The following is a 51393-nucleotide window of genomic DNA, read 5'->3' as shown; positions in this document are numbered from 1 at the left end:
ATCGTGGATCACTTGGCTAGTTTCTAGATGTTTGTGCGTGTGATGTTTCAAGGAAACACACATGGCAGTGCAAGTAGGCCATCATGGGAAATGGAGGAGTAGTTAGCTTAGTTAACTGTCTTATGTTACTGCTTTCTAGAATAGTCAACGTAATAGGTACTGGGTAGTGAGTGGAAGACATGGGAGTTATTGGACCATGTTAGTAGGGTCGTAGTGGGTCAATTATCTGAATTAAGATCCCCTCAAATTTTTTGTCCTCTCATTTTTCAGCATTTATTTACCTTAAATTATGAGGCTCATAACATTCATCCATTCGAACATGTGGTCGAATGATCGGTTTTCTTAACTGGACCAAAACGAGACAGTTTTGATAGGGTAGGTTATGGATATTTTGTTTTTGGGATTTTCAAATTGAGGGTTCGATTTTGGGGTTCAGTCGCTGTGGGTGATTGATCAAATATGTGAGCTTTGGTTTCGTTGTAGTTATTTAATTTTCTGGGTGAATTATATCATTCAATCTCTCCTAGATTATGTGCCATCAATAGCTTATTGTTAAACAATCATCTCCCATCGACAACGGCTTCATTGGCTTGGTATCCATGTAGTGTTCACTGGGATTGGCTATGAAAACATAGCATGACTATGAACACGAGGCACAAGCTGAAGGAGAAATGAAAGAGGCCGGTGGGACTCGGTTCTGGTGGCGCTGGAGAGAGAGAGAGAGAGAGAGGAGAGAGAGGGGATAACAATAGAAAAAAGATTGAAAAATTATATTTAAAGAAAGTAGAGAGTGAAATAGATAATATGTTTGTATTGAAAAGTTTGTAGTTAAAATAGAAAAATACGTATTTTGAGCAGCCAAAATGGTTACTACTGTTGGAGATGCTCTAACGGTATATTAAATGACATAGCATCATGGGTACTGTTAAAAGAAACAAAATAAAATCTTGATTATGAAATGACTTTTCTTGATTTCAAGTAAAATGAATTAAAGGATCCTTATCCCCTTCTTTTTCTATATCTCTTACTCCTTTTCCGTAATAGAATTATCTTCATTTCATCTAATGAAATTGATACTATCAATTTCAAATGAAAGGTTAAGATTTGAAGTTTATATATCTAACGGTTCGTTTATTATTCGAATCATTTGCCACACCTACTTGGATGAGGATCAACATAAATGCTCAGGGTTTATCAATATGCTAAAACAATATAATATTTTTGTAGTTAGTTATGCACATGGGGTTTCTCCTCATTATCTAAGAAAAGAGACATTAACTTTGCATAAATATTTTCTTTTGAAATCAATTTTTGTTTATTTTTGTTGAGGGATACTTTTTTTGGGACCCAAAAAACGTCAGCCCACATTCAATACCAAACTAAAAAAGGCCCGGTTCAAGAAACGCCCCAAGCTCATCTTAACAAGTCAGCATGTAAAACCTCGATAAATAATTAGATTTAAGAGTGCTTTAATTATCACCTATGATATTTGGTATTGGTACTAATTGAGAGAAGTGTCATATTTTTGGACTTTTGTAGTTTTTGGGTCTCATTGAACATTCAATGAGGACACCCAAACATTCGATGCAACCCTAGCCCCAAAACGCTCGACCGAAGACCAAACGTTCGATGGGTAGTTACAACAAAATAATTTTTAGATGTCTCTGCTCTTGTGCGCGTGCATGATACTATTATAATTCATTCTTACTCTTTTTGCTATCATTTTTTGTCAACCTCTGAGAACCCTAGAGAGAGAGAGAAAAAAAAAAAAGAAAAAAAAAGAAAAAGGAGAATAAATGAATGTCTTAAGATTTTGTTCGCAAGAGAAAGGAGTCTCTCACTCCAATCTAGTCCTTTATGTTCGTCTAAGCATGTCCAAAAAAAAAAAAAAATGTTATGTACTAGATTATTTAATCATAGATTTAGGTTATTATATTCGTCTAACCATATAAAAATGGTTAGAAAATAAATGTTTTAACATGTTCCAAAAATTAATAGGGTTACGCTTGAAGAACACCAAACGCTACGATCCAAATGCGTTGAAGAAAAAAAAAAAATCCACTTATGGGTGGTTGCCCATCGATCCTAATGCTCGTAATTAAGTCGTAATCAATAATTAGAAAAAAATAAAAATAAATAAAAATAAAAAAAGAGAAAAAAAAAAAAAAAAGGAAAAAAAATCGTCTCATATTCAACATTAAAAGAAAATGAGTAATGTTTTTTGTACAACTCTAACAACTTTTTTTTAAGATCAACCATTGAATATTTAGTTCTCTTATGTAGAAAAAACAAATCCAATAATTGATCATAAAAAAATTAGTTAGAGTTATGCAAGAGTTGTGCAAAAATCATTATTCTAAAAAAATAATCCCATGTTTTCTTAAAATATTTCTGTCAGGAGGTGCGAAAAGTTTTTTAAAATGTGTTTTTTGTTATGAAAAAAATAATGTTATTTAGTATATTGTTGTAGGGCAGTAAAAATCTGTATTTTTTTTAAACTAAAAGTCAATTTTCACTGCCACGTTATCGAGTTATATATTAATTATATAACAATTTACTAAAGAGTATATTTTTATTGTATTTAAAGTTGTTTGTTAATATTTTTTTTTTTTTAAAAGGGTGTTTTCAAAACCGTAAGCAAACTAGGCCTAAGATTTCCAATTTACTGCCTGAATCATAATGTATAATATCCAATACCCTATTTTTCAAAAAGCTTATAGAATATGAGTTCCCTTATGAATTTGATGAACCATAGAGACCCACCTAGTTGCACCCACCCTGACAAATACAAGCTCGAAATCATATATTTCCAAGGCTTTTGCCACCTCCACTAGGCACTAGCACAAGGCATTTGATTTGAGCAATAAATTCCCCCCTACTTGCTGCCCCAAAATAGTAGAGCATCTTCTAGAGTTGTGCATTCATTTTGTCCTAGATCAGGCGTCATTGGGCACATGGCATCGCCTCTCAATTATTTGCCTGCCTGTCCTTCATGTCATCAACGCTTTGCCTAACAATTCACAACTCATGAGGAATTTTCTAGTTTTTTATTTTTCCTATTTTCTAAAAGGCACATAGAAGATCATTGCAGCTACTTTACCTGATCGTAATCGTAGTAGCACATGTTCGTTGAAAACCAATAACAAGAAAGGTCTAGAAGGTGAAATATCGTAAGTGTTCTATAAAGTCCGATTGAGCTATAGACTGATCCAGCCTCATCAGGACACCACTGAAACCCAAAATGATTTACACTAATCAGGCATGAAAATCCTCATCGCAAAAATTGAACCCGTGCCCTTGTATTTATCTAACCATATGGGAATTGAGGGTGTATATGCAGATGCGATCATTTGTAATATTTGCACTGCATCCGCAAAATATGGATATCACGTTTAAATATTTGTATCATATTTTTAATAACCGCATATGTATGTTTATTGCGGTTGTTAAATGCAGTTATTATCCGCTATCTGCATATTATGTAATGGGTCTTTTAGGCATTCTTTTGATCTCTATTAGGACATATTTTAAACGACTTTAAAAGTGATTTAGACCAGTTCTTAGTGTCTTTTACTTTCTTTTAAAAAAAAAAAAAAAAAGCAATAGTTGTTTAAAAATATATTGTTTTCACATTACTTTATGTGTTTTTGCCCAAGTGTTACACGAAAAAGCAATATAGCCAACCAAACCAATTGTACCATAACTTATATCTAATCCAAAATGACGTAATTTTGATGAATTTATTAAATATAATACATATAAAATATAGGGTATGTCAATGCTATTTATTAACCGCTATCTGCATATGCAGACAATAATCTTTGCTAACCGCTTCGGCATGTGCAAATAACTAAGTAATTATTATGGATAGCATCCACATGCATGTACATCCCTAATGGGAATTGCCTTAATTGCCTTAAAGGCTGCTGAGCTACCACCCTTGATGGTAACCCATGAGGATTGAATGCATGTCAAAACGTAAACATTCGCATCTTGGAGTCTACATGCTCAACGTCATGTATTGGGTGGTAAAGGACGATCACGATGGAATCTTTCTTAGGTGAGATAATTCTAAAAGATCAACGGTTAGGAATAGTCCACATATCATTATATCAATGGTCGAATTAAAGCTTGTAAATCTCAAGTCAAAAGAGCTCCTGTTTTCAATAAACCATATTTTCTCTTATCAAGATCAAGATCAAGATCAAAATATGTAAAATATACAACTAGCATGCCTTGAAGAAGACCAAAGGTTTAAGCATATGAATGATGTCTGTGGCGATCCTTCTCCCTTGAAGAATAAGAGGAACTGCGGTAGTCACGATCTGAAAATGAAGATGGCCGTTCAAACGATGAAACTACGGTTAACAACAAACCCCAATAGATTATAGAGTGCAAAGGGAAACAAAATGCAAACCTCGTGATGAGTGATGTCTTGATTTCCCCAAATGCCCTCCTACATTCACAAGAAAAAGACTTTCACATTAGAAAATCTAAGAATAATTACCCATAAAATAAACACTAATGTTGGCATCAAGTTCATGAAAAAAATGGTTGTAAAGATACCTATATCCTTTCCTCTATCCTTAGAACGGTTATTGCGATCCCTAACTTTATCTCTTTCCCTCTCGGTTTCCTCTCGATCCCGTTCCCGGTCAGAATCCCTGGCCCTATCATGATCCCGGGCCTTTGATCTGTCCTCCCTCTCTCTGTCCCTTTCCCTTTCTCTCTCCTTCTCTCTCTCCCTGTTTCTTTCTCTACTTGCCTCTGTTCTATGCTCAGGGTTGGATTTTTGTATGGACTCATCTCTTGCTTGTCCATCAAGAGGCATGTTCTTTGGTTCATCATCGCTTTTCTTCGTTTCCTTCAGCTTGTCAATGGCTACTCTTACCAATGCATCCTTGGACTCACTAGATTCCAGATTAACTGCTGCTGAAGCAGGCTCGGTATTAGCCGTAGGGCTAGTCTGCGGAACTTCCTGCAAAAAAAGAAAGAATAAAAAACTCAAATTTTATTCCAATCTACTGGGGAGATCATATTTTAATAAGTGAAATTATATGATGGAGCAAATTTTCTGCAGTCAACACAATTGCCATCCTCTTTCTAAAGAGAGCATCAAGTGCTGCTGTTTCATTACCAAAAATCAGGAGGTCTAGCAACCAACCTCTACAGTATGAATCTCGGGGAAAAAAAAAAGACAGCAGCATGTCTAAAAATTATCCAACACTTGGTGAGGGAATAGACATTGCAGAAATTCTAGAAAGAATATCAGTGAAGGACAATGTTTTCAGTGAAACTTAACGAACGCAAGAAGAAGAAAGAATTACCTTTGAAACTGGCTGAGATTGTGAATCCCTTGACTGGCCGGAAAACGTAAAAGAGTCTCCATCCTTGCAGACTGGAATGTACTGTGCTTTAGAAAGGCTGTACAAGTGAGCCAAAACTCTACAAACTTCATCAATCCCAGACTTTTCAGCATCAAATGCCTTCCACCATGGTGGATTCTCAGGAAGGGGTACCTGGAACCGACGAGCAGCAGCATAGACAACCCCACAAGCCACAACCTCACTCTTGAATCGAACACACAAGGTTGTGCGCAAACTGCTCAAAGTTCAATATGAAAACAGACTTAAATAACAAATCAATCTGCTAGTGAAGCATAAACCATAGCGAAAGAAACATGGAGCAACTGCCACTATCAGAAGACACTAAAACACCACAGACAATTGAAGAAAAAGCACGACATACTTTGGGGTTCCAGCCAATATTCTAAAACATAGCGAATACAATTCTGTCTTGCACTCTATTACCTTCAGACGCTGTGGTTACTGAGTAAACGAACAACTTGCAATAACTCTTCTTGGGTTATACATACCATCTACACACTAACATCATTAAAACTAGTGCTACATCAAAGAGGATAAAAAGATAAACATAAGCAAATGATTTCATGGGTAGGGAAACATTTAAAAACACAGTTATAAGATTCAAGCAGGAGCTAAAAGTGCTAAAGAGAGACTAAGAAATAAGATGGGTAAATGGTAAGAAACAACGCGATCATTGAAACAAATACAGGTTATGACCTTAGATAGGGGCTAAATGGAGAAAAAGGATTTACGAAAGCCAGCAAACTAATTGAGACTAAGACTGAGTTGACTTTGGTAGAGTATTGGAGCTTATAGACATAAGCATAGAAAGCCTTGAAGTCTCCAAGCAATCAGGCACACAATAATCATTTGGAAATTAATATACGTGTAAATAAAAATTACTTCAAAAAACAGAAGCCAAAAAAAACAAAAAAGCACTGTGATTGTCATAAGAGTATGCATTGCAGACTTCTAAAAGCACTGTGATTGTCATAAGAGTATGCATTGCAGACTTTTATTCTTTATTTTTTATTTTTTATTTTTTATGACGAGGAACCCTTCCAAGGCAGGACCACTTCGTGTACCCACCTTTGTTAGGTAAACCTCGGACCCATGTAAAGCACCTCCTTCATACGGATCAGGTAATACTCCGGCTTCGCTGACGGGCCAGCTCCAAGGAATTGTTTGCACCCAAAGAGATTCAAACCTTAGACCTCATGGGACTACCACAAAGACCAAGGCTCTTACCACTTGAGCCAACCCCTTGAGGTTCATTGCAGACTTCATATACTCTACATGAATTATGAAAAAAATTTACACAAGTCTTAAACCTATTGCCAATCATATAATGCAGTTCGATATATGATAATAAAGAAACTATGAATGTCATCTACACAAATCGTAATTTTATATTCTGACAATAATTGTAATTTTATCATAGAACACATATTTAAATCCCCCACTGGATGTCTTTTTAAGCACTGCTCCTCGTCGTTCTCATAGGCTTTTGCATCTTTAATCAGAACCCTATCACTGAATATCAGGATAGTCAATGAACTTTGTTGCAGCTGACAAAATCATATCAGCACCAGTCTCTCCGTTAACAAGATGGTTCTACTTCCAAATGCATCCATATCTAATGCAATTCACTGTTCTCTGCCCCCCCTTTATCATAACCACTTTACTTCCTCTAGCTTATTCATGTTACACTGAATTGTCTTTCTTTCAATTATTATCATGCTACCACAGCTCCAACACATGATTTTTGAGCATGTGTAGGATACCATTCCCTTTTGAAAACTCTGTAATTCTTTCTATGGGGCCCTGTCATAGTGATTCCTTACAACAAATTTTAACAGCCAAAGTAACTACCATATTAATAATTCATATGGTTAAACTTCTGATTTCATGTTTTTGTCATCCCATGCACGAACGCCAATTAATTCATACAAAAGTTATTAATGCATTTTTCTATATAGGTAAATACAAGTCAGAAAACGGAACCGTGCGGTTTAGTTGGAGGCCTATGGTGGACGATCTTTCCTTTGATTCTATTGATGAGGTTGCGGCTAGTTGGTTGGAGAGAGATTTTGAGCAAAATGAGGTGTGGGAGGTTGTGAAAGCAATGACCGGTGATAAGACGCTGAGCCCTGATGGTTACTCTATGGCGTTCATCCAAGCTTTGTTGGGTTGTTTTGAAAGAGGACATCATGAAGGTCTTTTGTGAGTTTCATGCTAGTGGTAAGTTCGAAAGAAGCCTTAATGCTACATCCCCACCCTCGTTCCAAAAATTCTAGGGGCTGTCATAAAATGCTCTTAATGCCAATGAACATCTTGATAGCAGGTTGAGATTTGGAGAACTGAAGGTTATTTGTAAAATGGATTTAGAAAAAGCTTATGATCATGTTAATTGGGATTTCCTGCAATACATGTTGAGAAGGTGCCCGTTTTTTTTTTTTTTTTTTTTCTGTGGGGGGAGGGAAATGGTTTTTATGGATAGCTCATTTGTATTTTCTCAGTATGGTTCTCTGTTTTGGTGAATGGCTCTTCCACAAGCTTCTTTAGCATCTCTCGTGGCTTAAGGCAAGGGGATCATTTTCTCCTTTGTTGTTGGTCATAGTGATGTAGGCGTTGGGTAGGATGATTTCAACTACAGTGAGTGGAGGTTTGTTTCTGGGTTCTCTGAGGGGACAGAGATTATTATATCCCAACTTCTATTTGCTGATGATTTCTTACTTTTCTCTATGGTGCCGACACAAATCATCTACGCATTTTATGGAGTTTATTCATATTATTTGAAGTTGTGTCAGGTTTGAAAACGAACTAAGCCAAGTTGGAATTGGTTCCTGTAGGATATGTTGATAATGTGGCTGAGTTTACTGGAATTTTGGGTTATGGGGTTGTGTCTCTGCCCTTGAAGTATCTTGGTCTTCTATTGGGGGACATCCTATAAGGCCAAGCATATTTGGGATAGTGTGATTGAGAAGATAAAGCATTAATTGGCTAGTTGAAAAATGTTGTATTTGTCTAAGGGTGGCAAGATTACCCTTTTCAAGAGCACCCTATCCAACTTACCTATGTACTTCAAGTCCCTTTTTCGTCTCCTTGTGAGTGTTGCAAACTATATTGAGAAGTTCCAACGTGATTTCTTATGAGGGGGCTAGGTGAAGAGTTCAAATATCACCTGGTGAAATGATCCAAGATTTGTACACCGATCTTTGAGGGATGGTTGGGGATTAGGAACTGGGGTTCAATCATGATCTATTAGATAAATGGATTTGGCGCTATGGGCTTGAGAAAGAGGCTTGGTGGAAGGTGGTAGTGAGCTCTAAATATGGAAGTGCATGTGGAGGGTGGTGTTCTAGGGAGCCCATCGGGGCTTATGGAGTGGGTTGGGAGAAGTTTTGTAGTTATACTAGATTTGAGGTGAAAGATGGCTTCAAAGTCAAATTATGGGATGATCTTTGGTGTGGGGATACGGCCCCTTAAGGAGGCCTTTCCTGTTTTATTTGGTATTGCTTGCATAAAGGATGCTTCTATTGCGACTCGTAGAATTTTTTGGACGTGCCATTCAGTGAAACGTGAGCTTTACTAGAACGACTCATTATTGAGAGGTGGATGTCTTTGCCTCGTTCTTCAGAGTGTTGTATTTAGCAAGTGAGACAAGAAGGAGAGGACAAGTTGTCATGGGTTCCATCCAAAAATGGTTTGTTTGGTGTTAAATCCTTCTACAGTGTCATAGGTTGTTATGATGGTGTATGTTTCCCTTAGAAAAGTGTTTGTTGTATTAAGGGTACTAAGGTTCTGTTGAAAATCGCCTTTTTTGGTTGGTAGGTGACTCTAAGAAAGATCATTACCATGGATAATCTCCGAAGGCGGCACGTCATTGTGGTTGATTGGTGTTGCTTATGTAAAAAGAATGGGGAGTTTGTTGACCATCTTCTGCTACATTGTGAGGTTGTTTGTGCCATTTGGAATATTTTCTTCACTCAATTTGGTACCAACAAGAGTGGCCATATTCAAATTAAAACAAATCTACATAGCGTAGCATGATCTAATTGGTACCAACAATAGTTCAATAGATTAACAACTCAAGTGACATCTTGAGAGAATCAAGCAACAGACAATTAGGTTAATTCTTTGATGTCACCAGTTTTGGTAAGTACAATCATTTCTATCTTCAACTAAGTAAAATTTGAGCCTACTATACGTACACTTATCTTCAACTAATTGAAATTTGAGTCTAGCATAGATCCATGTACAACTGGATCAACATACAGTTCTTCATTAGCAATGTTTGTCTTTTTCCCTTTTTTTTATGACAATATCTCATTTGTTATAGAATTTCGATGACTTTTATAAAAAATAAACTCTGACAATAATCTATTTGGCCTGGCAATCCACTCTCATACTAGTTTTCAAAGTCAATCTTGGCTAAGAGCGCACAAATTTACATAGCATTCTCTCTCCTCCACTAGAAGAGATCTGTTCTGTTTACGAAGTCCACAGTAAAATCTGATGCAGATTCCCCAAGAGACTTTAAAGCTTATACCCTCCTCCAATCCTATGTCTCAATTCTAGTTTTTATTTTCTATTTTTTTGAAGTGAAGCAAATTTATTAAAAGCACAAGGGACGCAACCCAAATACACAAGAGAAAACACCCAGCAAGATCAAGAAGAAGGAAAAATAGCACAAAAATCTGCAAAGTTAGAGGCATAAAAAAAGGCGTCAACAGAGATCCATTCGAAAAGGGATTTAAGAAAACAAAGCTGAAAAGCCAAGCTTGTCTTCTCGCAATCCCCAAAACTCCTAGTTTTTATTTTTAAAGCCTGGTTGAATAAATAAATGGCACTTCAATTGGCATAATAATTTCCCAGTCTCCTTTTGTAAACTTGCCATCCCGCATGGTTTAGAAATATAGCCAACGCTCAGCAGCTCAATTCTGTGGCTTCTACTTTTATATCTCGACAGCTCAATTCTATGGCAGACTGCTAGCAAATGACTCTTTTGTTCGATCCCAAATCAAATGATATACTTGTTACAGATACTCGATTATCTCTGCTCCGTTCCTCAATTTATCAGATTTCAATAATAACTATAGGCAAACAAACCAAGCACAAATCACTTATATGAAAAATACAGAACAATGGAGATCCTTCATTGGTAGCTTCACATGGTAGACCATTAGCAATGAACTCTAATAATCAAAACAAAGGGGAGAAGGCTCCCCATATATCCATAGACTAATTGACACTTAATTCTTAATCGAAGAATGCCAATTGCAGATGCAAAGTTTTCATGTTAAATGAGAAGTACGTAACTTGTGATTAACTATTGGGAAAATATATCAATAAGTAGATAAGCTGTAAACAGTACCTATCATTTGCGAGATTCCAAGCTTCTTGCCTCAGTTCTGGAGGGGTTTCAAGGGTGGCAAGGTAGTTGGATATAAATTTATGAGGATGTTCAACATGACAAATAAACCCCATCTCTTTCAATATATGTCTTTCTGTTCTGCTCAAGTCTGTCTTGAGGTCATGATATTTCTGTAAGAAAAGAAACAAAAAATTAGGAAACCACAAGAATTCACTTTTAAAAGAAAAAGGACCCATAAAGGAAAAGAAGTAATTAAAAATTCATTCTTCTACCAAAAAAGAAAATGACAAACAATAACTACGATAATTTAGAATATAAAGAAGGTAGATACTTAACCTGAGAACCAATTTCCAAATACTTTATTGGTAAGTTCTCCCTCCGACATTCCATTCTGTGGAAAACAATGAGGACTTGTCTCGCTTTCCTTGGGCTTTCCTCCAGCTTTGATGCAAGCCACACGCAGCCTGCTGCAACTTTCTGCCAGACATTATCATATCCCAGAACAATTTTAGATGAAGAACACGGGTGAAGAGGTTTTATGCTGTTTCTTTTTTCTTTTTCTTTTTTCTGAGCATTTCAAGTCAATGAAACAATTACTTATTCATTTGTTCCCAATCAAATTTTTTGTAGATGAAAAGGCATCCTTGAAAACAATTATATATAAATCCTTTGTTTTCCTTCCCTTCTCCTCTATATGTCTCAGCAATGAAAGAGAGTAATGGGAGAACAAAGCTTACCTTCACATTGAAGCGGGCAAATGATTTCTTGCAATAGAAACGTTGGAACAGAACCTGCCCAGTGGCCATTACAGCTTGAGGTCTGTATATAATAAGATTAAGGAAACAGCCAAACCAACGATATGGGAAAAGTAAACAATTCTATAAACCAAAATAAATTCAGGGTACAAAAAAAAAATCAATGTAGGATACAGTCTAAGCAAAATGCCACTTTCTTGGATGAGATCACAACCATAGATTCGTAGGGTAATCTCTGTCGCATCATCTATACCATCTTTCCGAGAAGGTGAGTTCTTTAGTTGCTCATCGGTTAAGTAGAAATTGTCAATCGCTGTGTATATCATTCTCAACCAAAGAACTCAACAAACTTCAATAAGCTGCCACAAAATAACAAATCAAACTCTTAGTATCCAAACTAAACATGCAGAAACCAATCCATGAGGTTTTTTTTTAAAAAAAAAAGGAGAGAAAAAGTAAACTTTTTCATCACGAATTAAGAATTAGTGTGAAACCCTAGTAAGTAGTGTTTACAGAAAATCCAATACGGGTTCCTTCATTAACCTCTGTTTCTTTTCTTGTTAGTAAATTAGCTAACCAGTTTGGAAACCAAGAAAACAAAACCCTCTCATCTGTGTTTGACACATACATACATAACAAAATCTTAAGTTAATTTGATTTAGTTGTGATTAAAATCCCAAAGTTCAAGCCACCCACAAAGTGGCATAAACTACTTTCATTAATCCTAAGTGTGCACATAAACCCCCCAAAAATCACCTTAAGAACTGAAACCACATAATCCAAAACTGTGGCTTCTCATAGACTTTCCCCTCCCCAAACTCAAGTTCAGCCCATCCAGCCCTTCAAGTATAGCAGTATCAAATACCATTATATAATATTATTCCTCACCCATTGTCACACCCCAAATCTCAAACAGGTTGATCCTTATATAACCTTACAACAATCCTCAATATACAATTTCAACCACAATAGTTCCACAAATCCGAGTTTAGGTATTGGACTTTTATGTCCTAGCCAAATGTCCAAATTTTACCAACAATACACCCTTTTTTTTTAATTGATAAATAATCGAAATATCATAAAAAGCGAAAGACCCAACTCGGGTACATAGGATACTACAAGAGAAACACCTAGCTAGAAGGAGAAAAAAAAAACAATGAAAGCTAAAGCACAAAAGGAACCAAAAGTGCAGCTGTCAAAATATAGAGTATTAAAAAAATGGTTAAATACCTCTTTACCCCATGTGGTTTAACAGCTTTATTTTTTGCCCCTTGTCGTTCATTTTGTATCAAAGACAGTACTTCCGTCCAACTAAAAATTGACGAGAGTCCACGTCAACACCCTTAAGAAAATAACACGTGTCCTATGCTCCATTAAAAATAATTTTTTTTTTTAAAAAAAAAAAAAAAGAACAGAAGTTAAAAATATTAAACATTTAAAAAAAAAAATTGATTTGCCGAAACCACTCCTAAGGCCCTTAGGGGTGGCCGAGCCACCCCTGTTTGCCCTGAGGGTGGTTTCAGCCAACCCCTAAGGCCAATCTGGGGGTGGCCGAACCACCCTCATCCTTGGGGGTTGTTCGGCCACCCCCACAAGACCCAAAAGAAAAAAAATAAAAAATAAAAAAATTCATCTTATGGTTTGGCCCTTGGGGGTGGCTGAAACCACCCCCATGGGCCAGACCGATCGTAGGTTCAGCCACCCCCAGCCTTGGGGGTGGCCGGACAACCCTCATTGACCATGGGGGTGGTTGAACCACCCCCAGACCGGCCATGGGGGTGGCTTGATCCACCGCACTATTTTATTTTTATTTTTTTCTCTTTTTTTAATGTTTTTAATATTTTTAGTTTTTGAATTTTTAAATTATATTTTTAATGGGCCATAGGACACGTGTCAGTTTCTTAAGGGTACAGACGTGGACTTCCATCAATTTTTAGACGAAAGTTAGATGGAGGTAACATATCCATTTTAGCCATAAACGAGGTACCATTTATGATACAAAATGAACCACAAATGACAAAAAATTAAGTTGTTAAAACACAAGGGGTCAAGGTATTTAACCCTTAAAAAATAAGGATTCCAACGTCCTCTAGCAGTCGTCGAAACTTCTATCATTGTGTTTAGTCTAGAGATACCACAAGAGACAAGAAGGCATCATCTTCCACATACCAGCACTCTAAGTGCTACCACTAGACCAACAATCATACAAATCAGCCACTCTTCTAGGCATAACTCAAGAAAGCCTAAAATGATTAAAAAAATGCACTCCATAATGCACAACCTACCTCACAATGGACAGGGGACGGCAAAACTTGTCTAAAACCCGCCCAACCCGACAAAACCGACCCGAACGTACAGATTCCGTACAAATAAAAATCTGTAACGGTATCTATTTTTATAATTCCAACTAGGCCGGGTCAGAACCTGGTAATAGATTTTAAAATTTTCAGATTCCGACCCGCCCCATCCCAAATTCCCACAAGTCATATAAATACAATTTTTTTCTCTCAAAAACCCTAATCGCTTGACAATCGACGCACCTCAAGCCCTTTTTCTCCACTTAGCTAGAAATTTCTTCTTCCTTCTACGGCGCCTACACATCTCAGTTGGCCCACTTCAACAATGCCCATCTCTAACAATGGAGAAGAAAATGGTCCACAGACTACCCATCGTTCTTGCACATATAACACCTATCAACCACGACGATGTGCCTCTTCCTAAGATTATCTATGGTAAATATCTTTCTTATGGCTTCCAACCAAGCAAAAAAGCCGCTCTTAAAAGAACCTTAGTCCGCCAAATACTATTCCAAAGAAAAGGAATGTCATCTTACAAACAAGGAAATTGTAGAAGCTAACAACGAACAACCTTTTTTTTAGGGGATCCGCCATAGTTTGTCTTCACGTTCTCGTCTTACTCTAACAAAGTACAAATTGAAAAACGAGACAGAGACATCCACCTCCCCACAGCACAAGCCATGCCAGAAACTAACCTTTGCGCCATCTCCCACCTCAAATCTATTGTGACTTGAAAACGACCCCCAACCCCTCCTAATATTCTTCCATACCCCCACCCCATACGACTAAAGTGTTCATTAGAACACCATTCACCCCATGAACTGCCAAATTTAGAGTCTACCACAACTCTCCACCATGCCTCTCTCTCATGCACAATGCACCAAAGCCATTTCCCTACCAGGGCATGATTAAACATCAGCAAGTTCCAAACCCCACAGGCCCAAACCTTTCCTCAACGATTGGAGACCAAACCTTGGATCAGCTTACCAAGTGGGAATTTGAACTCTTCTCCTATCTTGCCCCATAAGAAGTCTCGATGAAGCTTCTTTAAACGGTTAGCAACACCCACGTGGAGAGGAAATAGGAACAAGACTTTGGCAAATTGGAAAGTGTGCTCTTAATAAGGGTAACTCTATCACCCTTAGACAACTACATCCTTTTCCAACTAGCTAACCAACGCTCCATCTTTTCAATAACACCATCCCAAATATACTTGGCCATATAGGAGGCCTCCAACGAACGACCGAGATACTTCAAATGCAAAGAAGAGACATCGCAACCAAAATGCCAGCCAACCCATCCACATTCTCCACATTACCCACAAGAACCAATTCTGACTTAGCTAGATTAATTTTCAAACTGGAGACGACTTTGAAACATAAAAATAAAGCACGTAGACAGCGAAGATGGTCAGCCTTAGCCACACAAAAAACTAAAGTGTCATCCACAAACAACATATGTGTGATGTCAACCACACTAGAGTCCCTAGACCCCACAAAAAAACTTGAGAGAAGACCCCATTGACAGTAGCAGAAAGCATTCTACTTAATGCCTCCATCACAATAACAAAGAGAAAAGGTGACAGGATCACCTGATCTCAAACCACAGGAATTACTAAAGAAACCAGACGGACTACCATTCACCAAAACAAAAAAAAATACACCAAAGGAATACAATGCGCTATCAAAGAGCGCCATTTCTCCCCAAAACCATACCACCTCAACAAGTCAAAAATCCATATTGACAAGATCATATGCCTTCTCAATATCCAGTTTGCAAAGCACCCCTGGCTCACCAAATCTGATTCTACCATCCAGACATTCATTGCAATGAGAACGGAATGAAGAATTTGCCTAGCTTGAACAAAAGCATTTTGAAATTTCGAAATAATCTTCTCCACAACCCTTCTCAACCTATTGGCAAGAACTTTGATAATAATCTTATCAACTCCACTCACTAGACTAATAGGCTAGAAGTCCTTAAGATCAATAGCCTCGGATTTCTTCGGAATGATTACAATGAAAGTAGCATTAAGAGTGTTTTTAAACTTACTACTAGCTTGAAAATTATGGAACACCCCCATAATGTCCACATTGATCACATCGCGGCAAGCTTGGAGAAAAGCCATAGAAAAACCATCAAGCCCTGGCACCTTATCACTATTCATACCTTTCACTACCTTAGAAACTCATCCTCTCAAACAAGCTCTCTAACCCCAAGGCTTCCTCTACATCTATGGAGTCAAAAACAAGGTCATCCAGCTTAGGCCGCCAATTGAACTGTTCTGAGAACAACCTATCAAAGTATTGTACAATATGCTCCCTGATAACACATTGATCAAAAGAGACCGAGCCAACCACTGTTAGTGCTTCAATGAAGTTGTTTCGCCTATTCAAGTTGGCCACCCAATAAAAAAACTTCGTGCATTTGTCACCCTGTTTTAGCCAAATAGCCCTTTACTATTGCCTCCAACTAATCTCCTCCATTAAGATAGCTTTTTCCAAAACACCGATAACCAAGGTTTTCCACAATTTCTCTTCATCAACTAAAGCTCTCACTTCCTCCAACCCATCAAGAACACGCAACACCTCCATAAGAATTTTTTATGGGACTCCACATTGTCAAACACCTCTTCATTCCAAATTTTTAAATCAACTTTCAAAGCTTTCAGTTTACTAGCCAAGATGAAGCTAGGAGAGCCTTGAAAGTTATAAGAAAACCACCACCGCCTTACCCTGTCCACAATGCCTTCCGCCTAAAGCCACATATTCTCAAACTAAAAAGATTTTTTGCCTCCTTGAAAACCACTACAATCAAGGAGAATGGGGAAGTGGTTTGAGAACAATCTATGCAACAATACTTCCTGTGATTTTATGGGAATCCACATTGCCAATACTTCCTCTTCATTCCAGATTTTTAAATCAGCTTTCAAGGCCTTCGGTTTACTAACCAACAATACTTCCAAGATAAAGGTTATAAAACATTTATTAGGAATCCAAATAGTATTTTCTTTGTCTCTATGATCTTTTCCAAGACCGGTTCCAAAAAGTTGGCAAAACATTTCCCTTTAAGCTCATTAAACCCAAGCCTAAACAATCGCATCTACCAAGTCTAAACTCATTGGGTCCAACATTGACCAACAAATTTGTATTAGTAAAAGAGCCCTCTAACTTCTGCACACACTTCCAACCCCTTTTTGAGCTACCCCACACATAGATCTTTATGGGTTTACTTCCATATATTAGCGCCTCCTAACACCTTTAAGTCTAAACAAGATTAACCCATATTCAGAGAGTTTAACACAAAAGCACCAAGCCGATCCCAGAAATCTTCATGCCATAAGTTTAGTCAGGCTATTGAAGCTATGGCCAGTCTTCCCCCTCAGCCATTTATTATATCTACTGACACAGTTCAAGCAATGAATCATTTGAGACCTCTATCTCCTCTCCTATAACACCATATAGGGCATCATGCCAATGGTTACCAAGTAGTATATATTATAAGCAAGTTCATTCACCAAGGAACTAAAGGATCAAAATTAACTTAAACAAAACTTTAATGTGTTTCTTGAGAATTTTTTTTTTTTTTGATAAGTAATGTGTTTCTTGAGAATTAAAAGCTGCTTTCAAGCAATTCTGCACAGCCAAAAGGGTAAGGATCACAAGGCCCTGAACACTGAATTTAAATTTCAAACCAAACCACACTGAACTGGAAAATCTTGGTTTACAAAACCTCCATTTAGGAATTTGGGTTGAAAATCAGTACTAAAAGATAAAACTCACTTCAGGTTGAATTATAACGAACTTCATATAATTCTAAGAGGAATTTCTAGCATTCAAATTTGATTAAGCCAAAGATCATTATATTGCTTAAAAGATTTTCATGGGAGCAATTAAGACATCAAAGATAATAGGAAAATAGTTAGGACTCAAATTTTCAATAAACTAGAATTTATAATTGGACCCAAAATTTACAAGGAATAACATCTAACTCCCAAGTCAAAATTAAACGCAAGTCTCTGAAATCAGAGTAAGGAAATTAGATTTATGATTCTTTTGGTTGCTAAATCAAAATTTCAAAGCAATCAAACATTGAAACTAGGATGGAACGTAGGAATCAACGAATAACATATTAAGCTTTACCATAACTTTATGAAATAGAGACAAGGACATGAAGTACTCTATGCAGAAATATCACTTGCATGCATCTTCTTTTCTAGCGAATTCAAGTGACCAAGATTGCAGGATAAAATCCATTCGGGTATTTTCAATATGTCGGAAGAAAAGCATACTCCAAAAGGCATATTAGAATCACGAAAGTCGATCAAAATAAAGTCCACGCGTAGCTTTTAATATTTTCACAATTACCCAAAAAAAAAAAAAAAGAAGAAGAAGAAGACTTGGACTAAACCCTAAAGCCTACAATCAACTCTCCATAAGTACCCAATTTTCAATTCGATCAAATTTATCATGGAACATAAATCATCAAATCCATAAATAAACCATCAACTAGAGCCATAGAGCAAAGCAATAAATCTACCTTCCACGAGAACCCTAACTCTAAAATTCTTCCATTACCATAAACTGACTCCATTCCACTAAACTACCATCCAAATATTGTAGAGCAGGTTAGAAAACACACCTAAACGGATCGACTTGAAGAAAAAACCAAGAAGTGTCGGTTCAGGTCGGGTCGCCCAAGGCTTTTCCTGCCGGAGGACAGTGACGCTCTTCTCGTGGTCAGCAGTGCCCAAGCGCTATGCCGAAGCACACAACACCTCTCTCTATCTCTCTATATCTCTCTCTGTCTGTGTCTGTTGTTTTGGGTGGAGATTGGAGAACAAGAAGAATAGGAGAGGAAGAGAAGAAGAAAGAAGAATATGAACGAAGAAGTTAAGCTAATCATCTTTTACCCATTTCTATACGACTACATTTTTATATTTTTAATCAATTATAGTAACTTACAAAAATTAATTTTTAGAATAAATATATAATAAATTCTTAAGTAAACGCGCAATTTAAATTTATTCCTTCACTTTTTAATTTTGAAAATTAAATATCTAAATTTTCTATTATTCGTAATAAATTCTTCAATTAGTTTGTCGTCCACGTTTACTATAAACCGCTAGTGCCAACCGCCACATCTGCATCTTTATTTAAAACAGTCTTTTTGTTATTTTATTAAAAATTAAAATTAACTAAGGTACGATTTTAAATTTTTTTCACTAACGTACGATGCAGAACGTAAGTGTAAGTCCGATCGGAAGAAACCTTGAACATACATAATAATTCTACATGTCATATAAAAGTCCATCAAATAATGAGATGGTTTTAAAAAAAATCATCATTAAACATGTGATCGATCAAATGATGAATTTGATCAAGTTATGATTTTAAAAGACACTTTATTATTTAGTGGACACTTTATGGACATTTATATGATATATAGAATTATTTGAACATATAACTGTTATCAACAATTTTTTTGCGCCAAACAAAACAAAATTAATACGCCATCAATGTTTCTAATCTTTTAAGAGCGACCCAACTCAAACAAGGATTAAATCTCCAATACCCAAACTCAAGCATGCTCAAACAAGGAAATCCATATATATATATATATATATATATAATAAAAAAAATTTGACGCTCAGCTGCAAAGAACCGGAAAGAACCAAACTTTGAATGGTGGAATCAAGCAGATCTTGGTTGTCAATGTGAAAACACTAGTTTTTAAGGTCTAAGAATAAGACTTTTTTTTCTTCTCCTTCTTCTTCTTTTAGGTTTTATTTTTAAAGTTTATTTATTTTATTTCAATTTTTAATAAAAAAAAAATATATATATATATATATATATATATTATTTTAAACAAAAATGCAGACGCGGTACTAATTAACAGTCCACAATAAACTTGGACGGCAAACTGACGGAAGAATCTATTGCAAATAATCGAAAACTCAAGCATTTAATTTTCAAGATTAAAAAGTGAGGAAGTGAATTTAAGGTTGCAAAACATACCTTAAATTTTTAGTTTTTTAAGATAAAATTTAAACCATAAGGATTATTTTGGACTAAGCCTATGCCCCATGGGCCAAGGTAGTAATTTTTTCAATATAATTACATCAGATGTAATTATCTGATGTAATTATATTGAAAAAAAAAAAAAAAAAAAAAAAAAAAAAAAAAAAAAAACTTAAACTTATGGGTTTAGGTCCGTCACCGACTGCGCCTTAATAATGCGGTAAATTGATCTAGTAATTAATGGTATAAATGAGGACTCAATTGGTTAAGATCAAAGTATAGAAACTCATTTTAGAAATTGTTGAAATGTTGTTGTCAACTAATCCTACATGAAAATACACAGATCCCTTAGAAGTTAGAATGTATAATCAATCTAACTTTTCCAATCCATTCCCTAAGGCAACACAAGGCAGCTTTCCACAATCATAATCTATAACATCCAAAACCCTATTGTAAAGAAGTTTGTAGAATATCACGTCCCTTAGGAACTTCATGAGCCATCCAAACCCACCCAGTTGCACCCACCCTGACAGATAGGAGCTTGTAATCAAGCCGGCGGCACGCCATCTCCTTTTCTTGGCATATCTTTCTAAGGCACCAGCCACCTCTTCCGGCACAAGGCCTTTTTTCCGAGCAATCAATCCCCCAAGTTGTTGCCCCAAAACAACGGCATCTTCCAGTGCTGCGCCTTCATTTTGTCCCAAGTCAGGCGTCATAGGGTGCATGGCATCACCTGCCACAGTGATATTTCCTTTGCATAAATTCCCAAATATGACATCCCATGGGAGCCTGTACATCAGAGGAGCCCATGTTAGGGTGGAAAGATCAGAATGCTGGACGATCTCTGTGAACAATGGAGGCAAGTCTGTGGCAAACTTCTCAATCACTTCTCTTTGTATCAATTTTGGATCCCTTCCTATGCTTTCACCTGAAATGCAAAATATTTCCACTGCTAACATGAGTGTGTTAATTTCTCAAAACTCAAAAGGGTGACCGCGATTCTTGCAGTCAACTTTATTCTTCTATATCAATTTTTTCAACTTGCTTCCTAAAATCGTTCACAGCTTTGTTGCATGAGAAACTCTTTTTAGGTGGAATTTGCCTGCATAACGACAATTATTTTATTTATTTTTATTTTTTGTGTTGAAGTATAACTTATGTGTGGATAAATAAATGAGTAATGTTGTATATTATAACCTCATTCTATCTTTATTCCATAGGCTTGATGTTGCAATACCCATCCATCAATTTTTTATTTTTTATTTTTTAAACAATGGCTTATTTAAGGGTTGATGAGCATTTTTATGTACATTTAGGGGGTGTACATGCGGGTATATATATATTAACCGTCCGCATTCGTTATCCATGCAGATGCAGTTAGAAAAAATAAGTGTCTGTATATATGGATAACAATTTTAGGTGTGCATATGCGATTAATAACCGCATCCGCATCCCATTTATATAAAATATATATTTTATATATTATATTTAATAAATTTACCAAAAAGTTGTCGTTTTGGATTTGATATAGCTAGGCTATGTTTACATTGGTTTGGTTGCATGTATTGCTTTTTGGTGTAACACTGGGACAAAAAGACAAAAATAATGTAAAATTAATATGTTTTCAAAAGATTATTAGTTTTTTAAAAATAAAAAATAAAACAAGCCCAAAACACTAAAAATAAACCTAAATTATTTTCTAATCGTTTGAAATAGGCTTTAAGAGAGACCCAAAGAATGCCCAAAACGCCCATTTTTTAATTTGCGGATGGCGGATAATAACCTCATTTAATAACCGTAATAACGTGTATGTAATTAGTAAAAACATAATGTGGATGCAAATATCTAAAAGTGATATCTGCATTTTCCGGATGCGGCTGCTAATATCGCAAATAACTGTATCTGCATCTGCATCTGCATATACACCCCTAGAGCCTACATCAGTCTCGTGAGATAAAGGTATAGTATTGATCGAGCTGGGACGTGGCAATGAAAATTAGTCATTGTAATATCACTTAAAAAAAAAAAAAAAAAAATTAAGAGTTGATTTTATTGTCACGTTATACCAATTGTAGGACTCTAGAATAATAGCTGCATTCTTATTCTAAATAAATATAGCTACCGGCCTACAGTCCATGTGAGCATAGTGTGCAACATTTAGCTAGCTATGCATACCTTTCCACGTAGCTTTGGCAGTGAGAAACCAGTACAGCTCTATTTGATTGAGAGGGACAAAGCCAGCCCTTTTGCCAACACTCACATATTGTTGGAAGTCTTGGTTCAACCCATGGCCTTGAGGAAACATGGCCAACCCACGCACCGCCCATCGACCAGAATTTACAGGCGCACTCAGTCCTAAACAACCCACTGCTACCCTTGAGTTCACCCCGTCACACCCAATCAAAGCCTTTGATTTCCGACAAGGGAAAAATCATTAATTAAACACTCTCTAGTAAGCAGAAAAAATAGGTTATGTCGTTAGAAAAGTCGACAGAATTCGTTAATATGTCACATCATCAACAATCACATGCAATGTACCATGTGTCATTTACAATAAAAATAAAAATAAAAATTATTAAAAAAAAAAAATACTATATATATATATATATAAACAAAAGAAAAGAAAGAAAAATACGTAGGGGTTGGTCGGGCCCCCCTTTTGACGAAATGGAGAGTGACCGAATCACTCGCAAGGCTATGGTGTTGGTTCGGTCACCCCTTCATTTTTTTTTTTTCTTCTTTTTCTTTTTTTTTTCTTTTTTTTTTTTGCCATTTTGGGGTAGTTGAATTAACCACCCCCAATAACTATGAAGGTGGTTCAACTACCCTGTTTGAACATATCTGAGGTGGCCGGCCGAACCAACCCTAAGTGAGAGGTGGTTCGGCCTCCCCAAATGACCATGTGGGGATTCTGGCCACCCCATTTGTATGCCAAATTAATAAGCTAGCCTTCTGTGAACTGAGAAATTAATAGTCCTTACTTTTGCTTTGATAGTTGTTCCATCTTCCATTTCAATGAGAACAACATGGGATGATCCCTTCTGGGCTTGGGTTTTAATGGAGGTGAGCTTGGAAGAGAAACGGATGGTGTCGATTGGCAATTCCTCTGCCAGAGCTTCCAATAAGGCTTTACGGTGTACAACTCTGAGTACAGCCCCGCGCCCACTCCTACATCTCACCATCGATCGTCAAAAATTGAAAGAACAAAAGAAAAAAACAGGAAACTTCATCAGTTGTTAGCCATTTGATTTAACATATATAAAATCATAATAATAATGGTGAAATTAATTAAAATGAGTTGAAACATGGGATATTGACGTTGCAAATTTTGATAATTCAAGATTAACATTTCAAAACCCGTAACAATACTCCAGAGGAGGGTAAGTGAAGTTTTTAGAAAAAAATAAATAAATAAATCATAGTGTCTTGTAAGTTAACGTACAGATGAAATAGTAATGAATTCGAGTTGATTGATCACCTGTTAGCTTTGGTGAAAGAGATTTGTTGAGTTGCTCCGGTATCAACATTTGTTATGTTTGCCCTAATATTATACATAATAACCAAAAGAAAGAACAAATCATGACTTAGCAATTAAACGTACACCTTAATTAATTAAGCAGAATAAATTTAAGTTTATAAGCTATAAATATATATATATATATATATATGTTTGTCACTTTGTGTTTGTGAAGATCATTACCTCGTGCAAGGATCATAAATGTCGATGAGCTTGTGGGCGACGTCAAGAGCATAGAGGGAAGCCCAAGCATTAGGGTAAAGACTTAAGGTTGCCCCAGTGGTACGCAACCCTTGTGATCTTTCCAACACCAAAGCTTGAATCCCCACTCTCTTCAAGGCTACAGCAATTGCCAAACCTGCTATTCCTGCGCCAACTATCACCACATCCTCTTCCTGCATCTTTATCATGCACATTAATTGAGGCTCTTACTGATCGAGTCATGCATATATATATATATATATATATCAATTAATTTTACAGCAAAAGTATTAGATATGGAAATGAAAATTTTGAAGTTAGAATATATTCTAGAGAATATATTCTGCCCACCCCCAATGAAAGAATGGTTTAGAGAATATATTCTGCCCCCCCAATTAATGAAAGAATGGTTTAGAAAAGGGTAACCAAAGGTCACAAGCCTAAGCAAATTGTAATTTTATCGTAGAAATCAAAAGAAAAATATATATTTGATGAACAATACTGATCAATTTGAGGCACGGGAATTCTAGATTGCCTATTGTAGTACTTCTTCAATAGTCTTAACCTTTCTTTCTTCCTAATAGCTTCTCCTTTTGATATATGATATTGGAACTGTTAGAGGATAAAAGCAGCAGCTCACTTCTCCTCAAGACCAGCCGCAAAATCAGTAAAAGGACTCTACATTCCGTGTTGACCAGCCGGCCTGTGAACAGTAGCATTGCAGCAGACTTCAGCACAATTTCCTCATGGATTCCTGCTGCCCAATATGGTCTCCATGTTTCCTGGATTCATCTCTACCCCTCAAACTTAGCATACACCTTTTTCCTCTTTTATAGCATCTCATGTTCTCTCATTTTCTGTTGTTGTAAAAACCTCGTACTAGCTTCCCAAACTAGTGTACATGTAACTCTATAAATAACAGTTTTTATCTGGCTTTGGTAAGTTAACCAAACCAGTTCTTCTCTTAAATCTTTCAGCTAGGAACATTAAATTATTCTAGAGCCAACTAACAAGAAAATAAAAAAAATTGACAAACTATTATTGATTTTGATATGGGAATAATTAAATTAACAGAAAGGTCCACTCAATAGATAGGCCCGTAAAAGTATCAGAGAGTCCTATGATCCCTTGGATAGTAGTTGCACAGCTAAGAGTGTACTATGTGGCAAACAATCAGACAACACCTATTAGGGCGACGTAGATCAGACCGCATTCGGCTTCATAAAGAGAACGGGAGAAGAAATGCGCGTTCGAACGCGAGCCTATTCGAATGTACTCGCTGAATGAGTTTGAGACAAACTTACAGGGAGTCCCGATTGATGTCCGGTCGAATCTAGTTCGACCTCAGGACTTCATTGCAATGTTTTGTTTGAACATAACTTTTAACCGTTGGAATACGACTCAAGAGTTTCGTTTTATTTTGCTTTCCAAGTAGGGCTTGGACTTGTTTTACTATATAAACACATTTAGGACAGTTTATGCCACAATTTTATGACATATTTTCTTCAGTTTCCAATAAGATATATATTCTTAGTTTTGAAAAGAATTGTGAGTTTTGTGCTTGTTAATTATGTGACCCACTACACCATGTTGCATCAGTTCGTATCAGAGACAAGGTTTCTTTCCTGCCAGGGTGAGGAACACGTGGAGGAAGAAATCAACCTGAAATTATTGGTGATGTGTATGAAGGCGAAGAGGCAACACATGATGATAAACTAACGACACATTTGCAATGCTTGGAAGAGCAATTTGATCGGTTTGAACCATTTTCAGAGCAAATTGGGGCACAAGTCGAGCAATTTGTTGTCATGGGTGGTACAAACAATCGTCGTCACCAACCAAATCCAAATTATGCGAAGGAGAAGAATAAGGAAGGCAATTTGTTGCCATTGGCCGGTTCCACCCTTAGGCTGATTAGGCGGTTGCCTAAAACTCACAATTTAATAAGGATTCAAATAAATAAATATTAATGAAAATTTATTCTATAAAAAAACAATGGTTAAGGACTTAATTACTGTCAATATTATTTAATTAAGGCCCCAAATTATGCTAATAATAATTAAAAAATGCATTAATATAATTTGATTCTCTTAAAAACTAAAATCTCCAACATTTCATTCTCGAAACAAATCTTAAAAAAATTGAAATCATTAAATAAGAAAATCAAATAATATATTAGTATTAAAATCATTCAATAAAACCTATTCTCACGTTGAATGTTGTTAGGTAGAGATTCTTTTTTGGCCAAGATTCCCATCATAATCTACAAGGGACAGCTAATCAATAATAAATTATGATCTCAAGTCCCAACTGTCAACTGGATCGTCATTGCATGAGATATGATTCTCTCTCTCTCTCTTACACACACAAATGGGTTGCTTCAGTCCACACGCAACGTTCAAAAATACAACATTTATGATTGAAGTCCAAAGTTCAAATTAAAATGGAAAAATAAATAAATATTAAGAAGATGGAAAGTTTCTAAATATTTTATTCAATTACAAATTCCTCTTCTTATAAGTTTCCACTTTTTCTCTCTATTTCTCTATTCAAGTCTTATTCAAATTGGAATTCCTCACTTCTTCTCTAATTTCATTATCTTTCAATAACTTATTGTTTAAGTCCTAAAAATCATTTCATATCTGATCAGTGATTAAAAAAAAAAAGTTCAATGGAAATAAGTCTTTTTCAAAAATAAAATTGAAAAAATGTTACTGAAGATCAACAATGTTAAAAGAAAGATTAAATGGATTAACCATCTTATCAATTGAAAATGAGATGTTAGAAAAACTTGAACATAAAAACTTAACAAGAGGAATGATTTTTAAATAAAAATATAATATTATTTAATTAATATTTAAATTTAAAGAAAATGCATTACTTAAATAAGTTAAATTTCTCGCTTTTGACCTCAAAATATAACAAGCCAGCCCTAATCTATTATAAAGAAATTTTGTAAGTGTGAACCTTCTGTAATTGAGTGAACTCCTTACAATAACCATAGTGCATGCATGAGTTTCCTTATTTATTGCTTTAACTATATTTGGTAATTGATATGTATGGTTATTGTAATTTTTAATTTGGTATAATTAATTTATGTAAAAAACCTATTCACCGTACCCTTCCAAGGGTTAGAAGTCGCCAGTTTTGAATAATCAATTCCCGAAATTAAGTTTTTAATATTGGTTGGAAAATATATATATACAGGGGACCACTTTGCAACATAGGTAAGGTGGTCCCCTACTTTAATTTATTTTTAAAAAATAAAAAAATTTAAAAAGTAGTAGGAGACCTTACCTATGTGGCAAGATGGTGAAAAGTTATATCTTTGGGTGGTATTCGATCATGAGAAATGATCCCTACACTATTTCTCACAACAGCCCCACAACAAGCTGACGTGGCTGGTAATATTTTATGGGATTTGATTCATACACAACACTATCACAACAACTACACAACAACTCCTCACATGAGGGTGGGTCCCAGTGTGTGGGGTCCACCCTCATGTGAGGGGTTGTTGTGTGGTTGTTGTGTTGGTGTTGTAAATTTAACATTTTCCATATTTTATTATTTTTTTTGTTTTCTTTTGTTTTCTTTTTGTAAAAAAATAATAAAATATTACCAGTTACGTCAGCTTGTTGTGGGACTATTGTGAGAAATGAGTGTAGGGATCATTTTTCTTCGATCATTACTATATATATATATATATATATATATATATATATATATATATATATATATATATATATATATATATATATATATATATATATATTTATCCCCCAATCCACTCATGGGCCAAAGAGAGAATTAAAGGGAAAACTTCATTTAATCCTTCTAAATTTTTATCACTTCTTCAATTTTTCAGCTACTTAAATTTTAAAAACTCTTAATTTAATGTATCTATATTTTAATTCTTTTCAGTTTCACGCCTCCATTAAGATTTAATGGAAAATCCTAACGGATGGGTGTCAAAATTCTCAAAATACCCCCATTTTTTAAAGAAAAAAATTGTAAAGATTTAGGCATTGGTCAGAAATAAATGAAATTTGTAAAAATACCTTAAGCTTGAATCTTTGAAAAAGAAATTATATACTTTTTAAGAGGAAAACATGGATCTTTTAGAAATTTTGATAGAATTTAATAAAAAAAATCTTAATTGATGGCGAAATTGAAAATAATTAAAAGATGGTTACATTAAATTAAAAGTTTTTGAAATTTAAGAAAATAATTATAAGAGCAACGACAATTCATAAGAGTTATGTGAAATTTTCATTTTTCCCAAGATTGATAAACAACAAACTATTAATGGCTCGGAGAGAATAGATTCTAGCATTGATGCAGGTGATCATTATTCCCGAATCTTAGCATCTATCTAGGACTAGGAGCCTAGGAGCACCAGAAAAAACAAAACAAAAAATAAAAATAAAAATTGGGAGCCAATATTCCAAAATGTTAGCATCTTCATGAGCATAAAACGATGTCGTTCTCTCATGCTAGCTTCCTATTCTCTTTTAACTCCTCATCGCCTGCACTTTGGTCTATATTCAACCTCATTCATTGCATGTCCTACAAATTGCTGACCTTCTTAAATTTCACCTATAGAATGTTGTGAGGCATGTCATAACTACTTGTCAATGTTATCAAATCTCTTGACTTAACCATGGAAGACTCCCTCACCGGCTACAAGTCGGCGCCACCCAGTGACGGTGTGCTATATAGCCCCCAAGGCCTAAGGTTTTCTTAAAAAAAAATAAAAAATTTCCCTTAATTTTTTTTTTTTTTTTTTTTTTTTTCAGATTTGCCCCCTCAATATATATATATATATATATATATATATATATATATATATATATATATTTCAATCCTAACCCCCCAAAGTTGGAAGGCTGGCTCTACCCCTGGTGCCACCTTCGTAGCTAGTCAACTAGCTACAAGTTGACGTCACTCTAGTGATTTTCTTCTTATTTTGCAAATAAGTAGGTAACCCACCACGCTCATGCAAAATCTGGTATCATCAATTTGAATTTATCAATTAGGCTGAAATCAACAATTAACCCTACGATAAATTCAAGCTAATAGAGTATCCAAATGTTATGGGCCGGGCTCTTGCCATCGTATTTGAAGATATAACACTACTAACATATTCTATAAATTTCATTTACTTCCCTAAATATAGGAAAAATTCATTAAAAAAAAAAATGTTAATGCAAACTCTCTTGGTGTTCCCAATTCATTATTTTATTAGAAAAAAAAAAATAAACTTTTTATTTCCTCTCTCTTTCTCCTAACATTTATTTAAAAAAATGTGTATGGTTTTCTCTTTCTTCTCTCTTTCAATAATCATTTATTTAAAATAATATTTAAATGGTATAGATAAAAGATAATAGAAAAAGCTATTGTATAGTTTATTTAAATAAAGAAGCAAAACGAAAGTTGATTCTCTAAACCTTTTTTAATTTTTTTTCTTTAAAAAAAAATTATTGTTAGTGCTCTAAAACTGAATGCCGTTAATAATTTGCCCAATCATTTTTAACGATATTCGGCCCATACCTCTTTTGATAGGAATCCCTTCTGAAAAATTAGGGGTAGAGCCGACAATTAAAATTCTGGAGGCAAAAAAATTTAAAAATAAAATAAAAAATAAAAAATTTAGACATAAAATTTATTTATTTATTTAAAGAAACTTTGGGCCTGGGTAGCTCCGCACATCCATAAAAGCCAGCTTCTGTTTTTGCTTTGTTTCTTTTTGTCGCAGTTTTGCATTTATATTTATTTTTTAAAGTTGTGCTTTCTTTCTTGGGTCTACCCTTTTTGTCCCGTTTTCTTTTATGGTCTCGTTGAACACAAAAGGGGTAAGAATTTCCTACAAAATAAATTTTCCACATTTCAAGAACATATGGAAGAATGTGTCCACATTTCCAAATTATCGAATCCAAGCAATAATTTTCAGAATATTAGGATACTATTAAATTATTTATCTAAGTTTAAAAAAATTTAGACAGTTAATTGTGAAAGGCTACTTATAAGATCTATTTTACCAAATAAAAATTAAGCTGTTTAATCACTTATTCGGCCCGATAGATCCTATAAGTGGTATCTCACGATCACCTATCTAAATTCTTTCAAATTCAAATAAATAATTTAAGAGAATCTTAATCTTATTTCCATAACCCATCTTAGAAATATGGAAATCCAAATCATTACAAAATTAATGTACTCACAAGCTTCAACAAACACAACAACACTTTACTCACACTGAGATTTTTATAAAAGTCATAATTTCCACATTTTTATTTAGGAAAATGACACTATACCAATTTATATGTTTTTTTTTTCAAATTATAGATTGCATCATTACATTAAGTGGATAATTTAACGGATAACAATATTATGAATCTAAGTTGGATAAGGTGTCACTTTTGAAATCACATAATAACATGAGAGGTTAAGATATAATTATATAGTGTTATTTGTACATTTCCTTTAATATCACGTTCAACTATCACATCTCTTATCTCTAAAAAATAAAAATAAAAATCACATCTCTTAAATGTACTTGAATATTCAACAGAGTAATACTATTTAATAGATTGCTATACGACGATTATATAACTTGATAATATGGTAGCTACCACTATAGTAAAAATTAACTCTTCAGATCAGCATTTGTGTGTGTGTGTATATATATATTAATGTTACGTTATCTATTTAATAATTTACTAAATAGTATTCCTCTTACTAACAAATGCACTAATTATGCACACATAAAAGCATCCCAATCAATACTTTTCTAGTGGTGAATTGTCGATGTTGATGTGATTAATAGCAATATTTACATTCATATCCGTATAATGCGGCTATTACTTTTAAGTATTCACATCTGCATCATGTAACTATCACTTTTGGGTATCTGTATCTGCATCCGCATCTGAAGATAGCGAATGCAGACGTTTATTATCTGGCAGCATTTTCACCTATACACTTTCCCAACTGAATTTTAGATTGGTGGATAAGAAGTGGGATGCGAGCTTCTCTTGTGCTTCCATCTAAATTTTAAATTTCTATTTAAAATAGTTAACTAAATCCAAACGACATAAATTGGAGGAATTAAATTGGAGGAATTCTATTCCAATTTAATCTCCAAAAGTGACATGTTTTTTAGCTTTTGAGAAACAAACGTGGTTTTTTTTTGTTTTTTTTGTTTTTTTTTTTTTTTTATCATAATTTGTGTTTCTCACATACATTTTTAATAGGATTAGTAAACATTTGTTCAATAGACACATGTCACATGTCACTTTTAGAGACTGTATTGTTTGTAGGAAATTTTTGTTCATGCTAAAAATTATATTTTTATCCCACAACTGGTCCTGTTTGGTGATGATAAGTGTGTTCAACATATGAATTCTAGAGAAGGGTACGCTAAGGAATATGAGCAGTTCAATCCCGAGGTGGCCACCGTCCGAACGGCACGTTCCGAAGTCCTCTCCCGAGGATATCATTCCTACGATGCAATCCGAGCCAAGGGTGCATTCCGAGTCGAGGATCTCATCCGAGCTACAGATCATCCCGAGCCGAGGGTCTATTCCGAGCCGAGGATTCCATTCGAGCCGAGGATCCCATTCGAGCCGAGGATCCCATCCGAGCCTAGGGTGCATTCCGAGCCGATGATCCATTCCGAATCAAGAATAAAATCCGATCTGAAGATAACCTCCGAGTCGAAGGAGCAATTTTCCTTAAGGCTCAAATTCGACCCAGGGTCTAATTTCCCGAGAAGCCCAAATGGACAACTTCATCAAAATATTGAGATAAGTTCACTCTTTGCATTTTCGTTTAGGCAAGCCTACTCATAATTTTTAGACAAACAAATATATCTCATGCATTATTCGGTGAAATTTAAAATTAGTTTCTCACCTCAACACAAAATGATTACACATCAAGTGTAAAAGTTGGGGGGTACCAACCTGGTGAAATAGAAAACTGAAACAGAAGACTATATATCAAGTCGCATGATTGATTCTCAGTGTAATTTTGCATACTTTGCATTAATAAATTGTTAACTGCTAGGCTCTGCTACATATATGTATACATATGTGCCGTATAGACATAGACAAGGCTAATATTTCAGGCTAGAGGTCTCTATCAAGCGAGATCAGAAAATTCATAAAAAATGCTCGCTCGTGAGCAAAACATGGCTAGGCAACTTCACCATACCCCTGCTCTGTCAAGCTTCTCCACAACCCTTTTGAATCCTTTGTCACAATGATGGGAGGTACATTACAACAGCAAAACAGCTACATTACCCCGAGCTTGCGCAACACGCAAAGGAGCTTTAACGCCGCCTCGCTCGGTGACGGCTAGAAGCTTCACGAGAATCAATGGTCACTCAAAGCATCTTTTTCAAACTTATGTTTCTGATCTGTTTGTCTCCTTGTGCTATGTTAATATAGGAATACCACTGAAAAGCTTAAGAGGAGAAAAAGACAAAAGTCTCGTCATGCCTCGAGTTGACTCGACTTGACTCGAGCACCAGAGACTCGCGTCCCCGAGCCGCTGTAAGCCTCAGGCCACCATAAGCCCGAGCCGCCGCAAGCCTCGGGCCATCAAAACATACGGGGAGGCAACCCCTACAACAAACCCGATCATGTCCCTCGATAATAGTGGGGGGTGATTCAGTTCAACTCAAACTAGATCAAATCAACTCAAACCAGATCAACTCAAAGTGATGTCTCCCTCGGTTTGAAACACAACCGGCTCGGGAAGACACACCCAATCATGTCCCTCGATAACAGTGGGGGGTGATTCGGTTCAACTCAAACCAGATCAACTCAAAGTGATGTCTCCCTCAGTTTGAAACACAATCGGCTCGGGAAGACACACCCGATCATGTCCCTCGATAACAGTGGGGGTTGATTCGGTTCAACTTAAACCAGATCAAATCAACTCAAACCAGATCAACTCAAAGTGATGTCTCCCTCGGTTTGAAATACAACCGGCTTGGGAAGACACACCCGATCATGTCCCTCGATAACAGTGGGGGTGATTCAGTTCAATTTAAACCAGATCAAATCAACTCAAACCAGATCAACTCAAAGTGATGTCTCCCTCGGTTTGAAACACAATCGGCTCGGGAAGACACACCCGATCACGTCCCTCATTGGGGGGTGACTCGATTCAAATCAAACCAGATCAAATCAACAACAATTGTGCTTTCAAAGTGCCATCTTTGTGTTGCAACGCCAACAACCACAGTTGTTGGAAATCATTCTATCAACTCAGGTATGCAAACTAATCATTATTCAATATATATAAACAATTTGTTCTAACATATTTCAGGGGTCCTGCTCCGGCAAAAGTCATGGCAGAAAACCATACGGGGAGGAAACCCCTACAACAAACCATACGGGAAGAAAACCCCTACAACAAACCTTACGGGGAGGCAACCCCTACAACAAACCCGATCATGTCCCTCACTAAGGGGTGACTCGGTTCGAATCAAAGCGCTGTCTCCCTCGGTTTGAAACACAACCGGCACAGACACACGTTCCAGTTATGTCCCTCACTGGGGGTGACTCAGTTCAAATCAAAGCGTTGTCTCCCTCAGTTCAAGACATAACAAGCTCGGAACGAACAAAATCAAAACTCAAGAAATGAAGATTTCACCAAAGAGAAATATTCACTTTACAACTTGTCCAATTTTTCTTCTTAATTGCCCCTAATACTATCAGTTGGGGGCCCAAAAGTCAAGGGCTCGGGAACGAGATTACCACAACAGGATTTAGTGGCCCACTCGCCACACACCAGAATATCCGAGAAGAACTCTCGACCCAATTGGTGAGTTCAGATGCCACCTTATTGGTTTACTCCTTCTTTGCCTTAGCGACATACATCTATGCAGCCGGCACTACCTTTCGAGCCTGAGTTGCATTGAGCTTTGTAAAAGACGCTCTGTCTTTCTTGGAATCAGTCAGTTTAGTCAACACCCACCAAGTCACCTATTGTCGGCATGCACCCAAGACTGTGTGGGCCCGTGGCCGAACCGAAAGCTCAGTCGGACCGACCAAAACCAGAGAACCCGATCGGTAGTCAGAATCTCATGAGTATCCCGACCCCTAGGTCGGGAACATACTTCATCTCAGAAAACTCCGCTCCAGGAAATACAAGAAGAGCACATGCAGATCCGACATCTAGTTGGTCCCGAAAGCAGATATGGGCAAGATATACAAGGATCTCTATCCCAATATTGTCGTTGATATTCAAGGGACTAAGATTCTTCCTACTTGACTGTTATCCTCCTCGGTTGGGGAAGCTCGGAGAATTGAACAACTTCCTTCCTCGGTCCGAGAGGCATCAAGCCCGGAGGCCAGCTAGTCTTTATCTTCATTAACTTCGGTTAAGTCATTCAAAAACTCGGTCTACTGTTACCTCAGATTTGCATACCTGAGCCTCAAATGCATCACGCGGTTTCCAGCTCTTTGTGAGCTCTACACCAAGTTATCCTTGGCCTCTGAATCTTCGGCAAGCTGAGATAGTCCCAAAACCTATGCCGCTTCCTAGGCATTCTAGCAACCATGGTCTCAACAAGCGCCTTATGACCGACATTGCACCCTCAGTAGTGATGAACAAAAATAACTCCAGTTGCAAGTACAAAGAAGATTCCCGATGCCCGACTAGCTGGACAAGTCAGCCATGGGAATCGGGGGGTAACTGTTAGGGAAATTATCATCCCTTAGGCAAATGGGCCTATACCCGAACCAGGGCCCAGTTGATTTTGCTGGCCCAACTTGACCCGCTCAGTCACCTGGGTTTAATAGAATCCTATAACACTTTGAATGCTATTTTTGGAACACATGAGATAAGATATATGATTCAAGTATCCTATGAAGAGTAAGTGTCCCACTCTCCCACTCTCCCACTTAACCTCTATCTCACCCCACTAAGGGTCCCACTCAACTATGGCATGAAGGTAGAACAATGCAATTGAGAACTATATGCCTATAAATAGGCATATACTCCAGGTACAAAATAGACTAAATTATCTTAAACACATGGTCTCTCTAAAAATCACAATCAATATTCTCTGACTTAAGCATCAGAGGGGGATCGTCGGCACCCCCGACGCAGTGTTTATTTTATTATTTTGCAGATCATGAAGAACAGGACAAATCGTCAGGCAACACGTCACCATGCTGGAAACTGCATCAACAAGTTGTGAAATAAAAATGTAGTTTATGACATTATTTTTAGGTCCGTTTAAGTTTGTAATTAAAAAAAAAAAGAAGAAAAGAAAAAAAAGAAGAAATATGCATAGAAATGGGGAAACTAATCCGGAAAAATGGTTACCGGGACATTGGAGGGTCCAAATCCACAAGCCTGCGTTCACATGAGAAACATAATATATTCCATCAATCATGCACGGCATACGCTAAAGTAACCTTCTTTTCTCTCTCTCTAATTCTGTCCGTCCATCGCCCAAACCCACAACAACAAACCCAACCCAAAGCAGCTTCTGACGCAGAGCACCAAACCCATGGCCGATACTTCATTGGTCAACTCAAACAATATGCATTCACCCAAACAAAGATTAGTTTAGAATATTCCCTGATTTGTGCCAAAACAAATTTCCGAAAATCTCAGATCTGCGTGGTTTCTGAATTTGGGCGTTTTTACGATGATTGATTGTCTGTGTTGAATGTATCGTATCTTCTTTTTTATTTTTTTTGAAGGGGTACGAACTCGGTCTATACGCGGATCGGATGATGTGAGTACAATCTCGAAAACCATATAGAAAGACCCATTGGAAGGAGCTTGAGAGTTTGTTGGGGGTGGGGGGGGAGGCGACGACGATGGATGTGGACGATTTCCGGGTTGTTCTGGAGAGCTGTGGCGTGGACGTGTGGACGTTCATAGAGACGGCGATAGCGGTGGCGGCTGCGGACTACGGCGCCGAGCTGAAGCGCCGGAGGGACGGGATCGTGGAGCGGCTCTACGCGGGGACGTCTTCGTCTTCGTCGGCGGCGGCGGAGCAGCCTCGATGCCGGAACTGCGACGACGTGGATGATCTGAGGCCGGATAATTGTCTTGATGACGTCAAGGCGGCTGCGGAGAAAGGAGGGTCTCCCGGGACGCCGCAGTCGGTGGAGAGAGAGGACGGCGAGGAGTTGGATCCGTACGCTGGTCTGTTCGACGACGAGCAGAAGAAGATCCTGGACATCAAGGAGCACCTTGAAGATCCTCACCAGGTTTTTTTTTTTTGGATTTTAATTTAGTTATATTAGTTTTTCTGGGTCTGATTTTTCTTGTTGGTTTGGTTTGCTTTTTTTTGTGTTAGTCTGAGGATTCTTTGGTTGATTTGCTTCAAACTCTAGCAGACATGGATATAACATTTCAAGCTCTCAAGGTAAACTATGCAACTATTCTTTGTCTTTTGAACTTAATTTCTTCCCACTTATAGTGTTTGACTTTTTTTTTTGGGGGGGGGGGATCTGTGAATTGTAGGAGACTGATATAGGAAGGCATGTGAATCGATTCCGAAAGCATCAATCGCAGGATGTCCGGAGATTGGTGAAGCTACTAGTCAGGTTTGGAAGAACCAAAAAAATTATGGAAAATATGTACCGAGTGTTGGAAAAGGCTGTTGAAGATTTGTTGATTTGGGTTTTGTTTTGTCAGGAAGTGGAAGGATATTGTGGATGAATGGGTGAAGTTGAATCCACCTGGGGGACGGACATCCTCTGCTGTAATGGGTAAAATTATTACTCTTCAAATAACTTGATTTCAGTTTCTCTTGTCGGAAACATTTGAAGTGAATTTTGGGGTTTAGAAATGAAGCTAAAAATTGTAATTGATGTTGTTGGCAGCTGATGGAGACTCGCCCCAGCAGAAAATTCCTCAAAACGGTCATCAGCAGGTGGAAGAAATCTGTTCTTTCTTTTCTTCTTTTTCTTCAAGCTAATTTGCTTTGTCTGGGAGAAAAGTTGTTGGAAAATTCTGTCCTTTGTTTTAGCTTTCTAATGTTCTCTTCTTTTGCAGGTTCCTGATTTTGGATACTCCCCAAATCCACACAGTGAGTAGTAGAATCAGATTCCAAGTTCAAAACTTTTGATTTTGTTTGTGTTCTTTTGTTTACAAATTGATTGATGTATGTTTGCTTGCACAGATGGGAGTTCTGGGTCAGACAGGAATAATTCAGAATCCGAGCCAAAGCCGAAAGCGATTCCTCGAAAAGAAGCTCCTCCTAGACCAGCTCAATCAACACCTGTATCTGCTGCCTCTGCACACCAAAATGTATGGATACCAAATTAGAGTCTCTCTAGCTCTAGCTCTCTATGTTTGGTTGATGAAAAGGCGGAAGAAGAAAATAAGTTTTTGAAGCTTATATGCTTCCAAAATATGACCAACCAAACTCAATTGCTTCAAATAGTTTAATTTGGCTCAATTGAGTGGGAGGTGCAAGTCTTCTTGTGCAAAACAAATTCATTGTGAATGGTTTTTACTCAGTTTGGATGACTTTGTTGGGATTTTGCAGAGACAAAGAGAACAGAAGGATTTTGACTCTGATAAAAAACTGGCTTCAGCAAGAAAACGGCTTCAAGAGAATTACAAAGAAGCTGAGAATGGTTTAGTTATTTGCTTTTTTTGTTTCTTCAATTTTTCTGGGTTCAATGTTGTTGTGGTGCTTATGCTGAATTGCTGATTCTATTTGTGTTTGTGTGTTTACTCATGTGAAGCCAAAAGGCAAAGAACGATTCAGGTGATGGACATCCATGAGATACCAAAACCCAAGAATACCTTCTTTGCGAAGAACAAAGGTGGTGGTGGTAGTGTTGGTGGTGGTGGTGGTTCTCACGGGAGGCACTGGTGAATCAATTACGGCAAATCATACATACAAAGGTTACATGAGGGAGGCCTGAAATTCCCAAACCGGTTTTGCCTCTTGGATTGTTTTTTCAAGTTAAGGAAGACAAAAACAATAACACTTTTTTTTTTCTTCTTCCCCTAATTACTTAATTAATAACAAAAATCAAAATCGCTTATTTTGGAATTGTGAATACAAAGTCAAAAGTTTTCTTTGGTGGGTCCTATGAAAGATGGGGCTTTCCTAATTACTTCATTAAAATAGATTTTTTTTTTCTTTTTTTTTTTCTTTCTTTTTTTCAATTTTTATTTGGGTTGGAGACCCTCCAACCTGTAAACCAATTTCCCTTTTTAAATTAGTGGGGGTGCGGTGGGGTTGGGGGTGGGGGTCAAGGATTGGGACGGTGATTGGAGTTTGGTTGGAGGTGCTCTTGCCTCAATTATCGGCTTTATTAATTAATTTATTTATAAAAGTATGCAAGTGTGTTTTTGTTGGAGTCAAAGTACGGGATAAGATCTTTTATATTTATTTATCCGAATTTGATATAATTCGAGCAGGTGATTGTGAGAGATTACTTATGAAATTTATCTGATCAAATAAAATCGGACTGCCTAACTATTTATCCGGTCAGGTGAGTTTCATAAGTAATCTCTTATAATTATTTGTCCGAATTGTCTCAAATTTAGGCAAATAATTGTAGATGTTCTTTATCTTCGTTTGAGGGTATATTTTTTTGAAAAAATCACGAATACTGAGAAAATTTGTTTTTTGAAATTATGTTTTTATGGTTTTGAAAATTTGAGACAATGAAAAAAAAGTTAGATAAAATCTAAGTACAAATTTGAATTCCAAAAAACTTCAAATACTGTCACCCAAATTTGAAATAGAAAGTTTTCTTTTGGGGTGGTCGAAAGTTTTTCAACTCATTTTCCTAAAATAAAAAGTTTTACATTTTTTTTTTTTTTTTAAAAGAATGCATGCTTTTAAAATTGACGTAAGTTTAATAAAATAAATTGTGCTGGGGGAATTTAATCTGGTTTGAAGAAAAATTTTGTGGAATAAAATTCGCACAGATAAGGAGAGAGAATGCTTGGGCACTAATATCTAGTGAAATCTCAATATATTTTACATGAATAATGTTATAAATTACGTTTTTATTTTATATTTATTTAATAATACCAACGCGTCAGTTTCAACTACTATTAGATTTTTTATTTTAATTTTAACAAATCCAATAGTTGGTTGAAACTGTTACATCGAAATTGTAAGATAATTGCAAAACAAAAATGTAATTTCTACTCATTTTGCAATACAAAGTGTTGTTTGCAAAAGAGTAACTTAAAAATCACATTTTTTATTTTATAATTATTTTATATACTAATGTGTCGGCTGGTTTCGACCAATATTTAGATTAGTCATTCTTAAATAAAAAAAAATAACACTTGGTCGGGATTGTCACATGAATATTTTGAAATAGTTATCAAATAAAAATGTGGTTCTAAGCTCTTTCCAAAAAGCACGGTTTTTACAAAACTTTAAATACGTTCATCCATTATACATGTGTAGCTTTAATGTTAATCTCAAATGATTGGATGTCTAGTCTAACTCTTATGTTTTGGCAATTCGAGTTTAGGTGAAACTAGACTAATTAAGATAAATGCAAATTTTGGTGGTTTGCACTTAACTTCATATTACTTAATTTTGATTAAGACAGTAACCTTTTTTTTTTTTAAAAAAAATAATAATAAAAAAAAATAATGGGTGAGCAATTAGACATTAAGTTTTATAGGTTAAAGTGAGAGAATTGGTGAGTCGAAATGGGTAATTCTAAATTATATTAACTTTTTATAGCTTTTAAAATCATCATTTGATTAAAATTACCATTTGATCAATAACATACTCAATGATGATTTTAAAAGCCACTTTATTTTTTAATGAACAGTTCATATACATTTAAAAAATCGCGTTTGTAAATCGGACGTTTTAAAATTGTTATTTTTAAATCACATAAATTACAAATTCAAATGAACCCTTAATATACTTTGGCAATGAATGTCCTGAGTTATATTAGTCTGCTTTTTTTTTAAAAAAAAAAAAAAGAAAAAAAAAGAAAAAAAAAAGAAGAACAAAGAAGAAAAAGGACAAAAAAAAAAATTATGTATGCATGCAGAGCCACTGCATTCAATTGCCTGTCATAAGGGCAAAACTAGAATTAAACTTGTGTGGTAAACAAGGATGGAATATGGAATTATTAACAATGGGAGCCAAAATATAAATGAGAAATATATTAAGGTATGGTGTCATATGAATGAAAAATATATTAAAATTAAAGATTAAATTGGTATTCATTTAGTGTTAAGAAAAGTCAAACAACAAATAATAATTGTTTCTTAATATATTTCAATTTTCAACTCAATCACATATCAAAATGAACCCAATGTTCTTTTAGATCCCCAAAATTATCCCCGGCTCTCCTTCTAGGCCAGTAAAAAGACAAAAATGGCCATAAACTTTTTTTAATAAGACAAAAAAATGCCTATAAATTTGAAAAAAAATATAAATAATAATAAAAAACTATAAACAAAAACTGAAAAAAAAAGAATAAAAAAAAGGAAAAGAGTAAAAGAAAAGAAAGGATGGTTAAAAAACCACCACTATGGGTGGCAGAGCCACCCTGAGTTGATTGCGGGTGGTCGACCCACCCTCAAAAAAGAAAAGTATATTCTATATGATTTAACAAAATTCTCCAACAGCAGGTTTTTTTTTTTGGTAACAAAATGGTCGTTCAATATAGCTGAGTGTGACAAGTATCATTTCATGAAGACAACTTGTAAATGAGTGTCAATTAATGAAGAAAAATGCAATTAACTCTAAAATAAATTATTAAACAAACAATGCGAAAGGAGGGGCGACTATTTTTTAGAGGAAATAAGAGATATGTAAATATTGCATACAAAAAGATTAGAGCCCCCGTATGAGAGAATAAATAACGAGAAATGTTTGGTTTCATTTTCCTACACATTTCTTGTCCATCTCCATATAAGAGATGTGCAAATCTATCATTGTGAGACCTACATGCTGGTTCTACAAATTCAATGATGAATTTAAAAAAAAAAAAATGAACAAAAAATGTACAAGAGAATGAAAACAAACATCTCATAAATAAATTAGCTCGTTGATATGGGTCTGGATCGCGATTTGGGTGAAAAATGGACCCTACCCTACCAATATTATTAGAGATAAATGTAAAATTGGTCTTTATGGTTTGGGGTATTGACAAATTGCTTATAGCTTATTAGGTTTTAAACAGTGATTAAACACTCCATGAGATAAGAGAGAATGTATATATATAAAGAGGCCCTTGCCGCTAACAAAGTTGACACAATCCATTAATATGCCACATCAACACCAATTATAATGTAGAACATGTCACTTATAATAAAAAATAATCATAAAATTATTAAAAAAAACCAAATTTTATATATAAAATTATATATAACGCAGAGGCACAGCCCCTTTCTTTGCACCTTTTGAAGATAAGCGCCAATATGCCAAAATTGATAGGTTGATAGTCAGGCAAGAAAAGAATACTTCAAAATGAGCAGAAAAAATAAGGTCAATATATGAACTCCTACAGGTCATGGATGCATGGGGCAATTTTTTGCTCCAAAACCATACTTGACAGGATCATTAACTACCTAAAGGATATTGCACCACCGACTACGAAATGAGTAATGTTAAGTACCACATTTTTATTCCATAACAATCAAACAATGTTGATGTGGCAGTACTAACTAATCCATGATTAGTCCTTATTCAATATATATATATATATATATACATAAAAAAATTGATTATAACTGCCACATCAGTATTGTGAAATAATTACGGAATAAAAATATGGTATATTACATTACTCTGTATTTTAAATGGTAGCCTGGAAGAGAATGCTTTAGGCTCTTTTTATGTGGATAATATGGAAGTCATGGATATGGATACAGCGATAAAGGTATAAAATACTTCTATAATATAATTCTCATTCCTAACTATAAATTGGATTGAAGGCAAACATACCTCTTTGCAGTGTCAATGATCTCAGATCGTACCCTCTAAGCTTAAACCAAAATTCTCGTGACAATAATAAATCTGCAATAATGCATGTATGATGAGGATCATCACGATCTATTTCTAATAAAAACATTTCTCAATAGCCCAAAATCCCACTTCTCTAACATTCAACTTGAAGACCCAGGATGCATCATAGAACCCTTTAGCCCTGCATCCTTGGCTCACCTTCTTTCTTCAGGCTACCCAATATTCCATCAATCAGCTTGTCCTTGTTAGTCTCAACAGGGTCAGAAACAAAAGAATAGATCTTTTGCGGTCTTTGCTTCCGTACAAAGTTTCTCACAAAAGTATCACTATTGGTTCCAACTGCTGATGAACCAGATGGATTCGAACCATTTGTTGAATCAACATTCTCTGACCGGTTCTTTCTATTGTCACCTTCCTTGCTGCTGTACCAGGAATCAAGGATTTGCAGTAGCGAGCTATCTTCCTCATTTACTCTCTTCGCATGCCCTTCTGGTCCAGTGAATGTAGAGGCCTCCCCTTCGGAATCAGAAGTCTCATCATCTGAGACGGAAGGTTCATAATCAGGGTATTTTAGCCTCTCTGTTTGTTCTATAGCTTTCCTCCTTGACACAGATTCCATTTCATTTCTTGTAGATCCTGTGTTGGAAACAGGCCCCAATTCCTCCCATGAGTCGGAATCATCATCCTTCTTTGCTGTGTCAGACAATTCACTATCTGAATTAGCAACCGAATGACCAGCACTATTTTCTCGATCATCAGGAACTGAAACTCCAAGGGGGGAACTATTTGAGGCTTTACCAGACGGAAAGATATAGGTGGAATCTACTTTCACCCCAGGCATTATCTGTAACAGGGATACCAACTTTTGGTAGCCAAGCTTTTGTAAATCAAGAGGATAGCCATACCTCTCAAGGTACAGTTTTCTGAAGGAGCCAATTTTATAACCCTCTGGATAATGCTTTAATATCTCATTCACAAGTTGCCGACAGTCGGCTAATATATCACTTCTAGATCTGACAGAAGGATTCTTGTTAATGACAGGTGCAGAAACTCCAGTATGGGGAATATTTTTATACTTCTTTTCTCCACCATGTTCTGGTGAATGTGACGTTGTGTCGAAAAAGATAGAGCTTAACCCATTTGATCCACGAGATTGACCCACAGAGCTCTTTCCAATGGTCCAAGTGAGTTTGAAAGGTGATGTCTGAGAGGGGCATTCTTCCACCCATTTCATCTCTGATATTAACAAATCCACCAAGTGGAGGAAGTCACTTTCACTTAAAGATCTAAGAGCCGGAGGCCCGCCCCTTTGCAGATTTTCTGCCATCTGTTCCCTGACAAAAATCATATGTAGCAGAATTATATTAATGCATGTTGCCAGATTGCAACTGTTAAATTAGATGCAAGAAAATCGCCAAGTTTAAAAAAGTTTTCATAGCACAGAAATAAAGGCATCAATAAGGTTGGAGAGCTTCTAGGTTCGACAATATTATTGACAAAAAAAGTCTAAACATCGATTTTAGAATTAACATCAATCAGTTAAGATCTGTATTTAAATCATTAAGAAATATGAACTACACCAAAAGTTGCACAACTTTTATTCTATAAAAACAAAAACCCTCCTACCATGGATCTTTGTATCTTTATATCTTTTATAATGTTGTTTCTCAGACAGGAGATATAATCCTTTGGTGAAATTTCATTCCATCTACTGCACTTCAACTCAAAACTATACTTAATAATACATATCAAGATTTTAAAGAGTGTCTTCTAATTATAAATTATGATGATCACCAAAAAAAAAAAAAATCAAGAAAAGATCCGGCAAGTTTCCAAGAACTTACTTTTTCCAAAAAAAATTAGAAATGCTAGACCATAAAAAGATGTTGCTAATAATTCCCAACAGAGGGACCAAGTACCAGATATGTTTGGTCACTACATGTACTATAGTCTGAGATATTTCATTTCTTTTTCTCTTTCACAGTTGATATTAAGTCAATGATAAAATAAAAATAAAAAAATGAATAATAGAACCAAGTATTTAAAATACATGAGCAGAAGCTGGGTAAAAGGTTATCATCATCATCACGAGGAAGAAAAATGCATAGAATCAAAGAAATAAGTAATGCATAAAACCTGGTCCTTGACTGGGAGACAATAATTGAACCATTGGGCGTATCCATAAAAGATTCCATCTCAGTCCAAAAAGAATCCTTGGAGAATAACTCATGCTTTCCAGATTGACTAATTATGTGGTCCAGTTTTTCTCTGGATTGATCACTCAATATCTCAGACTTTGGGTCACTTCTCCAAAATTTACACCAATTTACAACCCGGTTGAATAAACCTGGATTTATTCTCAATTTATCACCAGATGCTTCAGAATCTGTAGCATTTTGGCTGTCCATAGCTGACTCATTACTGGCAGAAGAATATGGCACCTGACATATTGGATTGGCATCCTGACTTGCTGATTTTGCACATTTGTCGTCGACTTTTTCCATTTTTGAGCCATTAACAGAAGTAGAACAGTATACAGCAGTGTCTTGACTTTTTTCCTCAGAACTAACACCAGAAGTAGAACATATTTCTGGAATGCTTTGACTTTTATTCTTGAAACCACCATCTCTATTGCCAAAACATTTTCTCCAAACTCTCTTGAAAAAGCCCACTTCAGCTACAGAATCTTGCTCCACCACAGGAGTCAAATGACCCTCACTCACCTGTTCAACAACCTTCTCGTTAGGTGGAGACTGTTTTTGCAGCTCCTCAACATCTATTTCAGGAGACGGACGCAATGATGATTTCTCATCCACAGGTCCTGTAATAGATCTGCCGAGTGGAGAATGTTCTTGAATCTTTTTAGGAGGCTCCTTCACATTTGATACAGAGGATGGAGGCAATGATGACTTCCCGTTTACAGCTCCAGCAATAGACCTCACCTCACCATTTCTCTTTGAAGTTGCAGAGGGGTCCTGGACTCCATTATTACTAGCATGTCCTGTAGACACAACTGGATTGCACTCAAATGGTTCAGGAATTTTAGGGGTGACACCATGTACAAGAAACTGACCATCACCTTCAGATTGAAGTTTTAAAATGTGTGGCATTGATAGAAGAAAGCGTGAAAACTTTTTATATCCATACAAGTCTTTGTCTATACTTACATTACTTTTTCCCAACTCAGAACGAAGTTCTGTAATGGATAATCCTTTGGGGTGACTATTCAATATATGACGAATCAGTTTCATCACCATTTTTGGAACAGCACGAGGCTTAGAATCTGAACTAGGTTCAGGCAAGTCCTCAGCCCGAGAAAATGCTGGTTGCTCAGTAACCAAGAAGGGATTTTCTAGAGGAACCTTAGAGTGACCATACCAAGAACCATAGGGACCATCTGGGGGTTGGTTAAAATGCTTCCCAGTAAGATCTTCCCCTCTAATCAAAGCATGCCATTGCCACATGATACTTGCAGCACTACAGAGAACACCAGGAGCACTTTCAGGACTTGCAAGCAATATATTGTAGTTGTTCATTCTTAACCTGTGTAAAATGCTAGCAAAGTCCCTGTCACCAGAAATTAAAAAGAGATGGGCTGGTGGAGGATTTTGAGAAACCCAATACATAAGATCTACAAGAAGAGACCTATCAGCACTGTTCTTTCCACCTGCACCCATGTATACAAAGATGTACATTAGATGTTAAATTGAACTGAAATCAATGCATAGATAACAATATATCACCTGCTCGTCCACTAAAAGATGCACATAAAACATTAAAAATGAACTGAGAGAAAAGATTTGGAAACAAACACATAATTAATTTTAATTGATTCCCATTTCATAGCTGAGAGTAAAATATTATTACCTTTATATTTGATGCTGAAACTTACGGTACAGACAACTATAAATTCAAAATTTGACATCTCATCTCTTTGTTTATAAGATGTAAGGAAAACTTAATAATCTGAATAGATAAAGCTTTTCTAATATTTTACCTAAAGAAAATAATATATAATTGCACAGTTTCAAATATATCATACAACTATAATTCATTTTTTTTGATAAGTAAGAATTCATTAAAAAGCGCAGAGAGGCGCAACCCTAGTACACAAGAAGTATACAAAAGTGCCCCTAAACAGAGGAAAGGAAAGAACAAGAAAGTAAAAAGTCAGCGAACAACAAACTACCAGGGCTATGCGCCGACATCCAAAGATAAAGCAAATTAAGCACCTTTCTACAAATAGCCCCAACCGAAACCTCCACATCCTCAAAAAGCCTAGAATTTCTCTCACGCCACAAGCCTCACAAAACAAATAAAGGAACCTGCTTCCAAATACGAAAAACAGGACCACGACCCAGCAAAGTGCCCCAACCACTCAATAATATACAACTATAATTCATAATAAGTGCTGTGTCAAATACCATTTAGATTTTGAGTTCCAACTTACAATATGAACTTTGCAAATATTCGTGTTCATGGAAATTCTCCATGTCCCTAACGATATACAGAAAAAGAGAGAAAAAGTTAAGTTAATTATATTTGATTTTTGGGAGAGATTTAGACAACCATCTATGTTAGCAACAAATTCGTAAGAGAAATGAAAAACAATCTGAGCAATGTCATGCTTTCTTTGGATCTAGTTATACTTTCAAAAGTTAGTATTATAATCTCTTTTTAGCATGAAGGGCATACTAATTGAATGCGTATTCAGAATAATTTATAAGCAATAGCAGAAGTTATAAGAATGTGCTGAATTTTTGCACAGATAATCTAAATACATTCCATCAAATTGTCGGCCTTAATCTTCAAATTAAGCTAGTAACATCATATAAATGTGGCTATCTGTTTTCATCCTTTTCTTCCTAACTGCAGTTAAGGGTATTAGCAACCAGAAGGAATGAAACATGATTATAATTCGTCCTCCTTTTCACCTCAAATGGTTTCTCCTTGCTGCTTCTATTCGATAATATCTACATTATCTACAATCTAGACAGGTACTTATCAAAAAAAAAAAAAAAAGATTGACTAACAATGACATACTGTCAACCTGCAATTTAAGATCCAAATATCTATTTCAGGTTTTTGGTCTTCCGTGTCCTTCAAAAAAAAACGCAAAAAAGAGAGAGAGAGAACTGTTATCCAAATGCAGCAGGCATCCAAATTCAACATTCTAAGTCACCAAAAGTTACAACTGATTTTCTCAACTTAATCTGATTACTTGATCAAGTGACCTGAACTGTGTCTATGCTCTTTTGTGTGCTTGTGTGTCTGTGTTTTATATATTTGCATCATTTCAACCTTTGCTGTTGCTGTCTTGATTCTAGGGATGGCAGATTCCAACAGACACCTTGGGGCAACAGTCTCATAATTTTTGTTCTTGACAAAATAATCATCCTCCCAAATAAGAGCAATCCCACCTTAAATCATTTTAATATGGACTCATTTGCACAAGGACTGGGTTAGCTATTGAAATTTCCAAAGGGCATGTACTAAGTCCCTGGAAACTGGGAACAACAGAACACAATAGTAAGAGTTAATCATAAGTTGTATGCTGTTCAGAAGTGTCAAGGAAATTTAGCTTTTGATCAGCTCAGCAACAAAACCTTCGTCTGAAAAAAAATTCTCGGATGAAAAGAAAACCTCCCATAAAAGTCGTTAGTTAGATTTTTTTTTGTCAAAATGATTTTACACATCTATCAAAAAGGTCAGGAAGTAAGTCTAAAAAGACAAATTTCTTCCACTTTTATCAACTAAAATAAATTTAGCAAAAAGCACTTACTACAATCTGAGAGAAAAGTGCAAGCCTGCGAACCAAGCCACAACATAAGGAAACAAGAAACATTCAAGTTTTAATGCATAAAGGCTTCAATTTGACTCTTCACACAAAATTTCACCTCAAAGCATAAACTTTACAAGTGTTTAAAAAAATGTGTCAACTAGGTACAGATCATCCATTAAATTTAAAGAGAAATAAACCATCTTAAGATTCCACATTGACAAGACAAAAAAATATTGAATAGAGGTTCAAAATGGAAAGAGACTACAAAAAATACTTTAGTCCTCTTAAAACCTTTAATATGAATTGGTGTTTGAAAAGCATAAACATGCTAATTTTTTTAAAAAAATAAAAAATAAAGGTGGGCTCCTTTTTCAGTAAAAGCTATTAATTCAGGAAAAAATGATAAGACTAGAAATGTTACATTTACGGCATTCATGTTGTTATTTGTATACCTATCTATATATGAAAAATACCATTACAGTTTTATGAAGATTATTGACACAAATAAGTGTTTCATATGTATTTGAGAAATCACAGCGACTCTGCCTTACAAACAAACTTAAAATATTAACCATCAAAACTCAATCTCATGGTAGAAGGGCTCAGCAAGAACTGCATCACTAAAAGCCTAAAGCACCAGCCAAAATATATCAATTTATCATTTAAAAAAAAAAAAAAATCATCTCAGCCACCCAATTCCCTAAAATTAAATCTTGTAAGCAATACTTGGCTTCAATATACCCAACTTTCTTTTTCTTAGTGATTATGATTTCCCAATTTCTCCACCACCATACATATGAGTATGTGTGTGGCTACTTCATTTCTACAATATCAGCCAAAAATCCTAATTTAATTTTCTACAAATACTTTTAGTCAATCATGCAATGATTCACAGAAAATCATACTTCATTTCAGCGTTTCTCTTCCTCAATATAATAACTTCATGGTGTGAGCCATTTAATTGACAAAATTTCAAGATTATTCCACACACTTCAACTCAATTACTTTTAAAAACAAAACAATATTTCAAACATCAATATTCTCAATCACTACCAATCTACAGAATTCAACGAAACGAAGCACGAACCGTTAGGAATGTGAGAGAGATTGATCCCTGTGGATGACAGCGCCTCCTGGTTCCCCCTTGAGAGCTGCAAAACGTCCCCGAAAGCCGTGATCGTAACGGGACCCTTTATCCCATTGGTTCTGACCGCAGCGGTTATCGTGTGCGCGACCTTGAAGACGTTGGTGCCGGCCGGCAAACCGCAATTCTCAAAGTCCCACCACACCGAAACCCTCACACTCCGGGACTCCTCGTCGTGGCGTCTCGACGAATGCACGAAATGGGATGAGTGAAGCGAAGAGAATGAGAAATGAAATATTTGGAGAAATGGAGGAGAAGATAATGAAGAAGAAGAAGAGGAGGATGAGGCGAAGAGAAGGAGGGTTCTTGGAGAGAGTGGGGGTCTCATGGTGGCCGGAGAGATGGGAATTAGGGTTAGGGTTAGGGTTAGGAAATGGGGTTTTGGGGGTGGGATGGGAAATGGGTTTTGTCATTTCATGGTGGTTTTCAGAGATTTGAGGACCCCATTGCTGTGCAGCCGGATTGTGTGAGAGGGTTTATGGAGGAAGAAGAGTTAGCTTTCCTAAAACCCTAAGCACGTGAGATGCACGTGCGGTCTGTTTGAATTTTAGGTCCAATTTGGGCCGAGCCTCTGGGTATAAAATGTTTTATTATTATTATTATTATTATTATTTTATAAAAAAAAGGGGGTATAAAATGTTGAGAAATGCTTGGTTGTACACTCTCATCCCACTCCTATCCCACCCTTGTGTACTTGGACCAATAATGTGAGAGATAGTAGAGAGAGTATAGTGGGACCCTATTTTTTTAACAACATTATTGGTCCATGTAGACAAGGGTGGGATAGGAGTGGGATAAGAGTGTACAACCAAGCATTTCTCTAAAATGTTTTGGAATGAGAAAGAATTATCCAATATCTTCGCGTGACAATTTTAATTAATTTTTAATTTTCTTTTAAACAATGATTGATTTCAGTGTTAATTGAAACTGATTTTTTTAATGCCGACTTGATTGTCTTAATTACTCCTTTTTTTTTTTTTAAAAAAAAATAATTGATCTAATAGCTAATTAGAACTACCACCTCAACATTATAAAATAAAATAATGGTACGTAGCATTACTCTTTTTTTTTTTTTTTTTTTTTTTTAAAAAAATGACCTTTTTTTTTGTCTAATTCTTTTATAAAACTACAATTTAAGGGTCCGTTTGGGTTTGCGATTTTAAAAAGTGCGATTTAAAATAACGATTTTAAAATGTGCGATTTGAAAAAAATGATTTTTAAAAACACAGTTAAGCGTTTGGCAAAATCGCAGTTTAGCCTTTAAAATCGCGAATTTACCTTTAAAATTCTGCGTTTTCAAAAAAGCACCATCTTATCTGCGATTTGAAAAAGCAGATTTTCTGCGTTTTCAAATCGCAATTTTTAAAAACGCAGTTCCCAAACGATCTATGTTCTGCGATTTGGTTTAAAATCGCACTTATTGTCTACGAAATCGCAATCCCAAACTCACCCTAAGATGAAATGATTTTCAGTTACAAATACTTTTTGAAAAAAAAAAATTATTGATTTTTTGGTGCTTGTTTGTTAACATTCCTAACAGCTTTCCAATAGTCCATTCCCTACCTTACATGTAGGGAAAATGTTAAAAAAAAAATACAAAAAACCACTCATAATAGATACCCTATTGAATTCTTAAGTATTGAGAATGTTATAGTTATACTCTATCTGTAGGGAACAAAAAGAGCTTCCATATTCATTGTTTTAATATAAAATATTTATCTTTCCTTTCTCATCTCTTATCTCTTTCTTTTTATTGGAGATTGTATTTAAATTTTGAAAAAAAAGTGAGGGTACGTAGGAACTTAATATTTGTAAAGAAATATGATGTAATCCTAATCTATAAGGATTACATTTTTATCTAAATAGTTTATCTAGTCTAAATAAAAGTAGTAGTTTTAATAAGAGTCTTATCTCTTCTAGTAAGAGAAGACGAATAATAGTAGTTGTTTTCGTTTAAAGTTCTATTTGAATAGCAATAGGTTATTTAGCTGAATGTATGAGATAACTCTATCAAGAATAGAGTTACACTCATATGGAGAGTTTGCTAGCTTTATTGTATATTTAAAGAAATGATTATAGAATATATGTTATGTTTAATTTTGTTAAATAAAATACAGTCTCATTGTGTTTTTTGAGAGTTCCTAGCTCACTCGAAATAGCCAATTTATCCATTCTTGTACTTTGTATTAATTGGTTCATATCAATTGATATCAGAGCCATGAGTTTTCCTTTTGAATAGCAAGAAGTGTTTACTCAAGAGGACCTTACTCAAGAGGACCGGTTTCCCTCAAAAGAAACCAAATATTAGACAACATAAGAAAATCAAAGAACAAGAGTTCTCCGATCCACACCATCACCATGTCTTTCCAATTTTTCTGAAATGAAGAGTACCGAGCAAAGATAGAAAAGATGCGATCAGAATTTCTCATGTAGAAGCAAAAGCCAACAAAAAGATGGGGGAGCATATGAGAAAAATTGAAAGTTTTTCTGCACCATGCCCCACTCTAGCAAGCCAATCATTGCTCATAACGCATACCCCACCGGCTGCCACCATCACAAAAAAGAGGAAGAAAAGAGTTGCTTAAGCAACAAAGATCCATCCAAGTCGACGTTGAACCAAACCACTGTCGACCAACTGCAGATCCGCCCACCCCAATTGCAGATCTAGATGTCATTGGAGCTAGCAACGCCGCCAAAACTACAGGGGTCCGCATTGCAACAATCTCCTTAGCCCATGTAACCAATGGATCAGAAAGCAGCGCCATAAGCCCATGTCACCATCTCTTCAGCCCGTACTACCAACAAATAAAACAAAAGCATCACCCTCAGACGAAGATTTGCACTATTCAATCCCTGGGTTTATTTTTTACTGTGATGCAAGTGAGTTAAAGCAACAGCCATCTTTTTTGTAGCTTAAAAAAAGGGAAAAAAAAAAAAATGGATACAATTTCCATATTTTTCCCTTGGGGACAAGGGAAAGG

The 51393-nt window shown here is 35.9% G+C and overlaps 4 protein-coding genes across 4 annotated transcripts; 1 reads left to right on the top strand and 3 right to left on the bottom strand.

The window, feature by feature from the left end:
- Positions 1–4086: 4086 nt before the first annotated feature.
- On the bottom strand, positions 4087–18698 carry LOC133857606 (cyclin-L1-1-like). The gene is made up of 9 exons (XM_062292875.1): positions 18437–18698; positions 11673–11857; positions 11481–11562; positions 11080–11220; positions 10744–10913; positions 5328–5601; positions 4567–4978; positions 4418–4456; positions 4087–4325 (listed from the first exon to the last, which is right to left on the bottom strand). Exons 2-9 carry the CDS (start codon positions 11822–11824, stop codon positions 4255–4257), a joined length of 1341 nt encoding a protein of 446 aa, XP_062148859.1. The 5' UTR covers positions 11825–11857; positions 18437–18698; the 3' UTR covers positions 4087–4254.
- A 1437-nt stretch (positions 18699–20135) lies between these two features.
- On the bottom strand, positions 20136–23757 carry LOC133857949 (monooxygenase 3-like). The gene is made up of 5 exons (XM_062293340.1): positions 23516–23757; positions 23294–23356; positions 22797–22983; positions 21991–22222; positions 20136–20743 (listed from the first exon to the last, which is right to left on the bottom strand). The coding sequence occupies exons 1-5, from the start codon at positions 23746–23748 to the stop codon at positions 20184–20186; spliced, it is 1275 nt and encodes a 424-aa protein (XP_062149324.1). The 5' UTR covers positions 23749–23757; the 3' UTR covers positions 20136–20183.
- An 11197-nt stretch (positions 23758–34954) lies between these two features.
- On the top strand, positions 34955–37577 carry LOC133857776 (probable mediator of RNA polymerase II transcription subunit 26c). Its single transcript, XM_062293121.1, has 9 exons — positions 34955–35775; positions 35865–35933; positions 36032–36114; positions 36206–36279; positions 36394–36443; positions 36566–36599; positions 36693–36820; positions 37062–37152; positions 37264–37577. The coding sequence occupies exons 1-9, from the start codon at positions 35380–35382 to the stop codon at positions 37395–37397; spliced, it is 1059 nt and encodes a 352-aa protein (XP_062149105.1). The 5' UTR covers positions 34955–35379; the 3' UTR covers positions 37398–37577.
- A 3806-nt stretch (positions 37578–41383) lies between these two features.
- LOC133857715 (uncharacterized) lies at positions 41384–48907 on the bottom strand. The gene is made up of 3 exons (XM_062293041.1): positions 48356–48907; positions 43623–45153; positions 41384–42820 (listed from the first exon to the last, which is right to left on the bottom strand). The coding sequence occupies exons 1-3, from the start codon at positions 48738–48740 to the stop codon at positions 41662–41664; spliced, it is 3075 nt and encodes a 1024-aa protein (XP_062149025.1). The 5' UTR covers positions 48741–48907; the 3' UTR covers positions 41384–41661.
- Between the last annotated feature and the right edge of the window lie 2486 nt (positions 48908–51393).

This window comes from Alnus glutinosa, chromosome 14, assembly GCF_958979055.1.
Source record: "Alnus glutinosa chromosome 14, dhAlnGlut1.1, whole genome shotgun sequence".
In the NCBI taxonomy this organism is placed as follows: domain Eukaryota; kingdom Viridiplantae; phylum Streptophyta; class Magnoliopsida; order Fagales; family Betulaceae; genus Alnus; species Alnus glutinosa.
The sequence above is the reverse complement of the archived record's forward strand: the minus strand, read 5'-3'. Positions and strand labels throughout refer to the sequence as shown.

Excerpts from the sequence above, each read along its gene's own strand:
- LOC133857606 (XM_062292875.1), bottom strand. The coding sequence starts at position 11,824 with ATGATATACACAGCGATTGACAATTTCTACTTAACCGATGAGCAACTA. Across the intron at positions 10,914-11,079 it reads ATTTGGAAATTGGTTCTCAG|AAATATCATGACCTCAAGAC; the intron begins GTTAAGTATCTA and ends CTTTTCTTACAG. Across the intron at positions 4,979-5,327 it reads AATCTCAGCCAGTTTCAAAG|GAAGTTCCGCAGACTAGCCC; the intron begins GTAATTCTTTCT and ends CTTTTTTTGCAG.
- LOC133857949 (XM_062293340.1), bottom strand. The coding sequence starts at position 23,748 with ATGTGCATGATAAAGATGCAGGAAGAGGATGTGGTGATAGTTGGCGCA. Across the intron at positions 22,984-23,293 it reads TCTTTCACCAAAGCTAACAG|GAGTGGGCGCGGGGCTGTAC; the intron begins GTGATCAATCAA and ends GGTGAGATGTAG. Across the intron at positions 20,744-21,990 it reads TGCCAAAGCTACGTGGAAAG|GTGAAAGCATAGGAAGGGAT; the intron begins GTATGCATAGCT and ends TTTGCATTTCAG.
- LOC133857776 (XM_062293121.1), top strand. The coding sequence starts at position 35,380 with ATGGATGTGGACGATTTCCGGGTTGTTCTGGAGAGCTGTGGCGTGGAC. Across the intron at positions 35,934-36,031 it reads TAACATTTCAAGCTCTCAAG|GAGACTGATATAGGAAGGCA; the intron begins GTAAACTATGCA and ends TGTGAATTGTAG. Across the intron at positions 36,600-36,692 it reads ATACTCCCCAAATCCACACA|ATGGGAGTTCTGGGTCAGAC; the intron begins GTGAGTAGTAGA and ends TTGCTTGCACAG.
- LOC133857715 (XM_062293041.1), bottom strand. The coding sequence starts at position 48,740 with ATGAGACCCCCACTCTCTCCAAGAACCCTCCTTCTCTTCGCCTCATCC. Across the intron at positions 45,154-48,355 it reads TCTCTCTCACATTCCTAACG|GTGGAAAGAACAGTGCTGAT; the intron begins GTTCGTGCTTCG and ends ACATGGGTGCAG. Across the intron at positions 42,821-43,622 it reads GTCTCCCAGTCAAGGACCAG|GGAACAGATGGCAGAAAATC; the intron begins GTTTTATGCATT and ends GATTTTTGTCAG.